This window comes from Perna viridis, chromosome 10, assembly GCF_037379345.1.
Source record: "Perna viridis isolate PV_CMFRI_1.1 ecotype Kerala chromosome 10, ASM3737934v1, whole genome shotgun sequence".
NCBI lineage: Eukaryota > Metazoa > Mollusca > Bivalvia > Mytilida > Mytilidae > Perna > Perna viridis.
In genome coordinates, this window is record NC_142454.1 from 30,545,200 (window position 1) to 30,615,332 (window position 70,133).

At 32.7% G+C, this 70,133-nt stretch overlaps 2 protein-coding genes and 1 pseudogene across 4 annotated transcripts; 2 read left to right on the forward strand and 1 right to left on the reverse strand.

Moving 5' to 3' along the window:
- Window positions 1–429: 429 nt before the first annotated feature.
- Window positions 430–3,969, forward strand: LOC148605338 (uncharacterized; annotated as a pseudogene). The gene is made up of 3 exons (XR_015916200.1): window positions 430–934; window positions 1,505–1,787; window positions 2,356–3,969. The product of XR_015916200.1 is annotated as an uncharacterized LOC148605338 (transcript).
- Window positions 3,970–7,764: 3,795 nt separating this feature from the next.
- LOC148605339 (heat shock 70 kDa protein 12A-like) lies at window positions 7,765–17,248 on the reverse strand. Of its 2 annotated transcripts, XR_015916199.1 has the most exons (7): window positions 17,117–17,248; window positions 16,740–16,781; window positions 15,036–15,344; window positions 12,549–12,791; window positions 11,791–11,950; window positions 9,667–11,248; window positions 7,765–8,481 (listed from the first exon to the last, which is right to left on the reverse strand). XR_015916199.1 is itself a non-coding variant. In XM_088550843.1 (6 exons), exons 2-6 carry the CDS (start codon window positions 16,761–16,763, stop codon window positions 10,185–10,187), a joined length of 1,800 nt encoding a protein of 599 aa, XP_088406969.1. In that variant the 5' UTR covers window positions 16,764–16,781; window positions 17,117–17,248; the 3' UTR covers window positions 7,765–10,184. The 2 variants fall into 2 exon arrangements, 1 of the variants encoding a protein (XP_088406969.1); XM_088550843.1 differs by having other exon boundaries at window positions 7,765–11,248.
- An 18,312-nt stretch (window positions 17,249–35,560) lies between these two features.
- LOC148605340 (uncharacterized) lies at window positions 35,561–47,229 on the forward strand. The gene is made up of 8 exons (XM_088550157.1): window positions 35,561–35,852; window positions 36,383–36,490; window positions 38,307–38,417; window positions 38,904–39,008; window positions 40,723–40,830; window positions 42,106–42,240; window positions 43,453–43,557; window positions 45,894–47,229. Exons 1-8 carry the CDS (start codon window positions 35,729–35,731, stop codon window positions 46,205–46,207), a joined length of 1,110 nt encoding a protein of 369 aa, XP_088406283.1. The 5' UTR covers window positions 35,561–35,728; the 3' UTR covers window positions 46,208–47,229.
- The last annotated feature ends 22,904 nt before the right edge of the window (window positions 47,230–70,133 follow it).

A 70,133-nucleotide genomic window follows, 5' to 3' on the forward strand; every position in this document is an offset into this window, starting at 1 on the left:
ATTTTTCCTCAGAAGATGCAATACAGAATTCAAAAAAAAGTTTGTATTTTTGTTTTTGAAGGTATCTTAAACAAAATGACTATTTGAATTTTTGATTGTTAAAAAAACATTTACATCATTACTAAAAAGAGAACATAAGGGTTGAACAGGCAAAAGTTTGGCCAGGTGAGCGATTCAGGTTCCTGGGAGCCTGTTGTTTTTCTTGCTACTTCAATCCTAACTTTTTTCTTTAAAAATGTGTTCCTAGCCCCGCCCCCATTAAATACAAATACTTTATTGGCACAAACTCACAAGGGAAATATGGTTATGACCCAGTTACAACATATACATGTATGAAATATTAACAACATTAATAACATTTTTTTTTACAAATGGACATGAAAAAACATGTTTAATCAAATATAAATTGACATTTTTCTTAAGGATTGATTTCAGGTATTCTGACTCATGAAACAATTTTTGAATATGGGGTTGAAAGGTGTCATTTTGATTCTGGTCAAATACGTACCTTAAGGGATAAACAATTGTAATTGCTCAGTCGTCTATAGCTGCTAGATGTTGCGAAGGGCTACCAAACTTTTATGAATGGTATTAAGCCTCAATATATAGAATTCATACTTGACTTAATTATTCAATGTTTGAACTTTGTGGTTGTGTCAAGCTGTGCCCTGCAAAGCATTTAAATCCCCAAAAAAATAAAGTAAATGTGCATGTATTTATATTTTTTTTTATCTAGGAAGAATTTTTTTTTGAAGTGCAATACTTTACTCAGGTATTTTATGGAGCAAATCGTTATTATTTAAACTAATATAAATTCTTTTTTTCAGGTTTTGGACCTTGTGAAAAATATGTTGAAATTTTTTTAAAATAGAAGAAAGATTAAAAAGAGCATGGTGTCTTAAAAGGCTTGTTAGTCGTTTTGCTAGAGCAACAGGTAATAATGACACATTTCAATTTCAAATTTAGAAAGTGTATGTGATATATAGTACAATATTGCCTCGATCTAGCAAGGAATATTTAAGTTTTTATACCCCCTCCAAATATGGTTATAGGGTATAAAAGAATCACCCTGTCTGTCAATATTTTATGTAACCGCAAGACTCCAAAACTACTCAATGTATTTTGAAAGTTTTTTTTTAGAAAGGTTGGGTATCTTTTGTAGATGTGCATGAAAGAATATAATTACTGCCTCAGGACTGCAACGAGAGATAATTAAAGGTATGGGTTTTACTTACAAGGATTCTTGTAAGCACAGTTAACTTGTCTATGAATGACAACATTGAGCATCACATCAAAGAAGAAAGCAGTCACTTGAATTGATCAAGGAATTCAGCAAAAATGTGAACAATTACAGAAACAGTTAAAATTGGTTGAACAATTATCTTCGGGAGTCCAACCCTGGAAGTGGCTACTTTTTTTCCTGGAAACATTTTCGTAGCTAGGTATACATTAACATATTCATAGTATTTACCAGTCAGGGAGGAAACATATTCTTCTTTTTCAGCAATTAATAAAAATACCATTATTGGATGGCTTAAGAAGAATGATGAGAGGAGCGACCCTGTGCAAGACGTGGTGAAGTCTATTCATCTGACCACTGCCCAAAAACCTGTTCCTAGCAGGCAGAAGTTGGATGATTTTGACAAAGATTTGGTGAGGAGAATAGCTTGCCAGATGCACCATAAGTCACAGGCTGTGACCATGCCCGCACTACAGCAAGCCTTGAAGGAGAAAGATGTTGTTTCAGTATCTACTGTGGCAAGAACAGTGAAACAACTGTGGTTCCGGTAATTTTATACATTACTTATTTTTACAATAAGACAGTAACATTTTGAAACATGTATTAGCAGTAAAAAAAGTACATGTAGTGCGTCTATAAATACAAACCAGATTTTTGATTTTAATTCTTGATAGGTTTATAAAAATCATATAACCAAGTTTGTCATATAGTTGATTATAATGCATGATCCTGAGATAAAATCTGTATATGAAATAGTACTTTGTAAGATTTGTAGTTCTTGATCTTTTTAAAAATAAAAAAGGGGTGGGGGTTCAAGGCTTTTATTTTCTCATTCATTTTGGGCAAGGTTTTGCACATATGTACAAAATTTTTCAACAGATAGTTCACATAGCCTTGACTCTACTATTTGCCAGTGTACTTGACATGAAATTGCTATATTGATAAAACTTAAGTCTAGAGGGAAATTACTCTTTAGCTATTCTTATAATTTTCATCGGTACAATCTCATTCCACACAAGTTAGAGCACATGTGCGCTACATGAAAAAGTGATAAGGGTATGTTTAATCATGGCAAGTTATACATGTACTTATCAAACTTTTATTTTCTTTTTCAGGTTCTACAAGAAGGCATCAGAACGGAGATTTATTACAGAGCATTGTGCAGTGGCGTCATACATACCTTCGCAATATCGTATACTTGGAGGAGTCTTCGCTGAATACAAATCATGTGATCAAGGTAGATTGGCTAGATGTTCCCAGTACATGTCAGTTTTTGAGCCACGTTGCAAAGGCAGTTCTCGTAAAATACCTACGGGGGGAGGTACCAGATTGATAATCTTTGATGCTGGTTACAAAGGTCAAGGCCTCATCACTGGTTGTGGTCTGAACTTTAAATCTAAAACCAATAGTCAGGATTATCATGACGAGATGAATAAGGAGCACTTTGCAGAGTGGTTCAAAGACACCCTCCTCCCAAGATTTCCTCCTTGTCTGTGGTCGTAATGGACAATGCTCCGTATCACAGCCACTTGGATCCTGAATCTAGGGGGCCAACAAAAAGTGCCAAAAAGTCATCTCGACATGGCCTGAAAAGAACAATGTCCGTTACGATGCGAAAATGAACAAGGCTGAGTTAAGTGATCTTGTAAGTCAAAACAAGCCTCGTCCAAAGTGTGTGATTGACGGCATTGCATCAGCTCATGGCCATGTGGTTTTACGATTACCTCCTTATCATAGTGAGCTCAATCCAATCGAAATGGTTTGGTCTAACTTGAAAGGCTTTGTAGCTAGTAGAAATACTACCTGCAAAAATCAGATTGTATAAAGCTTTTCAAGGAGGCCAAGTCCCATTTTGATGGTCAGACCTGGGACAGATATGAGACTCACGTGATAAGGGAGTATGAGGAAAAGCTCTGGCAGATGGATGGACTCAGAGATAAGGACGTGCCACGTGTGTCTTTTACTGTGACAGACGATTCTGACACTGATGACAGCCAGAGGACCATTCCTTACTGTGTTTCGGATGGGGGGGGAGGGCAATACCTGAGAAAGTGACAATGACCTAGACGATATCTCTGATTTCATTGATCCAACTGGTGAGGTTTTGTGCAACACCTGTGGCAACGCCGAGCTACCTAAGTTCATTCTGAAGGACAAACATATTGACTGGTTTCATTGTGATATGTGTGATTGGTGGGTGCATAACAGGTGCAACACAAAACCTGCCCTTGCAAGGAACGTATGTCTTCGGTGCTTTTCCATTATTTACCACCGGGACCTCAGTCAACCACTGATTTTGCCACCAGAAGATATAGAACAATAACATCTTTTATAAATTCAAAAACCATGTTTTAGTACATGTACAAGATTATTTAGATTTAATGTATCAATTGATTAAAATAGTTATTTTCATATCTGAAGCAACATAAAAATAAAATGTTTTTATTCTATTTATTGCTTGAAAATAACAGTAATAATTTGACACTAAGGTAATCATGAAATAATACTTTTTGTACATGTACATGTATGTATGACATGTGTTATTAACCTTCAAAGGCTCTTGTAGAGTGGACATGCTTGCAACTTTTGATTTGTGTACAACTGAACATGATTGTCCTCAGCACACATTTGTCTAGTCTAATCTTCGGCTACTGCTTGAAAAGGGATGATTTTTGGACAGTTGGTTTGATAAATACATTAGCCCATCTTGCACATACGATTGATTTGTGATACAATTTCAACATCTGTGATAACTTGTTCTGTTAATAATTGAAATCTTGTTATTTGTTATTTGTTATAACTTAAACTTATTATATCTACAATCATGTTTCATTGATTATATTGATAACCTGAACGTTTACTATGTTGTTTGATTCTTTGATAGTTTAATTTAAGCCAATACAGTTAATATAGATTTTACATTACATTAATATACATTTGAATGATAGCATTGAATTTGATTTGTTTAAAATGCACAATTACTTGATATTGTTATTGGAATGAACTTATACATGTACCTTATCATGATGATATTGGAATTGTTAAATTGTATTATATTTGTTAAATGTTGGGAAACTTATAATATATATATTTTTTTCTCTTCATGTCTCAACTCTTTGATTGAAAATTTGCAAGGTGTCCGCAAATAGATTAATGAAAAACATGTGTACAACACTCAGGTGAATTTTAGTAAGTCTCATACTAAAATTGCGTGTTAACCCTTTTTCTCAACCTACTTGTTTGTACCAAAAAATAATTGTCTCTCGCCTCGTCTCCAAAAAAAAAATCTGATCTTTCTGCTATTGTTTTTGTCTGTTGAACACCTGTATATTTCTAATTGTGAAATGTGTAATACATATTTCCTATCTACATAACTACACCAAAATGAGTCATGGATAGTCACAATGACACTAAAAGAACAAGTATTACTTTGTCAAAGACAAGTATAATTGAATTAAACATTTACAAATGTTAATTTGTGGACTAAGGCTGACAGTGTGGTCATATTTTACTATCATATGAACTTGTAGAAAATGTGGAGTCAAATATTTGTCAATATTGGGTTTAATGGAGTTGCACAATTATACATGTATGGGTTAACAATATACCATTTAATATACATCAATTCTCTACAACGCAGAGTAGTAAATTTAGAATTCATACTGACAGAAGTAATCAAATACAAGTACAAGATCTGGTTTCTTACAACACAACAAGTCATATTTACCGAATTACGACTGTACTTAAAAGCATCTGATTTATCACAATATAGTTATAAACTTGGTTAAAAAATACACCAGTGAAAAGAAAATATGGACAAGACGGTTGCGCTGAGTTTTGGTATGTCTCGACAGTTCTACATTGAATCAAACACATATTAACTAACTTGAAGAGAGTTGCTGTCGGGAACACACCTGTGCACTGAGTTGGTGTATATTTTGTACTTCTATATAGTTCAATCCAAGGAAGATTACTGAGAAATATCCTTTGGCTGTTGACATTCATTTCATGGTAAAAAAAATGTGACTACAACTCAAACAGCAATGTCTTCAGTAATAAACCTGTGTATATGTACGTTCGATCACATACGGCACATACCAATACCTTTTATTTACAATTTTCAAAATATGTACAGAAACACCGCTTGGTTACTTGGAATGTTCATCATTTGAAAGTTTCAATGCAAAACTATTATAAATTTAAAATTTTTGTGGGGTTGAAAAAAACTAGTGGTTTGTGTAGGTCAGCGGACTATTTTGTAGTAGCTTCAAATTTTATAGACCTGTAATAAATCTGCATTTTCTAATGCCATGTGACTTTCTAGCTGATTTGATCAGAAAGAAAGAATATCGTTTGGCTAGATCCTTCAATCTCAGTTTCCGCTATATAGATCACGTATTATCTTTAAACAATCCTAATTTCGGGGATTTGATACATCGCATCTACCCAAAAGAACTTGAGATAAAGGATACTACAGACACTGTGAAGTCAGCCTCATATCTTGACATACACTTAGAAATCGTTGGTAAAGGAAAACTATAGACCAAACTTTACGACATACGTGATGACTTTTCATTCAGAATTTACAACTTTCCTTTCATCTGTGGCAACATCCCTTCGGCTCCTGCGTATGGAGTTTTCATATCACAACTCATACCTTATGCCAGAGCTTGCCGAAACTACGCAGACTTTTTGTATCGCGCTAGAAGTCTAACAAATACGCTTCTGGAACAGGGTTATGTTGCTACAAGATTGAAGTCATCACTACAGAAGTTTTATGGTCGTCATCATGAACTCGTGGATCGTTATGATGTATCCATCAGCACCATGAAAACTGATTTATTCAACGGGTCATAGTTTGCCTTCCTCATTTGTCTACCGCGGACTTGACTTGTTATGAGCAACTCGGCGGGTGTTTCTAGAAAAGCAGAGGACGCTTACCCTAACGGTGCACCTGGTCCATGCTCCCAGTTTTTAGTGGAGTCCGAGTTGCTCATTTACTTTTGTTACTTTGTATATATGATTTCAGTTACTTAATGTTCTTTGTTGTGTATGTCTGTTCCCATGTCTGGTCTTTGTCCCTGGATTACAATCTTTTGATTACCGCTATAACCTTGGTTCCCTTGATTACTCTTTTACATAGAAATCGAATTGTAACCTTGACCTAGTTAAGATAAGATAGTCGTTGTTTGTCTGGTCATGTGGTACATGGAACTAATTAATTATGTTGATAGCGGTCAGTTGTTTAACATGTTTAATGATCTGTATCAGACAGACACTGAGATAGTAAAAGTTCAAATTGGTAATTTTGGGAGTTTTCAGTTACATTCCGGTTATTTGGGTTCATTGGTTCAGATTCGGCTTATAATTATGGACAGTTAGTTCGATCGGTAAACATTGTATTCAAATATGTGAATGTATATGTTGTGTAAATAAACGAAGTATTAGAAAGTTCGTTTTTAATCGAAACCATGGTCGTAGAAGATGGTTATAGTGCTCGTCGTCTAGCTTCCCAATTATATAAATGACTAAACTACCGTAAAATCGCTTCCACTGCGCAACCACTCTGCTACAACCATCTTTTTTAAATCCGACTTCATTTGACTTTTTTCATGTTTACAGTTATATTTCTCTTATCATAATATACTTCAAAACACTTTAAAGGTCCATGTAGATGAACTGGCGTATCAGCCACATTTATACGGACAGGATCGTTGTGAAAGTCCTTGTACATAAAACAACATTAAATTTTTACAACAAAGTTCCATTTCAACATTTGTCTAACCAAAGAGTTACAAATAAAAGCGTCTGTTAATCCAGCATTTGTTTTAACTTTTGTCATATTTATTTTTGTAATGCATTAATCGATCGTCCTTGTAATATTTCACATTACAAAATATTAAAAATATTAACGAGTTATGCCATGAAATGTTTTGTCATATTTATTTTTGTAATGCATTAATCGATCTTCCTTGTAATATTTCACATTACAAAATATTAAAAATATTAACGAGTTATGCCATGAAATGTTTGGGTAAAGTCAGTAAGTGCACGTAACAGAATACCCCTTCTATACTACATAATAACAAAGAATAAAAATATTGTCCATTGTGGAATAAACACTTCGAAAACCAGTGTGTAATTCTATTATATTGTCACTCGGATCCAGGAATTGAGTTAAGTGGGGGCGTTAATTGAATTAAATGCAATGAAAAGCAAGGCAAAAAATATTATGTGGTAAAACTTGTGATGATTTTTTTTCTTACCGATTTAGGGGGGGGGGGGTACGCCGGGCACGCCAATCCTTGGATCCGCGCCTAATAAATTAATAAATTTGAAATGTTAAACCTCAAATTCTGCATTCTGAGGGTATTTTAAACAGTTTTCAACAATTTTAAAAAATTGAAATTTTCTAAGGGGGCCGCGCCTCCTCACCGACCTCCCCCCGGATCCGCCATTGTTTTTTTTATCAATAAAGTAATTATTACTGTGGCTTTGCATTCTAGAAAATCACCAGAATAAAATTTAAAAAAAAATCAAACAATTTTAATTACAATGTAAAAACTCTGAAAATTAGCATAGTTTCTGTTTCTAAGTTTCCTTATTTCACTTATAAGTTTCTGCACTTGTAATATCACTGTTTAAACAAGATAAATTGTTTGCAGTACGCGATTAACAGTCATTATAATGTCATTGTATTTTTTTCTACAAGATCTGAACAATTTGTTACACATGCAAATGACCTGGACTCTTATAGAGTAATTTAAGGAATCATGATTCGAAAGGAAATAAAAAGAATATATTCAAATGATAAATATATTAGACACACAATAAATAACAAAAGACAACTGAAATATCATGTACAAACAGACAAAAGTAAATGATCAACCCGGACTCCACTAAAATCTGGGAGCATGAACCATGTGCATCGGTAAAGTAAACGTCCTTTGCTTTACTAGGAACACCCAGCGATTTGCTCATAACATTTTGCGTCCATGCTTGAAGAAAGAGAAAAAGAAAACTGCTACAACGGGAACACATCGGTTCTTATTACTTAAGCTGTAGATGGATACACCATAACGAGATCATGATGACAAAACAATACTTTTAGATATGTAGCGATGGCATTAATCTTGTAGCAACATTACTTTGTTCTAGAAGCCTTATTGTAAGTAGTCTAGCACCGTACAAAAAGGTCCGTCTTGTTTAACGCATGAGTTTTGTTAGCATAGCGGTGGTTACTACAAATAGAAAGAGTAATCAAGGGAACCAAGATTCTAGCGAAAATAAAACGAAATGTAATCAAGTGACAAAGACCAGACATTGAAAACAGACAAACACAACAAATAATATAAGGTAACTAAAGTAATACATACAAAACAACAAAAGTAAATAAGCAACTCGGACTCTACTAAAACATGGACCAGGTGCACCGCGGTAGGGTAAGCATCCTCTGCTTTTCTAGAAACAGCTGCCGAGTTGCTCATAAAAAGTCAAGCCCAGGGTAGACGAAAGAGGAAAGGAAAACTATGACACGTTGAACAAATTAGATCTCATGGTGCAGATGGCTACAGATGGATAGAACATCGGGCTCAAAATGTTTTGTTTTGCTATTTCCATAGAATAATGAAGATGAAAGATACTAATATCATACGATAAGCATGATATTCTGAGTTGACTCAGTATTGATTTTTTTTTATTTAAGCGGCCATTTTCAATATGGATGCCAATTTGCGACCATTTCGACAGTTGCTCGGATTCCAATGACGTTTTTTTTCTTTAGGAAACATTGGTGATGGTGGTGACGAAAGTTTGTGCGGGGCGCGGCCATTTTCAAGCTAATTTTTATACTTTCTTTGACTTCAACGATATTTAGTTTTAGCAGTATACGTGGTCTCTGTTAGGACCTTAAATTGATTGCTGTATATATATGGTTGTAAATAGTTTTGTTTTTCTGAGGAATTGTAAATTGTAATTGATTAAAGAGCGTATTTTCAACAATTCCACCGATAAGCCAACATCACACTGATACATACATATAAACCATTTTGTGTTAAGTTGATGAGCATGCCAAATATACACTTCCGCGAGGTAGGGCTTTGGTAGAACAAAAGAATTATTCTCGCAGAAGTGTATACTGAGCAAGCTCCACGCATGCTCATCGAGTTTCACAGTTAGCACAAAAGGGTATATCGTCATCAACCTACTGGTAAAATATTTAACATCTAAAAAACCTATATTTTGTACTAAGTTCTTTATAACATACATGTTCACACATCAATTTACCACTTACATGTAAATTCAAAGCATTACATGTACATGTAGGTAGTTGTGTTTATATTAGAGAACAATAATCAATAAATAAGTAAATAATAAATAAAAAATGTTCATTTAAACTATTAAGTTACTGTTATTGCAATAATTACCAAGTAATTGTTCTTATGGAACGTTTTAAGTACCATTCTGTGTAAGAATCAGGCACACCGTTTTGCCCAGTATGGTCATTTTTGCCTAAAATATATTCAGTACATCTAGAAAACAGCCTAAAAGCTATTTAAGTTTATCCTGAAGCATTGGTGATGTAGATATGTTTTGATTCCTTATACAAGAAAAAAGAGCGGGAAAATTTTCCCGCCATTTTTCCATAGCGCATTTCAACAAAGTTTGATCTATCAATATCTTAAAAAGGCAAATTTTACAAACACGTTGATGGTTATTTCTGGTGGTTATCATGTATAAAATCTCTACTTTTTTTCCTTCATGTGCCACACCTTAATATACACAGTTTTCCTAATTCTTAGTCGTAGAAGTACTTAATTTCGTATAATTTGATTACAAGACTTCATAGGACAACTTCTAACTTCTATACAGAAAGTTAATTTCCAATTTGTGGCTTTTCCAACTCTAGAAAGCTACGGAAATTTATAACAAGCAATCGATACTTTCAAAGTAGTTGAAAGTAACCATTTCGTTCTATTCCTGACGATTTTTCTGTGATAACAGCGACTATTTCTGTCCCACTAACATTTATTTTTAGAGTCATGTCCCGTCTATTGGAAACATCTGTCAACTCAAAATAAATAACTCCTATACAACTGCATCCTTCATCTGTGACATACTTAGGATTCTTTTCTTTTGTAGCATAGAACTGGAAATGAGCTCCCTTGTATTCCCTCCTTGCAGGGACGTAGTCATGCTCAGGAAGAAATTCGCCGATTTTTACAACCTGTCCGATTTCAACGTGTTTATCGAACACGTTGTCAACAAGTCCATTCACTAAGCATTCCCTTTTAGATTCCGAGTCAACGCCTGGTTTAAAATCTCTCTGTATAGCTATTCCATAGGTATAGCCTAAAACTCGACTTGTTATCATTTCAGGGTTAAAACCGAACAGAACAGCACCTCTTAAAACGGCTATTTCGGGGTCCTTCGGTACTACGACATCATATTTATTACCGAATCTCTCATTAACTGCATTTGTCAGAATATCTGATTTCGAATGCCCGCCTACTACAAGAATTGTAGCGACATCTGCAAGTTCTTTAAATCGAAGAATCGATTCAAGCTCTTCAAGAACGTGTTCGATTGAAAAATCATAAAACGACCTGAATAGCTCATTTTGAATTCGCATTTTATCGTTTTTTAACTTGACTTTGCCTTTAAAGTTACTCTGTTTAAGCGTTTTTTCTAGGCTGCATTCTGTTATTTCGGTAAATGCATGTAACCAGGTCACTGGTAAACGAAGAGTTTGAAATTCTGATCCTTCCTGAGAATGGTTGTGTGTAAAGCTAATCTTACAATGCTCAAAATTGAACAGAAGTTCATAGTAATCACCAGGTGCTGTGCTTTTCACATGGTTTATGACGTCACCACCTACAAGCCTCTTTAGGAAACTGAAAAACTCCCCATTGACCGTGATTCCACCCCAGTGACCTCCGCATGCTTGGTGAATTTCCTTTAGAGTGTTCTTTCCGGTCACCTCATGAACTGCAATATCAGTTGTTCCACCTGTGACGAAAAATGTTAGTCAATGTCATTATAAGCTACATGTATACCAGAGGAAAATTAAAACTAGATACATGTATCAAATTCGCACAATTTTATCGCGTGAAAAATGTTAAGTACTGCAACAATGTACATGAACGTACATACGTAAATCTGTACGCAAAGCCTTCCCAACATAATGTAATAGTACTCAAGTAAAAACCTGAAATTATTTTCATTGGATATACTGATGAGGACTGTAAGCAATTGTGTTACTTGCAGACGACTTCATGTGGAAATTCCAAATTCGCTAACCCACTAATTGAACTGAACTTCCTGAACTTGAAATTCATCGGTACCAGTGCTTCCAGATTTGGCAAAAAAGGGATTCGAAAAAAGACTGGCATACACTATATATAATAATTTCCACTGGATTTTATCATAAGCAACCGGGACCTGCATTACAAAAGCATAAAAATAGTTAACTTCATACAAATATGTGGCGATACGACTCTATCATAAAATTTCTCTTTCTTGTACGTCAAGAAAACATACAATGTACTTACCTCCTTGGTCTAGTACGACGTATTTCGTCCCTATTTCCATGGATGATATTTTTCTTGCACCATCTTCATCAGATGTGACACTTACTGGTATTTTTCTACAGTACAGCGATGCAGCTTCTGGTTCCAGAGCAAGAGTCAACTGGTTATGTTTTATACCTGCCTAAAATGAATAAAAGAAAGTATATATTACAACAGTTTGGTGTGGTTATGCTTTAAAGAAACTACGACATGTTTGCAATTAAATGATGATTTTTATTTATGTAACAGTGCCATGCCATTATATCTTCGTCGCTCCCACTGTCTAATATAAAACCCGTATCGGTCATTTGTTCAACCTAAAAGTACTACAATACACAACAATGGTAGAAACCTCAATGCTTAAATAGACCTCTGACACTACAGAAAATTAAGTGTCAAGTACTGTCATAGTCATAATTATGCTGTCACCTTCTTTTGTAAATAACTTATGTTTTGTTTTGTTTCGTTTCGTTTTGTTTTATTTTTTGATTATTTATTTATAACCTTGATCTGCGATAATTGACCATTTTTATTTTAAAATGTTTTATTTACACGTAGGAAATAATTTACTTGTATGTTTATTTGACATCATAATTCGTATGTTGTGCACGTATAATGTAAATGTGTCATGATATATAGTAATCACGGTATACTAAAACACGCCGTATACTTGAGTTTTTATTCGGTCAGTATCTTCGTTATTCGCTCATTCCCATATGGGAATAACGTCATGCATGTACCTGATTGGCTGCATCACGCATGAATTGTTTAGCCTTTAAGTCCCAAATGGCAGGAACAGTAATCACCCATTGGATGTCGTCTGCCACAAAACTCGTACCCTGGAGACTTTTCTTCTCTAAGAGGTCGTCCTTGAAATACTTAATAACTGCTGCAAAAACATCAACTGCTTTCATTTTCTTCCTCAATTTCTCGTCTTCTATATCAATCGTTTCTACAAGCCATGTTTCTTTTGACAATTGCTCCTAGAATTAAAAAGTATTTAAATCAAATCCAAAATAAGTACGATATCAAACATTAACAACAAGTCAGTGGAATATTTCCATATGTAAGTGAAGGTCGAAAAAAAAATGCAGAAAAAATGTGTTGTGTACAGATATTAACTCGAAAACTGTGAGCAATGATTAACTTGATTATCCCGCGCCTTCCCCAGTTGACAACATGCATCTACATGTATTGATCTCTAAATTGATTTGAATCGAAATCCAAAATAAGACGTGCACAATGGGAATATATAGTAAAGATAGTGTGAAAGTTTATTTAAATTCTATTCAGCGATGTAGGAGGAGTAAGGAATAAGAGAAGGATACCCTCATATTCGGTTATATTCATAAATGACATGCTTAATTTTCTATGTGAAACCTGTGTGAATATTCTATAATTCCTTAAATGTCAGTCCCTGTAAGATTCAGGCAGTGAGTGAAACATGGTATAAAAAACCCCATCATTTCGATAGTGTAATTTGACTATTTGTACCATCAGAATCAAGGAAAACAGACAAGGTTTTCCATATCATGCTGGACCATTGAGTTACAATTTCATTGAAATGCACTGAAAATGAACATTTAAAGGGCGGATACATGTAACTCTGTCGAAAATCACTTGTTCTTATGTTTTTCTATGACACTATGTAGATTAGTAAATTTGCATGTCGAACAGATATGGAAAATGCCAAACTTGTATTTCCATAACTTTGCAATTATATTTTAAGCAAAGTCTGTATTGTGCCACGGGAGCACCATCGATGAGATCATTTTTCATTTTTATGAGCATTTGTATTCACTAAAATCGTTTTCCGTATTTTATAACTTAAGGTGCAACTTCAATGTAAATGCAAATAGAGTTATCCATCTTTGCATCGTATTCATAATATCTATTTTATATGGCGGGTTTTGTTGTTACGGACACCAGTCCTGATTCCCATGCAAATAAATCCATGAACTTGAGATGAGTCTTAATTGTTTTTCTCTACCGGCCTTGATAAAAACTGCCCGGCTGTATATAACTCTGTCAAAAACTTCATTTTTCTTAGATTCTCTTGAAAAAATTATGCGCATAGCCAGAGATGCAGTATCCTTGAGTAATATTACATTGTCAGATCGGTGGGGTTATGAAAATGGCATGCTTATTTCTGATTTTTCACACTTAGCCTGAATCTTACAAATACTTACACTTAAGTCTTACCGCAAATATAATTCCTTTTTTTCCAATTTCATGAATCCGTGTCATTATTACGAAATTTTGAAACATCTACTGTGAAAGTACTTTTGTTCGTGAACTACTTATTTTCGTGGTTTTCGTGGGTAGGCCACACCACGAAATTTGGTTCCGAACGAAAAGGGGATTTCTATTGATGTGTATAGTAAACACCTCTAAACCACGAATTCAAGAATTCACGAACATGTGTTTCTTCCCTAATCCACGAACACTGGTATCCACGAATTAAAATACAGTAATATTTAGGAATTGATTTAACTTGAATCGCTATCGCTTTGTGCTAGTGTGTGTAGTATAGATACTAATACATTAGTAATATACACGCGTAAACTGCAACCGCAGTACGATTAATTAAGAATTGACAATCCGAAATTAGCGCCAGAAAATGCCATTCACACGTATCATGCGTACATTCAGTTTTTGGAAATTTTTAAGCACAAGCAATAATGTTCCAAAATATATTTAGTATATATAAGCCATTACTTTTCAACATTTGACATTTTGACTCAATTATATGCACATTTATGTGCAATTTTAAGTGTAAAGTTTTATAAGAATGAACAAATGGGAAAAATCAGAAACATACCGGTTAAAAACCCACAGATCTGACAATATATATGTACTCATGTAGAATAAAAGAAAAAGACAAAGAATTGAAATGATACATGTAAACATTGAAATGAAGTATACTGCGACAGTTGAACAAGTACTATCTGTGAAAAATAGCCCACTCAGTAAAATGTGTTCTTTTTACTTATAATATTCTACATTTTATTCTAGAAATACAATGTACAACATGGCACGCAATGACAATTTTCGATACAGTATTTTTTTTTTTCGAACGTCACTAAGTTATCAATATTTGGCCAATCAGGAAACAGAATCGTGATCAGGTGACTTGCGTTTCCATGGAAGAGCGTCTTTAAGGTCAAAAGGTAAAAAGCGAAACTATATCGACTACGTCGGAAAAAAAACAAATGATAATAATTTACCTTTTCTTTATAAAGCATCATTTTGAAATGCTCGAAGTAGTACCACTTTGACAAGTCTAGTTTGCCGGGATTCTTACGATATTTGTTCGTTGCTTCATATCCGAAACAGTCAAATTTCTTGTCCGGGTCAAACAAGACACATGTTGGGGCTTTTAACGTGATATGATTCCCGTCATCGTTCCATTCTTTGGGTCTGATATTTGGTAGTTTTGATTTATCTTCATATTCGTTTCTTGTACAATGTGCATATCCGGAATATGTTGTTCCAAAATCTATAGCCACAACGATTAATTTGTCGTGTTTTATTTCCTGCAAATAACAAAACAAACCTATTACATTGTATACATGTACATGTACACCTACATATACATTATACATTCAATTCTGCTGTAAGTGCATCCCTTCAAGAGCACCAGCTACCTCTCAGGTTTTTGTTTTGTTTTGTTTTTTTTTTGGTAAGAATTTATATTGTTAGCGCTATATAATGCTTTAGGTTTCTGTGTGCCATCTTGTTTCCAATAGGTAACCTAAGTACTAAACGGTTGGGTCAATTCTGAAAATTTGGTCTCCTTTTGTTGAAATAAAGCTGTTTTGATGCAGTCCACACAGAAATTTCAAGTGTTTTTTTTTTCATAAAAACAGTACATCATGTATTGTTCTAAATTAAATCCCTGATGTGTGTTTTTTTAAGAAATTTATAAGTAAATTAGTGATTATTGTCATACAAAACCTGTAGCCATAGTAACATACTGTTGCGGTTAAAACAAAATTGGTCATAATTTTTTAGTATAAGAAAGATAACTCTAAATCTTTAAGCCGGAAAGGTCATAGCTTTTCTTTTCACACTGCTTTTTTTTACCGACCTCTGAGCCGGATTTTTTTTGTGATAGCGCACAGCAGCAGCAGCAGCTGCTGTCGTACCTCGGCCTGTCACCAAGCTCAAACACATTTCTCTTACCGTGCCAACAAGTCGTCACCATCTTCAAAATACTGCGCCCATGACAGAGAAGCAATGAGTCCTCGATATATGTACATAAGTACCGCGACACCACGACCTTCATTATACGAGTCAATCCAGCACTTTGAATTTGGGCTGGGGTTTTGTGAAATGGGATCACGGTCTATGAACGGTCTTTTGATCCAAAATGCACGCCCTTTAACGAAACTCTCAACAAAAGTTTGGTCTCAACTACCACGAACCGCTTCCTTGAAATTAATTTTCTTTCATTTACATTTCACTTATTTCGCGTGTATATATGTTGTTGTTTTTTTTTATAAAAAAAAAAAAAAAAAAAGATAAGAAAATATAACATAAATTATTACCTAATTATAAGGTTTTATCTTGTTTATTAAATATACACATATTTTTCTCTATTTTCAGAATTCATTCAGGACAGGGCGATCTATTGCACTGTCGATGTACTATTGCACGGTGCAATAGTCTCCTTGAGGAGACCATAATGATCTTTGTCTAAGCCTTTTGATTGGTTGAACTTTTTATAAGCGCTTCATTGAATTGGAATTTACACCAAAAAAACTCGTTTGTAAAAACATTGATGTGACTCTCGTCTGCCAATTCGAAAACATGGAGCGGTTTGCCAGTGTCGGGGACGAAGATTATTATATCTCATAGACAAATTGGGTAATAAAACAGTTATTAAATGGGTTGGATGCAATAGACCAGAACATTTGCAATGTACATACCACGTCTCTCTCTTCCTCAGCCATTCGTTTTTAATTGTATATCTGTGTAAAAAAAATACATGTAAGAACTGCAAATGCAAATTGCAAATAGCTGCAATGGAAAAAACAAAAATTCATAAAATACACAGATCTGCATGTGTGATGATTGTTGACAATCTGCAATGTATGGAAGGATAAAGGGTGGAGCTTCTAAACAGAAAAGGGCCAAAAAGGGAATCCCTTTCTGTTATATATATAAACCTTACGATTCACAATGATCTCTTTTTCTCTCTACCTTTCATCTTTCTCTGCTTTGAAATATCCTTTGGAATTTATGTTTTTGTTTGAAGAAAAGGGAAGGGGGGCATTAAAAAAAATAAACGACGAAGTGAACTTACCAATTAGTAACTATATATTCGCTCATATTAAAAATACTGGTTTCGTTTTCACACAATTTTTGAGAAATCTATCCGATACGCTGTAGTTCATTAATAAAGCTTCCGGGTTGGTTGTCAGGTCGATTGTGATCTTTAAACGACTCAGAGTAGTTAACTTTATTTACGTCATACAATATTTAAATGGTGAAAATATATATCGTTATTAACGGATGACTTAAAATACAATGTAAATTGCCCCTTTAATACAACAGGAGGTTTTAGCAACCATAATTTATACAGGGCAATTGCCCTGTATTAATTTAATACAGGGCACATGCCCTGTATTAATTCTGTATTTAAAGGTTTGTACAGATAACTCCTGTTATTTTAAGTCATCAGTTAATAAAGGGATCATAAAATCGCCTCGGGCCAATACAAGTGATCTCAACCCAATACGACTGTACTTGGACATAATACAGGATTAATATGAAAATAACCATTTAATAACCCTATAGTATAGAACAGGTATTTGTACATTTAATTTTATATTCATTGTATATGTATCATATACACGTGATTTTTTTTTTTAATAAATCTGAACACAGACACTTGGGGCACGGTTGATTTCGACCCTCTACCACACTCTATTTTCTCTAGGACTAATATCTCCGTCCGATTTGTTAATTTGATTAAAATTCTTATTTTTGTCACTTTCTGGGGCCATTCATTGTAAAATATAACAAAGACAACACCATCATCTGATAAAACAAGAAGGTCTCAAGAGCTTAATCGCTTTCCTGTTTAATATAAAAGTTGATTACATGTATTCGTACATGCAAAAACTAAAAGGGATCAAATACCTTTAACCAGATTTGCACAGATTATATATGTAGTGATACTGAACATTATTGCTAAAAAATTAATCATGATTGTACTTAGTACAATAGGTTTACCTATTAACAGGCTAAAAGTGGAAAAGATCATTAAAAATGCAATCAAAAGGATTTTTTTCATTTGCATCAATCGTAGATTTTTACAAACTTGATAATTTTTTTTTTACAATTTTAAATTACATTAATCATCAATCTGCAATGGTTTTATTACGACAAACAGACAAAAAACTGGGAAAATGGTCAAAATGACACTTTCTGGTACCGTAACTCAGATTTTTTAAACGTTGCACAAATAATAGGTATAGAAAATTAAACCCTGATTATTTTATCAAATTACTTTGATTAATCTATTTTCGTTCTCTTAATAATTATAGGTAAAAACTGATAAAAAAACGTCAAAAATTATTCTGTCAAGAGCAATACTCCAAGAAGTACCAACAGATTTTATTAAATTAACACCAAAAATAGATATTAAAATACTGAACATTTTATCAATTTACATCAATCATCTATCTTCTTTCCTTTTCTAAATGATAAGCCAAAACTGCCAAAAAGGTAAAATTAGCAAAAAAGGGCAGTCGGTAAATCCATCATCTTGAAATTTTCAGGGAAGATAGATCTCTTCAAGCCAAAAAGCCGAAATTGTCTCAGATTTCTTCTATCTGTTATAGTTTTTGGGATGGTGATACACATAAGTTCCATTTTAAAAAACAGCGGCCATGTATTAGTCATGTCAGCATTATGTACAGTGTAGCTAATATTTTGAAGTAAATACCACTAGGAATAAAACATATAAGAATAAGTACAAAATGGAGACGTTCATTCATTTACTGTATAAAAAAATATTTTATGGAAGAAGGAAATTTAAAAGTTTCATAACAAATGTTATAATCCGTCGTTCACAGCTCAGAATCAAATATAAATGGTGTATTTCACTTTTTGCTCTAACAAAATATAAATTTCGAAAGGTCATTCTTTAGTAGTTTATTATTTGTAATAACGTTGGTATTACAACCCCTGAATAAATTTCAGTTTAAGGAGATACATCTAGGGTAAGGGACACAACTCTTATAAATCATTGGAAAGTTTGTATGAATTCATCATTTGACATCAATCTCATATAAGCATCAAAGTAGCGCGGACTGATTTCATTCTGTTTCAAATGAAAGCTTGAAAGGCTTTCAAATTGGTGAAATTGAATATGATACAAACATATCACTGATTTCAAGAGTTATTAACTTATGTCCCTTACCCTAGTTCTACATCCTTAAATGTAGTTATCTACAAGAACTGACGCATGACTGTACGAAATGTACTTCATATTGTTTACAAACTAAATTTTAGTCTAAAAGTAGTCTTTAAAAAATATCTACAACTGACACTGTACGAAATGTACATTTTGTGAGTAAAATAGTTAATAAACATCATTAAAGGTGTGCAAATCCATACGTACACTCAGTCTGTCACACACACACACACACACACACACACAGTGCATTTATACTGTGACGAATTAACTTAGTACCTACGATTAATACATACGTACGAATACTATGTATATACACTTGTGTACGAAATAAAATTTATAGTGTTACAGGGGAGACAATCCTGATGTATTTCATCACAAATTGAATGCACTTAATCTTACGGTCTCAGTATTGTATTTATTTTCTCATAGACTTCTATAGTGAAGTGCATACTTTTAGGATTTAAAAAAAAAATATGTAAATTTATTCAATAAAACTATTTTGATATCACGTATTATCACCAAGAAAGTTTGTAAGAAAATTACAACCCCACAAAAGTCACAAGGCCCAGTTTTGTAAACGACACTGAAGTTACATGTAGCAGCTTCATAATACATGTATGAGGTAAGGTAAGGATTCTTCAGGTGAACTAATTTTACTCGTACAGCTTTGTGATTAAGTAATTCGCTACAAGTTTTTTATTATTATGACCATTATCTTCAAACTTTTTTATTACTGAGAACCGCTTCATTGAGATGTTTGAGCTGATCAAACCCACCAGCATCTCATGAATATCTAAAGAGGAAAAGGCACAGCCCATTTTCTTCTGGAGGGGCTGGCATTTGTTCTTTATTTGAGTTCGAATTTTTTTTCACGCAAGCAGTTATATGCTGTTAGTCGAGGAAAAAAAGGCATCCAAAAGAAAAGTACAAAGATAAAAAAAAATAATATGTTGAAAAGTTTATTACCGACACATACGCAGTATTTAGTACATCATCAGTATATTTAATATATTTTTAGCAGCAGCAGCTGCAGTTAAATTTTGTATTTGAAAATCTACATTTTCAAGTGATGGAAGGAGTATTGAATGTTAATATTTTTTTTAATGATATTAAAATTGTTTTGCTCAAATTTGGAAAAAAACTTTATTATTTTTTTGAAATAGTCCAAGCCCCTCCTATTTTAGTATAAGTATGGTCAATGCCCAACTTTCATACAGTTAAGGAATGAATGCGTCAGGTTTCATGTTAAAAGCGTTGATCGTAGCACGTGTTCAATGAAGTGCCCTAGCACTTCATGCTCAAGACGTGCGATCGACCGGTCAACACTTTTACAGGCAAATGAAACAACAAATATGACACATTCATTTTGAATAATTACATTTCATATATTTCTCTTATTTTATCTTTACATTGTGTAATATTTTAGACATACATGAAATAGGCAATACACAGTGATCAATAAGAGGTAGTCCACTTAGTTGTGAGTATGGCCAATGTGGTTAAATCGATTCATGAAACATCACGTGTAAAGCTTAAGCCGATTATCCAAACTGAATGAGATTAGCGTATTTTAATGATATACGCGCAGTACATGCAATTATTGCAAGATAATACATGTATTGAGGGATATACATATATATGAGTGCTAAGAATTTTTGCCGGAACGGCTAGTATTTGTTTTACATTTGTTGGGACATTGGTCCCGTATACCCAAATGTATGATGTATATATACCTGATGATCTTAAATAATGACAGAGCTAATGTTTGTATACTGTTTGTGAACTTTTCTTTTTTAAAAAAAAGATGGTACTAATTTTAAAATGCACCAAAACACATAGTTAATTCAATTGTCGTTGGAATTTATCAGGTCTTAGTTAAAAGGCATCATCATGCAAGCGAAAATGGTCAAAGGGACAAATTAAAAAGACTTCTACTTGCACTCAAAATATCCTGTTCACTTCTTGCACATGAATATAAAGAGACGGCTTTCTTCTAATTAGTTTGCTGCCGGTTTACCTTTGTACCGTTACAGACGTTCATTAAGAGAAGTTGCAGACTATAAAATTATGTTAAAGCCTCTGTAATTTGTATCATTTTCCGTACGGAATGACACACGGATGACCATTTAGTTTATCGATCACCGGAGAGAAAAGGGTCCTGGGAAAAACAAATTGCTTTCATTTAAAATTTTGTATAAAAAACAGTAGGATGCGTATTTAGGCTATTTGAAAAAATAATGGACCATTAATTAGCTCTATATATTAATATAATGCGTCTTATTGATGATTATAAGAATGTACATGTAAATTTGGATGCAACAATCCGATTTGTTGGAGAAAGGTGTACTAGAAACTCATATTTTAAGTACTCCTCCGTCTAAGAATCAGGCAAAATATGTACAAGGTGTGGCACATGAAGAAAAAATACACAGAGATTTTATTGCATCAACCAAGTATTTATACCTAATAACCTTCAGAAATAACAATCAAAGTGTTTGTAAAATTTGCCTTTTTAAGATATTGATAGGTCAAATTTAGTTGCAATGCACTATGAAAAAATGGCAGAACATTGTCCATGCGTTTTTTCTTATATAAGCAGTCAAAAGTATCTACGTCACCAATGCTTCAGGAGAGAGTTAAATAGCTTAATAGTTGTTTTCTAGATGTATATGGATGTGTTTGAGACAAAAAAAGACCAAATTGAGAATTTTGATGTGCCACCCCATTACGATTACTTCGAGCAACGCAAGACGGTTCAGGCCGTTTTAAGTGAAATTTCAAAAATCTTTTGAGTTGTATTCTACAGTAAAACTGTTTTGAAATGACTAAAATTGCAACTATACGTTTTCTATGAGATTTGTTTGATAGAACAGGTTTTAAAATGTTTAAAATACGCGATTTTTCTACTTTCGATTTATTGGGATTTCCCCTGGTGATTCACGTGATCATTTCCTGACGTCTTTCAACTCAACTATAAAATGCTTTCGGCCGACCAGTTAATCGCAACTAAATTTGTAACAATTTGACGATATAACTTGTATTAATGTATTTGCCCCAAATTTTGTTGGAAAAAGAAATGAAACGTTAGATTAGCCAAGAAAATCATTTTAGAAATATGTTGTGCGGTGAAATCTGTTAATCTGTCAAAGTCGGCGAAAGATTTTTTTGTTCCACTATCTCTCAAGATTTTTTGCCATATACAGATAGATTTCTTATTTCATTCCAATTCTACAGATGTATGACAAAATATCCGGTTGAGTGGAACAGGTCGGGCGGGATGAAAAACCGACGTAGTACGTATCTAACTTTCGTTTTCCTTTTGTTTATAAACGCTCAAATAATCTATCTTTAGATTCAAGATTAAGTGACACAGTGGGTTTTACGATTACGATATCCGATATTTCTTTCTTTTATGTGCTTTATTATAACCGTGCACATTCGTACCTTATCCACTGTATTGTAATGAATGCTTTAAGTTTGTAAAACACGTGTACATGATACTGCACATTTTGAATTCATTTGCATATCAAGAGGATTCTGTAAACTAATTTGCATACAACATTGACTTTTGTGACACAAAATTGATTTTGATTACAAAAAGATCAAGTCCCAGAGGTGGATACATATTAACAAGAACGCATAATCCATAATACACAGACGCATAGCAATGATCAATCGTTAACCTTTGACGCATAAACCACCGTTATTAAAACCGCTGACGCATAAATCGCATATATCAAATCACTAGCGCATATATCAAACCATTGACGCATAAATCAAACCATTGACGTGAAAACTACAAAAAAAAAAAAACATAAAACATGTCAGTCACAATATTCAACCTCAAATAAACCTAAAAACAACATTTCGTAATGAAAGTATGTTAACACTTATCAATCAAAAAACACACGGAAGCCTCTTGTTTATTTGTGTTCTAAAAATAAAATTTTACTGTCCAATGTAAAAATGCATATAAAAACATTAAAAACGCAATAATTAAACGTTTGAAAATCGATTTAAACAGTGTTTTCGCTGAAAGTAATGAAAATGGTGTATTGAGAGACAATCGTGTAGAAAATACACAAAATTACACAAACTACACATCGGTCTCTGATCGGCACTATCAATCAAATAAATTCACAAAATACCTTTACAATAATGATTGAAGTTTCACCAGAAATGAAAGTTATCACGAATAAAATGTATCCTAGGCCATTGTTAAAGAAGAACAAAGACAAATCTGTATTTGCCGTGCGGAACGACTAGCCTGCATTTAATATTAAAATACATATAAACTAACATATTCATGTAATTGCATCAACCATACAAGCAAAGTCATAATACCACTATATGTTACTTTATAAAATATACACTTTCACTTTCAGTTTCACTTCTTTCTAAATAAAATCAAATCTGCTGAAACATTATAAATGTCGAATATGAATAAAATTCATGAATGAAAATAAATTCTTTCATTGGCGATGAATGCCACCCAGGAAAAAAACAACGCTAAAAAACAATTTGATTTTAAAAAAGCGATGGCATCCTGTGACTTGAGGTAATGCCGACACCGCTTCCAGAGTTGGCGTTCAAGTCCTACGCCTTGAAAAAAAAATAGCAGAAATATTTGCATGACATTAATGAATGTGTAAACTAAAAAGTAATCCAAAAATCTCATCTAAAAATTACGTAACACTAATATCGGTGTTAACTGTTATACGTCCGCGGCTAGAATGAAACATTAAAACTAGCCAAGCCAACTTTGGCGCCAATTTAATCGAACACCCATTTAAACACATGACCAGGATCTCAATTAAAAAAGGAAACGAAAATACAATATTTTTCTTCCATACTTCGACAGGAGAAAAATATACGTATTTCCTATTCTAGGCCATTGTTAAACAAAAACAAAGACAAATCTGTATTTGACTAGAAAAATCACAAAGAAAGGGCGCTGAAAAGTCTGAATAATGTCAAATATCATAAATTAAAATTTAAAAATACTGATACCCGATATGAAACAATTATAAAATGCTTGAAAAACACAAAAAAGCAAATATCAAAAAACTTATTTACAAGCCTAAGTGTTTTGTAACTTTTAACCTATGTTCTAAGGAGTCTGCGACATACCCGTCTTTTGCTGTTTCACTCCTCCAACGACCATTATGTTTCCAACAGCGTTCATTAATATCGGAATTTGCAGCTTTTGTGGCCCCACTAGCCCTTAGTGAATTAACACGAATATTTAAATCCTCACATACCTCTCTCAAACGTGCCACAATGCATTCTATAGTTCTAATATAACTGAGAGGCTTATTCTTATATATCAAAGCATTTTTATTGCCAGATCTAAACATTGGTCTGAATATATAAACTGAATCTGTGGAATAATGAATACCAGCCAAACTGAAATATTTTTTTCAGCAAAAGAAAGAGAAAAACTGCACACTGTCGTTTAGCAATAAATACAGAATCACCTAATCTATATTGATCAGTTTTCCTTTTCTCTGAGTGAATTTCTATGTGCGAGTTTTCGATAATTTTACATGATCACTCTTAATACCACTAACTTCACTGTATCTCAAAAAAACCAGTGTGACATAAGACAATCATGGCCAAATCTCTGATTACACCTAAATCAATGCAATCCTTATATTTCTCAGACAAATCAATAATAATATTTTTGAGGAATAGTATCTTTTTTTAATTTTAGGTTTATGGATTTGTCCCTTAGAAGATTCTAAAAGATTTTTTCACGAAACTATTGTTAGTTGGGTCGTCAAAATTGTTTAATTCATGAGCCCACTTGATTACATAAAATGCTGTTTGTACAACATTGTGCAACGAACGGTTGTCTTAAAAGTTTTGTAAAATATAAGGCAACATGTATTGGCTCTGTTGGCATGGCTATCCAACCACAAGCAACAGCAAATTGTTCGAATCTTCTAAACGCTCCAAAATAATTGTTAACGGTATCGTCACTTCTCGATTGTAGTAGATAACGTACCATATGATCGCCAAGGGTAGAATACCTCAACCTCATCACTTATCCTCTGTTTTAATTGTAGCCCTGTTAAAATAATACTACTTTATTAAAATCTTATCTCCAAAGCAATCATCTCAAAATTTGATTTGTATAGACCGAATATTCCGTTTCTTCCTCTACCTCTTAAAATATGTTCTGATCCAAATAAAAATGAATCAACAGTAATGTTTTTCAAATTATTTGCTATCTGAACTGATCAGTGGCCAGTAAGCAGCCGAAGGCCATTTAGGGAAAATGAGCATGCAATTTATCTTTTCATGCTATATTTTCTGAATACATCGTGATATCAAACTTGCAGCAGGAACTATCCAATTGTTTTGCGACCAATCATAATTTCATAATTAAATGCGTCAATACCTTATGTTCCAGGACACCAGTATTTAGAATTAAACTTGTAACATTTTCTATTGTAATCACATAAAAATCTATCAATAGAATGCACTCCCCACATGTTATCAAGTTTGCCAAAAATATCGAGATCTACTTCCTAGTCATCGCAATCGGATATTTTACTAATAATATCAGCTTCAACATTCTGGGAATCCACTGTGGATCAATTTTTATTTCAAATTTGTTACATACATCAGCAATTTTTATTGCTGTTTTCTGCAAAACATTTTTTCTACTACCTTTGTTCAAAATGTGTACAACATTCTGATTGTCCGTGCGCCAGTGCACTTTTTCTCCCTTCAGCTGAGATAACTTTGACATATTAAGTATTCTATATACTGCTTCTAGTTATCTCCAAGTAGAACTGATTTCCTGTTCACTGGGTTCCCAAGACCCCATTACCTCACCTTTCTCATTTAAAAGATAACCACCGTATCCTGTGCCTGCTGCGTCAGAATAAACCACTGAGTTATGGACATTATCCTCTGACAGATTCTTACCATTGAGAAACTCATAGTTTTCACTCCAGAATACTATCTCATCAAATGCCCCCTCTTTCATGCAAACAGGTGCGTCCTAAGAAACTTTTTGAATTAAACATTCATATAAACTTCTTGTTCTCAGTCTTACAACAGTGCCCATAGCGGCTTGCATAGAAATGATTTGGCCTATCAATGAAGCCAGTGTCCTGGCTTTAAACAAAAGTCTCCCATTACTGATCTGTTTTAAAAAAAATATTGAATAGTGTTTCCTAATTTTGCTAATCTATCATTAGAAATATAAAATAATACCAAACTGCATATCCCATAATAAATCTAACCATTTAACTTCTTGACATGGTTCCAAAATACATTTATTCTCTGCTATCAAAAACCCCAAAAAATTGCAATTCCTCACGTACCTTTTTACTCATGGTCAGTGTGCTTTCATAATTTTCAGCACCACCTATTCCATCATACTGAACAAACCTCTAGTAACTTTTGTGGAAATGTACCCAGCAGTTGAAATGCAAAACGGTTAAACACTGAAAACTTACTAAGATACTTTACCGTTATGTTCCCAACCAAATCCTAAGCAAGTTCTATGACTTTCAAATATAGATATGTGATGGTGCGCTGATTTTAAATCATATTAAGTAAATAGACAGTACCCCTTTTAGAACATACCTGCTGCATCACTAGCATCTTCATACTTAAATTTATGCAAATGTGGATTGACGTGTCTGCAGTCTAAAACAAGTCTCAGTTTGTTTTTATTTTGTGCCATTGGCAATCGCTGATTTATTGTTTTTTTCAATACACAAGATTGTAACGCTGTGTCAAAAGGTATTTTATAACCGTACTTAATTACGTTCAATACTTGTTCATTAGCACCTGATTTCATCCAGTGATTTAAAGCATCATGTAACATGCCTACAGGCGATTTATCGTCTTTCTGTGTATTGTTTACATTTTTAATGTTGTCATATTTTGACCCAACGTGTTCATTATGTGTGTCGTTAACACAATTCTCGTTAAAAAATCTCAATTCATAGGTTCAAATATATCTGAATCAAATTCGTCGTCAACATACTTAACATCGTTAAAATTTATTCTTACCTTTTCATTGTTTCTACTTCAGCGTGATCTTTACGCCAATGCCCTGGTTTCCCGCATTCATAGCACTTTCCTGGTCTACTAAATTGTGTCATGGACGAAACTTGTACTGGAATGGGTGCGTTCGATCTATTTGCAACTGTTGGGGCCTGATACGGGTGAAAACGGCCCTTCTTGTTCTTCTTGTCTGCCTTGATCTTTTGTGCAGCTCTCATATCTGCGCTTCGAATCCTTTTTTCGTCACCGGAGTCCTCCGCCAATTCATTTGTCTCGTATTCTGCTGCAGTTTTCTATTCTTTTTCAGACGAATCCGACGTCTTTACCAGTTTTTGTCTGAGTCAAAATGTCGATACCTTCTCCTATACTGTTCCGGGGCGTCCTTTATGAATGACTGTGCCTCCTTCATCTTCTTCATCACTTTGGGGTTAACTTTATACTGTTATTTGTTTCCTTTGCGCTTGAATTCGTAGCTATCCGTCGTTAATTCTTAAATTTTAGCTAACTGGCTGTCGGACAGTTGTCTTTGAGATTGCCTCATAGAATTTTCGAATCGACCGAAACGATTGGTAACTAAATTGTCCATTTTAGAAAGCATATCATTTTGTGAAACTCAAACAGCGTTTTGCACTTCACTAGCAATCAGTTGTAATGCCGGCTTTTCCATAGTTAACGTGTTTAACGTCCGCGGCTAGAATGAAACAAAAAAACTATAGCCAAGCCAACTTAGGCGTAAATTCAATCGCACACACCCATTGGCCCATCTAAACACATGACCATACTCTCAATAAAAAAATGAAACGAAAATACATTATTTTTCTTCTATATTTCGAAACGCAGAAAAATATACAAATGACATACCTCTTTGGGCTCACTAACGGCGCATAAACATAATTTCCTAGCGCATACATTCGCGCCAGCAGTCAAGCTTTAAGGTAATACCAAATTAAGTGCCACATTCCGGTCAAGTTCCGAAAAATCCTAAATATTAAAATGTCTACATTTACAATTACAACCCAAAAAAGTCGCAACGCCCAGTTTTGTAAACTTCACTGAAGTTACATGTAGCAGCTTCATAATACATGTATGAGGTTAGGTAAGGATTCTTCAGGTGAACTAATTGCACTCGTACAGCTTTTTGATTGGGTATTTTTTTTATTATGACCATTTTCTTCAATGTAACAAAAACTCTAACCGGTCAACACAGATTTATTACTAAGAACAGCTTCATTGAGATGTTTGGGCTGATAGAACGCACCAGCGTCTCATGAATATCTAATGAGGTTAAGGCACATGCTATTTTCTTCTCGAGGGGGCTGGCAGTTTTTTCTTTATTTGAGTTCGAATTTTTTTTCACGCAAGCAGTTACAACGTATATGCTGTTAGTCGAGGAATAAAGGCATAAAAAGAAAAGAAGCACAAAGACAAAAACAATAATATATGAGTTGAAAAGTTCATTTCTGACACATGCGCAGTATTGAGTACATCATCAGTATATTAAATACATTATAGCAGCAGCAGCTGGAGTTAAATTTTCTGTTTGAAAATCTACATTTTTAAGTAATTGAAGGAATATTGAATGTTAATATTTTTAAAATAATAACAAAATTGTTTTGCTCAAATTTGGAATTATGACTTTATTATTATTTTTTTAATAATCCAAGCCCCCCATTTTAGTATGAATATGTTCAATGTTCAACTTTTATACAGTTAAGGTGGCATGTTTCATGTTAAAAGCGGTGATCGTAGCACATGTTCAATGAAATGCGCTAGCGCTTCATGCTCGAGGCGTGCGATTGACCGGTCAACACTTTTACAGGCAAATGAAACATCAAATTTGAAACATTCATTTTTAATAATTACATTTCATATATTTCTCTTATCTCTACATTGTATAATATTTTAGACATACATGAAATAGGCAATTCACAATTCTATGATCAATAAAAGTAATCCCATTAGTTGTGGGTATGGCCAATATCCACGAAGATGTGGTTTAATCGATTCTTGAAACATCACGTGTAAAGCTTAAGCCGATTATCCAATGAGATTAGCGTATTTTAATGATATATGCACAGTATATGCAATTATTGCAAGATAATACATGTATTGAGGGATATACACGTTTATGAGTGCTAAGGAGTTTTTGCCAGAAAGGCTAGTATTTGTTTTACATCTGTTGGGACATTGGTCCCGTATATCCAAATGTATGATGTATGAACCTGGTGATCTTAAATAATGACAGAGCTAATGTCTGTATACTGTTGGTGAACTTTTCGTTCTGATAAAGACGGTACTAATTTTAAAATGCACCAAAACACATAGTAAATTTAATTATCGTTGGAATTCATCAGGTCTTAGTTAAAAGGCGTCATCATGCAAGCGAAAAATGGTCAAAGGGACAAATGACAAAGCACTAAACTTACACTTATCAAGAGACGGCTTTCTTCTAATTAGTTAGCTGCCCGTTTACCTTTGTACCGTTACAGACGTTCATTAACAGAAGTTGCAGACTATAAAATTATGTTAAAGCCTCTGTAATTTGTATCATTTTCCGTACGGAATGACACGCGGATGACCATTTATTTTATCGATCACCGGAGAGAATAGCGTCCTGGGAAAAACGAATTTGCTTTTATGTAAAATTTTGTATAAAAAACAGTAGAATGCGTATTTTGGCTATTTGAAAAAAAAAACTTGGACCATTAATTAGTTCTATATATTAGTATAATGCGTCTTATTGATGAGTATAAGGATGTGCATTTACATTTGGATGCAACAATCCGATTTGTTGGATAAAGGTGTACTAGAAACTCATATTTTAAGTACTCCTCCGTCTAAGAATCAGGCAAAATGTGTATATGGTGTGGCACATGAAGAAAAAATACACAGATATTTTATTGCATTATCCAAGTATTTTTACCTCATAACCCCAAGAAAATTCTGTCAAAGTGTTTGTAAAGTTTGCGTTTTCAAGATATTAATAGATCAAAATTAGTTGCAATGCATTATGAAAAAATGGCTGGAAAATTTTCTATACGTATTTCCTTTTATAAGCAGTCAAAAAATATCTACGTCACCAATGCTACAGGAGAAATTTGAATAGCTTAATAGTTGTTTTCTAGATGTATATGGATGTGTTTGAGGCAAAAAAGACCAAATAGAGAATTTTGATATGCCACCCCTGATGATTGATTCTTACACAAAATGGTACTTAAGTCCTCTGCCTTGTCTGGTTTAAACTTTTGACCGACCAAGTTACACTTCCTGGACATTTAAGCTACCACAAATTATGGTCATGCCTTTTAATTTAAACACAACCATAAATATCAGATGGCATTCATTTATATTTTTACATTTAATATTATATACTAACAGTGACGAGGGTGTCCAATTCAAACATCAGGCAGGGATTGGCACATGGCAAATTATTTTCTTCCATTTCATATTACAAATGCTTTCTTCTTGGTTTTGTATTAACTGCATTTACATGTATCAAGGAGAAATTAATTACATAGAAAACATTGAAATTCATTGTTTTGTATGAACACAATTTCAAATTGGTTACTCTGTTAGAGAACTTTAGAATAACTTCTTTGCAATCCATTGTCGGTTAAAAAAAGTTTTTGATAGTTCCACTTTTCCCTTTACCTTTATATTGCCATTCGTTAGACGGGACTTCCTTTTGACTTCTGCCTAGAGTTTATCAGTTTGGTAATTTTGTTTTTACCCGTCATACATACATATGTACCTTTTGTATATATTGATATAAAATTCGTCAGTCTTTAAAACTAGATTTTTTTTAGAAAAAAAAAACATATGAGATGCGACAAAGACCATCATGTATAGACAATATAGAAAACAGCTCAACGTGCTGCTATGACTCAAATTCGGTTAAGTTACAATTCTTTAATGATAGAAAAGGGACGGCATAGAAATTTCCCTGTTTCAGAACGTTTATGTACAGTTTTTAACTCTAAGCAAATTGAAAACAAAGAACACTTCTTGCTTCATAGTACTCACAATGAACAAGACAAACAAAATGAATACAATATATAAAGTAATCCCTGGTTTTATGAAACTTCGCTCTTTTTCTAAAATGATATTGTTTTATACAGCAAATCAACAACTACATGTATTCCGAAAATGTCCTCCACATTTGTATTGAATTGTTTTAAAACTACATTGTAGAGATATACATGTACATGTAAAGATGAGATCAGTTCTAACCTCTCATAAAACTGTCCTAGAACTGTCAGAAGAACAGTTCTATGACAGATGTAGAACAGTTCTAGAGCCAGCTGTTCTGACAGTTCTAGTAGTAGACCCGGCTCTACTAGTAGAACTCCTCTCGTAGAGACAGCACTACCAGGTCTGTCAGAACAGCTAGCTCTAGAACGTTCTAAGAACTTTTTAGGACTGTCATAGAGCCAACTCTTCAGACGGTTCCCCTAAGAGGTTAGAACTGATCTTACATGTATCTGTTAGTCATTAATAGCGAAGTCATTTAAATTAACACAAATACACTGTTTTAAATATTACAGTTACCTCTCATATGTTTATTGTAATATTTTTATCGGCTGCAATAGGCCATAATCATATACATTGTATGAGTTAGTGCGAATAGAAGTATTGTGCATGTTATGCATTGTAGTGTATAAACATTATATTGGAACCAAAATGTCAGTAGAAAAGTATAAAATAATGTAAACTTAACACATTGACATAAAAAAAACCTTTTTGTTACAAAATTTAACATTGCAACATAAAAATGATCTTCTCAAATGGTAGGTTTGATGTGCATAAAACGGAAGTGAAACTAGAGGAAATGGCTATTTATTTATGTATTTATTTATATATAGATCTTCCCGATCTTCGTGGACCCCATTTTTTCGAAGAAAATTAAGTTTGTACATGTGTGCGTGTGTATAACCCTAGAACTGCCACACGGTTAAAAGTTTTATTGAATCGTTGGTTTTATATTTTTTTAATGCTAAAGATATGCACTTCGCTTTATAGAAGTGATTAGTCTGTGCGAAAATCAATACAAGACAGAGACAAGTATAACCCATCACATTGCGGTACATCATGACGTGATTTTGCACGTTTTAGGATCATTTAATTTACAATTTAATTGCATGACCCGGAAATGCATGTACTTAGCTCAGTAGGCAATCAGTACGAAGAAGTCAGAAAAGGTATAATTTTATTCTCATCAACCATAATTACATATGAAATGCATGGTACCGAGAATTCAAGTTGCATGAACATGCAACCATAAACATAATACAAGTTAAGAATAAACTTTGAATAATCAGTCAATCGTCTCTTAGCATGAATTCGGATGTTAGTAAACGATTCAATTTGAAAGGAGAATTGAAAATCTCAAATAACATGAACTTTAGAACCAATATAATGGTTGGCGATGCATGCTTTTAAAAGTAGGCCAGTGCAATCGTTTAGTTTACAAATATTTTGCCCTTTTCTTTCAGGCAACAACCATGTTAAATTCTTTATGTAATTTATCAATGGGTATGTAGCCTCATGCTGTGATTGTCAGGTTTAGTGACACACATTTTTTGGCTTCGGGAAATTATAAAATTAAAAAAACGTTTCATACATTCAGTATAGCACACGTAACAATAGGCTCCCAGGAGCCCGAATCGTCCACCTGGTTAAAATTTTGCCTTTCAAGGGCAATAACTCTAACAAAGAGTGGTCTGACAAATCGAATGTTGACTCAAAAGACCTTAATAAGACTTATCAAAAGTTCTTTTTATCTATTATATTTTCAAGATATTGACTGAAAACTGCCAAACACATAATTTTTCACCTTTCAAAGGCAATAACTCTAACACGGAGTCATCTGACAACTTTGATCTCGGCACACTCCTGTAGGCCTTATCATAAGGATCATGTCAGCAATTGAAAGTTTCTTTGTATCTACATGTATCATAGTTTACAATATATTGGCTGAAAACTGTAAATTAAAAAAACCGCCATTTTTCACCTTCCAATGGCAATAATCCTACAAGGAGTCATCCGAAAACAGTAGGCCTTATAATACGGATCATTTTGGCATTTGAAAGAATTTGGCTAAAACTAACGGTTTTAGAGATATATGGGAAAAACTTCTGTCTGACCCCTATATTATTTTTTAGCACCCTAAGGAGCATTCATACCAGGTTTGGTTCTGATTGGTCTAGTAATTTCAGAGGAGAACATTTTTGAAAGAAATAACATTTAAAATAGGGAGAACGTCAAAAAAGGCAATAACGCCAACAAAGCTTCAGATCTTAAATTAAAATTAGTCCAGAGATAGATCTCATCACGCTGAACACTTAATTAAAATCAAATGGGTTTGTAGATATGTGCGAAAAACTTCTGTCTGACCCCTATGTTCTATTTTTAGCAACAGCGGCCATGTTTTTTCAACGGATCAAAAATCCCCGTATCAGAGTTATGCAGAATACCCTAAGGAACATTCATACCAAGTTTGGTTCTGATTGGTACTGTAGTTTCGAACAGTTTTGACGACGACGGATGGCAAGTGATGGCAATAGCTCACAAAGCCTAAGGCCGGTAGCGTCAATAAAACGTATTACCCACATTTTTGGGCGTAGTATTTAGACTTATGTGATTTATTCCAAATGAATAAATACATATAACTATTACGTACAAACATTTTTAAATAAAGTTTAAATATACACATGTAACTGTATAAAGATAACAATAACATATACATGACTATTGTTAGATACTCTGAGATACTTTTTGTAAGTACATGTATAAACTGGTATAAAGCTGGCATGTCAGAAAACTGCTAGTCATTTGTTTGTACATTTGCGTTACTTAAAACAAGTTTTTGTTTTATATCTGCTTTAACAAAATACTCTGACCTTTTGGAACTGATGTTAGTTGTATTTAATTGTGTACTAGTTTCTCCACAGTGGCCAGATTTAAAAAGAGGTAGGGTTGACTGTGATCATGACAAAGAAATCTAATTCTGTCTCATTTTTTTTTGCGCCGATCACAAGTCAGGAATTTTTCGCCACTCTACATGTATGTCTTGTTTCGTCCTCACATTCAGTTTAATTTTATGATGCTCAGATTACAAGGGCAACTAATTCGCTGAATCTGTGTAAAATGTTTTGCATGGTGCCAGCTGTCAAGTGGTATGAGAGTTACAACTTTCCTCGTCGTATATTCACCATATCCATTCTCATTATATGAGTATGAAAATGAGATGCATTACATATACATGTACAATGTAGACTTATATATTGACTAAGTTGTAATGACGTTCATCGTGTAATTCAGTCTTAGTTACGACAGTGTACTGTATTTTGCAACAGATTTTAATCTTGCAAAAAAAAAAAATATTTGGTCGTTGCTTTAGTTTCGGGTGCCAAATTGTAGGATGCTATCAAATTTCGTAATCAGTTGTCAAAATACTTATTCTCATTGTGGGTCCAGGAATAGAAAGTATAATATTTGTGCTCAGCTTTTATCATATTTCAACGTTTATAGATAAAATGTGATTTATGTTGTCACCTTTTATTCAAAAATTTCTAAGTGTTTTTGAATAGCGAACATTGTCCGCTTAACATTGAACGTTTGACGAAAATATTTAAATGCCCTATTGACACTTCAGACCTATGGTAAATTATTCGTGACAATAATGGCCTTTATATTTTGGAAGCGTCCAAATAGGGAATACATGTTTCAAAAAAAAGTTAAAGTAATGAAGTGGCTCAGTTAAGCGTAAGTATAAGTTAGTAACTCGTGCGCACAAATTAGAAGCTCGTTCGCACAAATTAGTTACTCATGCGCACGAGTAGCAAATTATGTTTTTTTTAATTTATTCCATGGCAGTTCGGGGCATCCGTAGAAGAAACCTTAGTGATAAAAACAAATATTTTAATCATAATGTCTTATATTTTCAAATTCGATTCTGACCCACCCCTTTTAGAATAAAATAATTGCACCTATACTTTGCGGAGGAAAGAAAAAACTGCTGCGACAATTCACACTTTAACGATCATTTGAGTTATAATTTAGTGATTAAAAGAATCTTTAAACCAACACTACAAAGTGTACAATTACTATTGTGCCAAAATAACCTGAATATAAAACCATCTTATTAAAATAAATTTGAACAAAATTAAATGTTAAATAAATCACCTAAAATGTAAAAAAAAGTATATGAAGAAGTTATTAAACAGATTTGAATAAGCGTGTTAAAGCATGCAAGTGTCATATACAATGACCTAAATTTAAGAAGTTCCTATTCATTATGGACCGACAAGAAACTAACACCCCAGATCAAATTTTTCATTTGAAATAATTGTTCGAAGTCATAAAGCAAGACTATTACACTTGTTGCCTGGTAGCTTTGCGGTTACTAGTCACTGTTTTTGTGGCTTCCAACGAAATCGGTACCCCAGTGATTTTAGGGCCGTTATGGAATTTAAGATTCTGAAGCTCGTTCTATTTGTAGCCATAGTGCAAACTGTGTGCTTCTCTGTTTCTGAGGGCTTTAAAGGAAAGAATGTAGGAAGAAGACAAATGTACAACGCTTGGCCAGGTACAGTGCAACAGTTAGGCAGCAACCATTTGATTTTTTGGGAAAAATAATTTACTCTTGTCTTCTAAAGGCTTTAACCATATACATAATTATATTTGGGGACAATTGTTTTCGACTTTTCGCAAAAAAAATGGCTATGATCACGAATGGCGAAAAACGAAAAACAGTTTGTTTCGGAAACAAAATCTATAACCCTCCAGAAAAATTATGAATGGTTCCTGCCTTGCAAAAAGAAAAGGAAAGAAACTTATCTGGTAGGATCACTTTACTTAAATTCTACTTCTTTAAAAAAAAACACCTTATATTGATTTATATTTAAGTACACTGAGCACCATGCGACGGCGGGAGTTGTTTTCAACTTGTGTTAACATGTACAAAATTTACACGTATTCTCGAAAGCATTTTGATTGCATATCATCTTTACTACATGTAATAAAAGGTTAAGGTCATGTTCCCATCGCTTTGACAAACCGCAACCCTTGGGTAGCGAAGAATATAAGAAACCAACTATATTTTCATTTGTTCATTAGAATGCAGTATTAATGAGTTTGTATGTAATGATTACATCACATGTGGAACATACTGCAATGGAGTACAGGAATGCCCTTCAGGCGAGGACGAAAAAGACTATGCATGCGGTGAGTACATGTATCGATTCCAAAAGTGGATGTTCATGGATCATTTCGGTATATCCGTCTGCACCATGAGAACCGATTTGTCCAACGTGGCATAGTTTTTCATTTTCTCTTTTGACTACCCCGGACTTGACTTTTTATTAGCAACTCGGCGGGTGTTTCTAGAGAAACTAGAATATCAGAGGACACTTACTCTACCGGTGCACCTGGTTCATGTTTCTAATTTTTAGTGGAATCCGAGTTGCACATGTGCTTTTTTACTTTGCACGTATTATTTTGGTTGTTTTATGTTCTTTGATGTCTGCGTCTGTTGTCCATGTCTGGTCTTTGTCCCTGGATAACATTCTTTTGATCTCCGCCAGAACCTTGATTCCCTATATTACATGTACTCCTTCATGTTGAGAGAGTGACCAGCAGGTAACAGGGATAGAAACAGTAAACAGATGTTTGATAAACTGAATCATAATCACAAAGTTGTTTTCATAGTCCTTCCACTCAAGAAAAGCAAGTTTTAAACTTTAAATTTAACATTAAACTCCAAGAACACCAGATTTTTGATAGACCAATTAAATAAAAATAAACTGGCACATGACTGTTTCTTTTGTCATCCATATAAAAACTGAGAGTATAAAAATAAATAATAGATGGCCATGTAAACCGAACGAACAATGCCTGCATGAGAAATTAAGTAAAAATCGTGTTAGTACTCTCAATTTGTTATCAAAAGAAATAAAATGCTAGTTTAAAAGCGTAATGCGTGTGATATGAAGTAAATGAACGAGGGAACTTTCCATCCAATCTCATCTACCATTTCCTAATATCCTGCTCCTGTAGGTTTCATATCATACAATGTATTAATGCTTAAATACATTTTTGTATCCATAGAATGGTTCATCCGTCAGTAAACGTTATGATCCAGTTCCTTCATTAACGCCTATTTTAACTGATTTAACATTTGGGTTGATTTATTATTAAAATTAAATACTGATGTACAGTGACATCTGTACATGTATAAACCGAATCCTGAAAAAAATACGAAAACCTGTCTAAACCAGACACTTTTTGAAGTTCCTTCATATCAGTTTGAATGTATTGTGAACTTGAAAAAAATGAGGTTTCACCGTATATCATTATAATTGCATGTACTCAGGTGTATTTATGATTTACCTGAAAGATGAAGTTACATGTACATGTGTATGCTAAATTAAACATCGAATTTTACCCAAAACAAGGATTCATTTTGCAACACGTATACAGTTATTTCCGAATAGGTCCTAAGGGTACAAAACATAGTGACATTTTTTAAATATATTTAAGGAATATTTAAAAAAAATAACCTAAACAAATGTTTCGCCTTGCTCCGCTCGGCGAAATTTTAACTGTGCGCCCCACCTAATCTAAAATCCTGGATCCGCCCCTGTATAGTGCTACAGCAGAAACAATGTAAGGAAATACAAGTTTAAGCTTAAAGTGATTTTTCGAAGAATTTGACAACTGAACATTGATACAGAAAATTTCGTATTTGGAGAAGTATTTTCAACCTTCTTTGAAAGGTCTTGTATGTTATTCGTGAATTCGAAAATCCTTAATTTATCTGTAATTTAAAGAAGCGTACTAACTGGTTTCCTAAAAAAAAATGAGGTACACTGAACATGTAAATGCATGGCGAATGCAAAATAGGCCTTTACAATGAGTTTTACTACTGTTAAGAGATATGTTAAGTTAAAGAATATTAATAAATATATAATTGTTGACTAACATGTATATTAAACAGAAAACTTGAATCAGTTACTTCAATCAACATGACTTTTGTTTGTAGCCTGTCCCGGTGGTATGAACACATATCAATGCATGGATGGTTCAAGTTCATGTGCTTTCTATTGCAATGGTATAACAGAATGTTCAAGTGGTGAAGATGAGGAATGGTGCGGTAAGTATTCCACGATTTTATTTCAAAATATACTGCATGCATTATATATATTTAGATCATAAGTGTTCACACGAGTTTTTAATGTTTTTTTAACTATTTTTTTTTAAAGATTTCAATATTTGTTGGACCATACCCGTACGGTCCTAATAATAGTATGGTCTTGAGCAAAATAATTAAACGATACACACTTTTAACTTACCCCTTACTATTATGAGGGAGAGAGAGTTCTGCTCTGTTTTTAAGCCGCTCAGTCAGTGTAATTTAATGCATTTGCATATGTGATAACAATAAGGTGCACCATGTCAATACACTTTCAGTCAATCGGTCACGCATCCATTCGTTCGATCAATCAGTAAATCGAAATTTCCACCAACAATGATCAACAATTTATCAGCAAATCAATCGACAAAACTGCTCAACCAAATAAACACTCATCGAATGGTAAAAAGAATATTTTAAAGAAATCTTTTGTGTTTTCCATATCAGGATGCCCAAGCAACCAAACGTATTGTTATGATGACGGTACGACCTGTGTTAAACACTGTAATGGTGTAAGGGATTGTCCTAACGGGGAAGACGAAGAATACTGTCGTAAGTTGGTGACATAGGTCTTAAGGTAGTAGACCTGGGGTACAGTAATCCCCCAAAATTTTCCCATAATTCAATTTTCTTGAAATTTGTACAGAATATAATTACACTAACTGTAGTTCATCTTCTGACAAACGTTAATTTAAAAAAAAACAATCACCGTGCAGGTTTGAACAATAAGGAATAAAATTTAAAATTTATTTTAGAAATCTGAATCCTTGGCCAAATCGAACAATATCTCACTGGTATTTTAGGGTCATTTTTACAAAATATTTGAATGAACAGTTGACTATTAAGTCAAATTCGCTTATAAAAAAAAATAATATGTAAGATTTTACATGAAAGTTTCTTCAATTTTTTTGTAGAAGAGTGTGCCATTGGTCTACTATCCTAAATGATTTCAAAATGAACACAAATCACAAATCTCTGGTACATATACATGTGTATAGATATAGTTAACGTGTAAATTCAACAGTTAAAATGTACTATTGGTATAAATGTACAAAGTTAGTTTACGTAAATACTACCTGTACACTTCTACCCTATTACTACCCTTTGTATTACATGTACCAAATGAATAATATTTAAAAAGTGTGACAAATACATGTAAATGTACATGTAAGAGCCCTCAACCTATGTCAACCCTCGGACAATAGATCACACTAGTATCGATATAGCAAGTGCTACAAATAAATAATATGAAGCAGGTGTAACAGGAAGAAGTTGATAAATAGATATACCACTTCTCGCTAATATTTTTTAGACCGCGGTATAGTACATGTACTTAGTGTTCGTATTTCGGACTTTCTGCTAGGGAGAACTACTTTTTTGCATGTCAGAAACGAAAAATAGGATCTGAAGATAAATAAATATTGAAACCATATAATAAACACTTTTTAGTTAAGAAGATACGGAAATACCGAACCTTCCAATCGGAACCCCAGCCTTTCATGTTACACAAACAAAATAATAATAATTAATAAATAAATAAATAAATTCGGAGGCACTAGGTGGAAGAACCTGTCCGGAATTTGACCGATCCTATTCTAAAATTATGATTAAATATGTTGAATTTTGTAAACATTACTTTTTTCTTAGCTCCTCGCTCCGGGCCAAAATCCATGGAAGTTTTATTGTTCTTTATTTTAAGTAAGATCCAACTTAATTTTTTATCGCCACCTTGTGTATAAAACTACTTTTAATTGATTCGCGTATGACTACAATTCCGACATAGTTATAAGCACTAAAAAGCCTAATACATGTTTTGATACATGTGACAGGCTTTCAGTGCTTAAAGCTATATGACTTTATTTCGCATATTTAAATACCGTCCTTATATATTGATCAAAGTTAAGTCTTGACAAATAAATTCTTGTTAAGTTTTTATAGACCTGATTTCGCTAAGGTTTTATGACGTAAGAATATTAGGATTTACAAAAAATGTATTTATTACTACACCCACTATTTTATTCAGTAAAAATATACTAAGTGCACTCTAATTTCATCGCTGTCATTTCTCAGTTAGACCTGTTTAAAATAAAAATGTTTTTTTTTTCCATAGACACAACATAGAACGAAAATAGTAAACAAAATCCTTACCTGCATGTACCAGTTAACCCTATTTTTCAAAGGTGCTATGGAAAACACACATATATATTACATTTTTCCCTATTAGTAAATGTTCACGAAATGAAATTTAATATTTTCAAACTTTCAGCTTGTACAGACCCCACAAAGGATCACTGCTACATATCTGATTCTAACTGTGTTACATACTGCAATGGGATATCTGAATGTATGGATGGAGAGGACGAGTGGTATTGTGGTACGAATTACACGTATATAAAAGAGCACTCATATACAATGTTTCACCTTGTCAATCTGAAGCTAAATTAATGTTGAAACCCCGTTCCCTTTCCGATTTAGACATGGTTCAGTAGTACACATTGTAATACATGTTACAGTCTTGTTACAACCCTAAAACATTAAGGTCAGAAGTAATAAACAATATAGGGGAGTAAACCCACATTACACGAATTTTCTTGACGTAGACAATACAATTCATTGAGACTTCCGAGTGTACTTTCGGAAAGTAAGACTCATTTTAATAACTGACATTGTCTGTATTTGTAAAATCATTTAGTACGGTACGTGTACATATACAATATACATCAGGGGCGGATCCAGGATTTGAGTTTGGGGGGACGTTAATTGAATTAAATGCCATGCAAAGCAAGGCAAAAAATATTATGGGGTGAAACTTGTGGTAAAAATTTTCATTCTGACCGATTTGAGGGGGAGGGGGGTACGCCCGACACATCCAGTCTTTGGATCCGCGCCTGTACATGTAGCAAGAACAAAAAACCATGTACAGTACGTGTACAAGTACAAGTAAAATATAGCAAGTTTCAAATACCATGTACAGTAGATGTATATGTAAAAGAGAGCAAGTTACAAAGACCATTTTGTAAGTTACGAAAATTATGAATTTTGCATTAAACTGTTATTAATTGCTGTTTTTTTTTTTGTTTTTTTTTGTTTTTGTTTTTGTTTTTGTTTTTGTTTTTTTTTTTGGGGGGGGGGCGCAATCTAAGCCACATGCACATGTGCTTTTATAGCTACAGCTCTTGAATGGTATCAACTTCCCACTTACACCACGTACCACCCCACCACCACCCCCATTCCCCATTCCCCGTAAAAAGTCCCCATCCCCTATAGAATCCCCATAGCTTATTTCTTATCATATATTTGAATTATTAACTTCAATTTATTATGTTCAAATTCTCCAACATTTAATCTGTTACATGTATCTTTAAATAAATTTGATACAGTGAGACCTGTCTAAACCAATTGAGACAGGTGTTCGGTTTACCCAGGTTCAAAATAAGAACTTTAAAAAGTGTCTAGTTAAGACAGGTTTTCAGATTATTCAGAGTTCGGTGTAGACAGGTTTCACTGTACATTTTTCAAATCAATAAATACGTTAAAAAATAATTTCCCCTTGAAGTTCATCCTATGCAAAGTTCCAATCATCCCATACACACCACCCCCATATAGTTTTCCCCATACAAGTACTGTATCTTTTTTCTCTTTTTTGTAGATAATAGTGGAATGGGAAGTGGTTCTGGTTCGGACAATGGATGGCATGACGGATTCGGATCGGGCAGTGGATGGAATGATGGATACGGATCGGGAAGTGGGATGGGGTCTGGACAAAATCTTTCTCCTTTTTGTGGTGAGCTACATGACTTTTATTTATGTACATGTACACATACACGTATTGGTATCAACTGTATAGTTTTTTTTGTTCAATGTGTGCTTAAGTAGATAAAATCACAAACTTAAAACGTTCGTATGATCACCAAAAACCAAAGTCTTAAAATAAAGGAAATTATTTATATCGTCTTTTTTATGTAATACGTATACAAAATGTTTATTTTTATAGTGCAACGTGATTTAACATTCTATATAGCTACGAATTAAATTACAGTCAGCCAGCCTTCAAAGGCTTATGATGCACTTTCTTATTGTTAACAATGTTGATTAAGAGCATAATTGAATTATCTTAAGTAGCATTTTTTTTCTATCTTTCAAATTGAAGTATAAAAAGGCAATATTGTCTACAGTTTGTATGGTGCAATGTTTTGGTTCTAGTGTTCCAAAAGTAGTCAATAAATTTTGATACAAATTTGACGTCGATCCATACCAAAAAATTAAGTTTATCGATGTCAGATAAATAAGACATGTCACAGTTATTTGCGAAGTATTGATTGATTAAAGTTTAACGTCTTATGATAGAAACGACGTACATGAATTTGATGCATTTCAGGACGATCATTCGAATAATCTCCGCTTTAGGCCACTTTGCTACGCTTAGTCGGTTTATATATGTAAGCTCACGTGAAGCTAAATATTCAGTCCTTTGATAGTTACTTGTATTCATGTTACCAAACTCATATTTATTCAGACCTCGTATCAACTAGTCACCTACCTCCAATATACAGTCTGATTTACAAAAAGCAGTGACTACCAAATTGAATTTTGAATTCTTTGGTACATGTATGACTCCGCTGGGGATCAAACCCACGACCTCCCGCACTCGAGGCAGACACGCTAGCAACGGACTACATGTGTAATGCATAATCACTGTTTCCTCACACCATTACACACTCAATTCAACCTGATCGGGCGTGACCGTACACGGGTTCCTTGTTGTTTTTTGGCATTCCATTGAGTTAGGTACAGCTCAATCTCACCCGAAAAATTTAGGTTACAAAATGTATTAGTATTCAAAACCGTGATTTATAATTCCATTGTTGGATCTAATACATGTAAAATTGTTTAGCAGAACCGGGATCTGGTTAAAACTAATTTACATGTACTGTAAAATCAGCTTTCCACGTGAAACATGACACCCTTATTTATGTTCTTGAGGTTTGCCTTTAAGGTGCCGATGAAGTCAAATGTATCAATGGAATGTGTATTGACATAATGAATATATGCAGCAAAATGGATAGTTGTTCTACTATGGAGGATGACCAGCTCTGTCAAGGTAAATTAAATACAATATGGCCGAATTAAGCATTGAGTGTCAAGATACTCTACGTAATCGCTTACGAAACCAGTCCTTTGTAAATCGTAACGATCTTTCAATTAAGTGGTCATTTAGTGAAAAAAAATGTGCAACAGAATACACATCACACTCAGTTTCGTCTTGTATCGAATATCTTTCATTTCTCATGCACTCTGTCGAATCATAAAGTGTCCTTGCAATCTTATCTGATGGTACATTAACTGTTGAAATCACAATTCTAGTCAAAGCCATGTGTCGAAGTACGGAAGCCCATAATTGTCTATTGATTTATTGATTTTTTGATATGTCTAAACATACAATGTATTAATGTTTAACTTGTTGTGTTTTTAACCCATTTCAATCGCGCACAAGCGTTCGGAAATTGACGAGAATGACCGATACAGACCGAGGAAACATGAACAAATGGACATTCATTTTGTTACGCACGTAAGGCACGCCGTTTTATACTTATTCAAATTTGTATACATTTTCTATTTTTTATGAAATATCTTATAAAATGTATAAAATATCTCAGTTATTCTATAAGATACATGTATCTGACAAATTTCAGATCATAATAAGATATCTAATAAAGTTTATTAAAAGATATCTTATATGGTGTATAAGATATCTTATAAAGTTTATGAGATATCCAATAAACTATTAAAGACATCTTATATATTATATCAGATATCTTATTAAAAACATTATGTAAGATATCTTATATCTGTAATTAGTTATCTCATAACCTTTATAAGAAATCAAAAGATATCTTCTAAACTGAATAAGTTATCTAGGTATTTATTTTTATTCTGATTGGTGGATATCTTCTATTTATTATAGGATATCTTGTATTTTTATCAGATGTCTCATTAACTTTATAGATATCTTATACCCAATAGAAGATATCTACTAAACTATATAATACATCTACGTATTTATTTTTGTTCTGATATCTAGACGTCTCATAATAATTTTGAAGATATCCATTTGTTTCATATACGATATCTTATATTTTTATCGGGTATTTCATAAACTTTCAGAGATATCAAGATTTCTACGTATTTATATTTATTCCGATTTGTAAATATCTTAAATATAATTTTGTAGATGTCTTCTATTTCTTATATGATATCTAATAAAATTTACAGTGTATTAGATGTCTCATAAATTATCTTTTATCCATATTTGAGATCATATCTTATAAATTTTATTATATAAATTATATAAGATTCTAATATTTTTTTATGATATCTTATATACTTAATGAGATACATTGTATCTTACAAAATTTTGTTTATACGATTTCTTTGAAAAAGATACCTACTAAACTATACAAGATATCTACAAATTGGAATGAATGTAAGTACGGCGCATCCTACGCACGGCCATATATGGGTATGACTGTGTGTGCATGTAACCATGCAAACATTATGAGAGGAATCCAAATACTGATGCGATATGGGTCATTTTATAATTCATACATGTACACTCTTTCAATTAATTTAAAGCTGCATTAGCCGTCAAATTTGTTCAGCTTTGATTCTACTGATTTTGCTGATAAAAAGAAATAAGTTTGTATTGATGCAATTGAAGCAATAAATATCGATAATACCTACAAAATATTGTGAAAACAACGTTTTTTAATCAAAGAAGGTCGATACTCAATTCTAATTATTTTTAGCCATTACTCCCGAATGTTGTAACCTGGGTTAAAAATTCTTTTTCCTTGGTAAAAAAAAATAACAATAACGGATACACAGATAAGCACATGTCTTGTTTATTTTTCATTTCATCTATTTCTTGATTAGTTTTCAAACAAATAATGAGTTACTGAACGTATTTGTGCCACATTATATCACAATACGTAAATTTCAAAAGGATCATTGCATCATTTTCGAACTTTTTCCTATTACGGCTTGAGTCCAACGGTCTTCCCTACCGTTGAATAACCACTTTCACTATCAGATCTGTTATTAAAGAAGCGACCCTTATAGCACATGCGCGGATTAAGCTCACCAGAAGTCACATGCATACGAATTTATCTGGTCGATTTTTTGTCTTGCAAGACAATAAATATATAGACACCTATTTCATGTATTTAACACATTTTATTTGTGGATTTCGAATGAAATTATACAGGAAAAGTACAATTTAGTAGAAATAATTCAAAGTTAAGGCATATTTCAACAGGAACGAAAATTTACGAAAATGACAGCTAATGCAGACATATTTAAAGTTAAGGTAGTCAAAATGATAATGTGTAAAATGTACATGTAGGTACAAAATTTATGTATGTTTTACATTACTTTAAGATTACGGACATATTTATGGGTACTACAAGAGGAAGGTAAACGCTAGGGGATTAAGCAAACGCGTACCTAACGCAGAGTTGAAAAAGAAGGCTTACGAACAAGCAAAAAACCGCTTCCTTGCAAAGAAACGCGCGCACCAAAGAAGGCGTGGTTTCCAAACTCGACAAAAACATCCAGAAAATATGTTTGGAGAGAAAAGGATAACTGGATATCAAAAATCGATTGATCACCAAAGGAAATCATACAAGGAAAACGATGCTTTGCGACGTCTCCTCCAGGCACTTAGCCATGGAAACAAATCAAACAGGAAGTGATGTTTTTTCCCATGTACATGTACACCCCGGACAACAAATTGGAACGTAAAATGACTCGAGATATAAATGATGGCACTGTTTTCTTTCTTTTTTGCATGTTATATAATTATGTTGAATGTACATGTCTACCGTATTACATTTTCTATCTTTTTTTTCATTTTGGTCTTCTGAAATATGTTTCTAACTGAAATAACTTCACGTTTTTCAACGATTTGTGCACATAATAATAATAATGGTGTGTGAAGTGTGTAATTTATGTACATATGTTTTCTTTTTCTGTAATTCATTTTACTTCTTTAAGTGTCTGTCCTTGTAAGAATCAGGCAGTAGATGAAACATGGTATGAAAAAAAAACATTATTTTGATAGTGTAACTTGACTATTTGCACCATCAGAATCAAGGAAAACAGACAAGATTTTCCATATCATGCTGGACCATTGAGTTACATTTTCATTGAAATGAACTTAAAATTAACATTTCAAGGGCAGATAACTCTGTGAAAAAAACCTCATTTTTCTAAGATTCAATTGAAAATTTTCCACGAAAACCAGTGATGCAAAGATCAAATAATGGTCTTTTCAAATAGAGAAAGTGTCCATGAGTGATATTACATTGTCAGATCTGTGGGATTTTGACATGCATGTTTCTGATTTTTCCTATTTTGCCTGATTCTTACAAATACTTACACTTACGTTTCCATTTGGAATATGGAAATCGTTTTCTACTAGAAATACACACAGTTAGTTCAAATAATATGACGGTTCTGAGGCATTTTTTTAACCTGACGTTTTTATGGCCAACTAAGCAAAGAAACTAAAAATTAGCATCCGAAGACGGCATAATTATTTGGACTACCCCCTGAACAGCTGTAAGTATCATGGAATTTCGTCTTTTTCTCTATGTCTTGTATTTCTGTTTTTTTGTTGTTGATGTACATGAATATGAATTACATGCTGTATGTTCGTTTCACATATTTTAAGTTATATTTCTTGCTGCTTGACATAATAGAATAACGTATTGTTGATGTTTTTTTTACTGTTGTACTTGAAAAATGAACAATAAGCATTCATCCTAGCAATGGAGAAATACAGATTCTCCTTCAGTAGTAAGTAATAAGAGGTTCGAATTATTACTAATCTCCGGATGATAAAATTAAAATTTTTAACATGCAAGCTTTAGCGAGCATGAGCATGATAAACTCTGAATTTTAGAATAGAAAATGGACGAGAATAGGCTGAAAGAGAATTGTTTTTTTCTCATGAAATTTGTAAAAAACGCGAAAATGTAAAAGGCGGGAAAATAATCACCATTCGGTGATAAAAAAGTCACGTGTATTTTCAATCACCGCCTTAGAATGGAAGAAAAAGGTATTGAAATTTGTCTAAATTGAGAATTTTATACAAATGGGCAGGACTATTAATGTTTCTTTTTTTCAGTGCATTGAAAAAATTATCTCAGTCTAAAGTAAAATGACTCCTGATTTGAATTTAGATGGCAAAAATTATCGCCTTGATGTTGCAACATTGGCATAATATCAAGGACCATTTTATAAGCGAGAGGGACTCGGCTATTTTTTACCCAAACAAAAAAAAAAAAACAAAACAAAACAAAAAACCCAAGTATTGGAGAAAAGAATTTCTTCCTCATCCATTAAAAGTAAATGAATTATTCAAAATATTGATTTCGGTTGCTGAAACATAATTAAACTTTTGTGTTTGCAAGAAAACAAATTCTTGTCAGACGTCAAATCTAGGGCCCCCCCTCATGAAAAAAAGATCAGTGCCTAAAACCTTTAAATTTCAATATAGTACCGAAAGAAAAAAATGTGCACATGTAAAGATATTAAACTAATACTTTTAATATTTTGTGCTCATAAAAATGTATTTTTAGCACTAAAGCTTGTCATTCACATCACATAACCCTGTGAACTCACGAAATGATCCCTTATTCCGATTCAAAAGCCGAAGAAATGGATGCGTATACTGGTCAAATACGAGGCTTGCGTGACTATTATTACATCATCATGTAATAAGTTTGGTAAAAACAAAGCACAAATAAAATGCTGATACCTATTCATCATATTAATTAATGTACCAGAGGTACAATGTAGCAATGTACATGTATATGTAAATACAATATAAAAATAGGAGATGTTGTTACATGTATGATAGCCAATGAAATAGTCATCCACCAAATGCCAATCAACAAACCATTCAAACAATTGAACTTCTACAGGTCACCGCACAGTCTTCAATAATGGGCAAAACCCATATCATAAATCAAGCTGTAAAATGCTCCATAATAAATAAAGTGAAACTATTCATAAAGGACGAAAATCGATTCTTATCTACAGAAAAAAAAACGTAAAAGGAATACAAATGAACATAAAAAAAACAACGACAACTACTAGACTACGGGTTCTTGGCTTGGGACAGTCACAAACACTATATGGCGGGGTTAAGCAAGTCCATCTTTGGTTAAGAATGCATCTAAAAGTAGTAATTCCTGACCCAGAAAGAAATGAGGACGAGACTTACAAGCGATATAGAGATGTTAATATGGTAGCCGATTTTAAAACTATCCAAAGTCACTAGTAAGAATTTTCTACAATTGTACTTTAAATATGCAATATACACATTTACATATGCGACATATCTTCCTATTGGAAAATAAATCCTCCCAAGTCAGTTTAGTTTGTTTTTTTTAAATCCATCTTCGCTCCCTCGAACTTGACTAAGGAGGATGGGATAAGTACAGTTGGTTCGCATTTTGAGGATGATTTAAAGTTCGCCTAGTATGAAAAATTGAACAGCACTCTTAGCAGGTTTATTTGATGTTTCTTAACATCGCCTCCGAAGTTAAATTAATGAAAAAAAAATGCAAAACAATTCTTCATAATCCATAATCGATTCCCTGACATATTAAGAAACTCAAATAAGTCTTTTTTCTGATCATATCACAATTGAGTTTCGTACGTTGAAATATAAGGTTTAAGCTTAAAACCGGTATTGTCATCTTTGGTTTATTTGAGATGGAAAATGAGATTAATTTTTATCAGGGTGACTTTGAAGATTTCCATTAAGCTTTTAAAGTTGTTGAGAAAATGTCTTACATGTACTGTATCAGGGAATACACATTTCGAAAGTATTTTTGATATATCTGTATTATTGAATATAGATGACATTACCCATTTGATTGAGAAAAAAAGCACTGAAGCATAGATCTACCTAGATTTAACATTTTATGTACTAGACAAAATAAATAATAATTGTCCTAAAACATTCGGTGTCGCTCAACATTTATGCCTTATTAGATGTACATAAAAATACGTCTACCAATGCGTTAATCAAAACACCACGAGTACCCCGATTAAATGAAGCACATGTATTTATTCAAGCAAAACAACACGTGTACGTCATTAAAAAGAGGAAACAATCACCGACCAATGTATTTCCGGGTTATACTCGAACCTCGAAAACTCGAACACTTATGCCTGGTCCGTTCGTCTTTGACTTAACGAGGTTTGACTGTATATTTTATAGTTACTGAAATGATTTACAATCTTTTATAAGCATCGTCTGCATAGCTCTAAGAGAAAGTAAGCCTTACTTATTACAGACGATTGTATCAATGCCACTTAACTCATGTCTTTGAAAGTTATCCTTAATATCAGTACAAGCCCAACTTCCAGAATCCACGCAGATATAATGTAATACAAATGAATACAGATTAAGTACATGCACTTCGGTAATATAACATATACATTAAGTTCAGATGGAATTATATTTCAAAACTATCAAGAATATTTTGATTGAAAATATGAATTTTCCTTTTTTATATGCATAAAATTTACACATGATTATTTTTTTTTCTGATAGATTTGAACGTGAGACAACAAGAAGGAAGCTTTATCTTATCGGCATAATCAGCTATAGCATTTAAAAATTGTAAGCTACATTACATAATATACATGAAGAAAAGACTTGCATTCATGAAATCATATGTAAACAATTGTACAATGTAGCATAGTAACTGCATAGAGATAAAAATGTTGGTTCCATGTTGATTATGCCGGAACTGTTACATTATGTAAACCCAAGCTCAAATAACAAATTTCTGTTAGTGATATTACAGATAGAAGTTCGTTCGTTTTGCCATTCTTACAGTCAGAAACAAAATCTTTATTCAACATAAATTATTCATACATCGTTGTATTTGAGCGGAATAGACATTCATTTGGTATGATGACCCAGATGACTCGATGAACAAGAAGTTGGTAAAGATCTAGGCCGGGACCTTTAAAACAAAGTTAATCTTTGAAGTTCAAAATGTATCCCCATGAATTTGACGCATAACACAATACAGAGAAGATCAAACCGTCAAATTCATAACATTGTCGTTGAGGAGATAAATCCATATATGTAAAAGGGCACAAAAAAAAAAAATAAAAAAAAATGCAGATACACCCAAAAAAAGGCTACATATTTTTATTTTTGTAATTAAGTTGTTTTATGGGTCTATACTATGAAATGTGCAATTATTCATTCAAATCTACTTGCTCTTAGGAGATAATCAACATTGAAAATCCAATAGATTCTATTGTATTTGATTGTCATTTACAGAGTAATCTCCCTTGATTTTAAAATAGACAGTGCATTCTATGTAAATTTTGTCTCCTAAGAACACGGTTTATATGAAAAAATGAATTTCAATTTCTGTTTACTATAGCAATTCAAATATAATATCAAAAATACAAATATGTAGGTTGTTGACCCATTGATAACATTTTGCATGATTCTTAGCTGGAATGCTATTTAAAAACTGAGGCAAAAAATGAAACCTCAGATATCTCAGAAAAAAAGTGAATGTATTTTTTGGGCTAAAAACTGCTAGTTATCAATAATTTACATCATTTGAAAGGCATTCAGCACAAAATGACCAAAAATTGTCCAATTTCATGTACCACCAGATTAGTTTAATCTGTCTGATTCTTACATGGAATGGTACTTAATAACGAAGAATGACTCAAGGTTTCGGAACACGCTTTTAAATAAATTGAAATTTGTTATTTCAATTAGTTTAAGCATATATAATCAAATATATAAGCACAAGAAAATACCAAAAAAAAAACCCCAAAACATCAAGACAAGACAAAACAAAAAAAAAACAAAAAAAAAACAAAAAAAAAAAAAAAACAACGACAACAACAACAACAAAACGCATACAATTCACATACAAAACTAATAACTAATACATGTAATAGAATTCGTAAAGAAGATAAACAGTGACATTATACAGAAAGAATCTAAATTATTGTGAAATAATACCAAGTTCCGTGTCCTTGAGAGTTAACTTGCAAGAAAAGCTTATAAAGCAAATGATTTGTGGAATGCGTTGTTAAGTAATTAGCGAAATTCAAAAGTACACATACTGTAGAGACGAACGAATTAACAATTTTCAGCTCTCCATTATCATAATACATGTACATGCACCATATGTGCAGAAATTGCTTCGCGCCATTGCTAAATACATCTATTTTATTAATTTTATTTTTGTTGACTATTATATTCCGCTAACTTCAGTGCGAATAATCAGTTCAAAGTGAGTTGAGGAGATTCCGGAGTTTTCCCAAATAGCACAGTGTCATCCGCAAATAAAGTCAAATTTTATATCAATGTTTCATTCAATGAAAACAAAACTGGTTTTCTCCAACCTTGTCGGAGCGAATGCTATCATAAATGTCATTAGTAAAAAATAAAATAATAAAGGTTGGAAAATATCGCCCTGTATCACTCCATTCTACCTAACAAGCGCTCATTCAAAATTGTATGCAATATATTTTTATTACATCCCACAAACGATTTACTAAGTTTAAACGATAAAATATATAAATTGTTTGTATTGTAGATACCATTTTACCGCTAACACCATTGCTTATCAGGTTATACCACAATAATTCAAACGACAGTAACAACAATACACAGGCAAAAAAGCTTTTCAAAAGTCAACGAACGCTGTTTATAGTTTTTCTCCCCTTCTCAATGCAACTACGCAATTATTCCGTGTAAAACGAAGACAAAATCTACTCCTACAACGTAGAGAATTCTGTTACCCCATATACCAACTTCTAACTTCCGAGCGCCATATTGCATACCACTCGTTCCGACGTTCTTTAAAATCGGCAGAAGTATAGTAAAATATTTACCATTAAAAACATTTTATATAATTTCTTTACCATAACAGGGGAGAAGGTGAATAAACTGAAGAAAAGCAAACGACCTACCTGATTAGAAAATCCAGCAATCCTGGAAATCCTTTGTAAAAGCAGTTTAAATGAACTTCTCTTTGCAAACAAAGGGAAGTAACTCCCCAACCCGACAGACAGTTCTACTGTCTGATTGAAGCAATGGACAGTAGTAGACTTCAAATTCAAATATTTGATTTATTGAAGCTGCGGTTTTTAAATAATTCATTTCAAAACCATTAAGCCACTTCCGGAAGTGAAAATAATTTGAGTATCAAAGAAAAATGTTTAATATTCTTCCTTTCCCATTAAGACCACCAACCAGGTGGTCGTGTGTTAGTTGAAAAACTTGCTAAAATAGCTTGCAATATGAATAGAAAAATTGGTGGGAAAAAAAAAAGGATCCCCTTAAGAACATTTCACCAATTAGATCGTCACTTCCTTGGCTTCCATTACATAATTTCCGACTCGGTAAATTCACAAACTAAGTCTATATTTATTTGATATACGTTATATCGATATTGTCAACCATATTTTTTACCTTCAGCCAGTATATATATATATATATATATATATATATATATATATATATATATATATATATATATATATATATATATATAAATAAATATATATATATATATATATATATATATATATATATATATATATATATATATATATATATATATATATATATATATAAATAAAAATATATATATATATATATATATATATATATATATATATATATATATATCCAATGCGTCGCATCTCAGAACATTTTTAGTGGTTATGCATATCGACTTCGCATTATTCCGTTTATTGGCACGCACTTTTTTTTTTCAAAACTCACATGGATTGGTTTTCGGCATCCTATTAAAGCGTTTACTCTTATATTTTGCATATATAATATACTTCTGGTACAGGCTTCGTTATTATTTTAATTATGAATTAGTCAAGTGTAATTGCACATCCTCTCATCTAGAGGGAGGGAAAATGGACTCAAAATCTTGACGTAAGTATGATAGTACTTGCATAATTTCAGAAATTTCTGTTTCCTTAATAACAAAAAAGAAAAAGAAAATAAAAAATAACATGCAAATATGCGAAAACACACAAATTCACTAGTCCGTTACTTACAATAATAATGCAATCGTGATTTTAATCTATCATAACTTCAGAACATGATAATACAAATGTTTCAAATGTACGGAAGCGCATTAGGAAAACTCTCGCTTTTGTTCATGTCCACATTTGGACTAATTTTCGGGTTTACGAAAGTCAAATTTCAAGTTTTAAATTGGTTTCATTAGAATTCCCAAGTTTGAGTTTTTTTTATTGTCGACATTTAAAATGTATCACGACACTCCTGTAGGGCATAGCGGGTCGTTTTGTCTTTCAAACGTTTGATTATTTTGTTTTTAAAAAGTCTGTAGTTAAAGACTTAATATGGTGAATCTTGAACATTAATGAAAATTGTATAAAAGTGTTTATTTTATAGACAAATGTAACAATGATAGGCTAATGAAATCTTGATCAGCCCATTTTGATCAAATTCACCTAGTTTTGAGTGACAGGTGTTTATTACGAAATGTTATAGTATTTATTATTTGACAGACCAATGGTGGACCCAGGCCCTGCGCAATCTCCTGCACTGATGGTATATTCGAAGCCTTACACCTCTGCCCCTCTCACTGCTAAATCCCATCGGTCATGCAAATTAGTACAGTACACTAGTGACAACTTCGCGGATTTGGAATGACTATTGTGCTCATACCCTGTGAATTTGTTCACATCTTGTAAAGCAGAGCCTGTAAACTACATATAGCAGACTGGTGGGTAGTAAATCAGGAAGCGATTATGGGTTCAGTGCTCCAGGTGCGCCTCTTTATTTTTTTCTGAAAAAAATTGTTAAAATGAAAGAAAATCACTGAAGCGTGTAGCTAATCGCCCCCTCTTTTGTCAGTCACACCCCCTTACGGGTCTTCAACTCTTTTATCCGTCCCTGGAGACAATTTCATGTTACAGTATATAATGACAGTTTATTGAAGTACCAATTCTCTTCGTTGCAGAAATTTCATATTTTGAAGTAACTGCCAAATGGCAAACACCTAAAATTAAGAAAGTAGACACATTTCAATAGCTGATGGACTAAAAATAGAATTCAACATTGAAAGCCTAATGCAAGTGTTTTGAGTAGCTTAATTAATGAAGAATAGATAATCTGAGCATTTAACAACAGTTTACTGACGAATTTTGTTCTACTTTTTTCTGTAATCTAGTTTATAAACACCTTTACGTTTGAACAACATAATTTGGTCAAACTGTTAATGAATGCAAAATGCCGCAGCTGTCTTAATTTGTTGAGCAGGGTAAGTTACTATGTAACACTTATTGTATCATAAAAAAAAACAAGGTAGTTAACAATTGTCAGTAGTTTTATTAAGAAAAGGTGTAAATCAATAGACAAGCTACATTATACATTACCTGTATACCATGTTACAATATTTTTCACAGCTCTTCTTTCCTATCTTCGCTTTATTGGCATATTTGGCATTTTAATTGGGATATAAATTTTGTTTAATAAAGCCTTATTATTTATTTCTTACATGTGCAATAACACATTTCATGTTTTAGCGGATGTTGACGAGAGAAAATATTCTACTATATATTCTTCAAGATCCAACCTTTTTTGTCGTAAATCTCGAAATCACGTGTTTACGGTAAGTTCGTTTTAAACTATAATTAATATTTTTAAACTACAGTGTTGCGTAATAGTGAATCTGGGTGTTTTAAATAATATTTTTATTTATTTTTTTTTCTCCTCTTTCAAATTTTTATGCCTTATATATTTGTAATTAACACATTTAACATGCCTAATGAGATAAATCTAAGGTTGTTTGAATTTACAGGATAAAAATAATACAGAAGCAAGACATGCAAACCGCTTTTTCGATAATCGGATTTTAATTCAAATTCTCAACAATTCATTTTGAAAATGCTACCTTGATTAAAATCGTTTACAATTCATTTTTATGGCAATAAAGTACAATAATTAAAATACGTATTGGGTTATTAAAAATACATCTTAAATAGGACAATTATGGTTATGACATAAGTATCAACAAGCGTGAATTTGTATCACACGATATCACAGTAGATTTTATACATGTAGATTATCTATTTTTTTTCGTTTTTTAATATCAAATCAACTCTGTCGAATAGTGTGATGCATGTTTTTTCCGCAAAAATTATCCACGTACTATCTGTGTATCTCCTAAGTTTCTGCTCATTTGATAATTATTGTATAATAGTACATTTTATTTTGTTTTGTCATATTTCTCTGTACCTATGTTAAGGTTAATGAGAATAAATATATATATATATATACTACTAAAACACATTTAAATAATTTCCCATAAACCGTAACGATTCTCAACTCTAGAAATACCTTCGCGATTTTGACCTTGTTTTGAAGTAATGGTAGTACCACCATTTATTAAAAATAAATTAAAATAGAGATTCCAGCACAGGAATTCATTATGCGATGGCTTTGCATACATTGACTTTTATTGTTTTTTTTTTTGACTGACACAATTTCTTCTATTCTTTTGATTTACTGGTGCACAAACAGAATACGACATTAATATATTAACTCATTCTTGCATCTTTAAGTTAGTTAAGTATGTCAAGAATATCAAACCAATTCAGAGAGACATGATTGAAGACTATTTTGACCATATTATTTAGCAGAATTTAGCAAAGGTTTTCAATAATATTGGTGCTTCTAAATTAAAATTTTGACGAACATAAAATGAGTGCAGATACAGTACAAGTATTTGCTCAACAAAATGGTGCACGCTGCGTCGTGCTGAGAATGATTCCATTTGACTGTTTCTGTCAAGTCACATGTAAGTCGTACGGAAAATAGAAAGAAGATAAACGAGGAACTGGGAAAGGGAGACTTGGTACATACAGCATACATGTATGTATACAAAGGCATCTTAGTATTTCCTCCGATACAGACTTGGAAATATGTTAATGTGATTACAATATTGTCCGCATTTATAAATACAACGATTACAGAACTGCCACTGATGAGCGATATATCATAAGAAAGTACAACATTTTAATTATAAAACAACAAACAAACAAACAAACAAACAAAAAAAAAAACAGTATTACAAGATATCATTTAATTCTAGACAAAATTCTTTCAGAAATTTCGAATTTCTGACCTGGTGTCAAAGAAGAAAAATGTATTTTGTATTGTATGGCAAGCTAACGTGGACGTAGTTTTATATCACAAATGATTTTCTAATATAAACAAATAAATTTCTAATATTAAAAAATAATTTTTGATATCAAAAATTTATTTCATAATATTAAAAATTGAATTATAAAAAATAAAAGAAGGATTTTTTTATTTTAGAATTGATTTTTTAAATATAAGAAAATGAATCAATTTCTAACATTAGGAAATTATTTTTTAGTACAAAAAACTCTATTATCGTTTTTGATATTTATTTTATATTAAAAATTTAACTCTTAATTTCAGAAAATCATTTTATAATATTAGAAATTAAATTTCTTCTATTAATTAACATTTTTAATATTATGAAATCATGTTTGAATATAAGAAAATGATTTTTTTAATTATAAAAAAATTATAATTTCATTATTAGTCTGACGCTTATAAACATTTTTACTATTAAAAAAAACGGATAATTTATAATATAAGAAATTGAATTTTTAATATAAAAAAATTGATTTTTTAATATTAGAAAAAGAATTTCTTATATTAAGAAATGGATTTTTAATACCAAAGAATCATTATCTAATATCAAAAATTCAACATAATTCTAATATTAGAAAATGATTTCTTAAAATAAGAAATCAATTTTCTGGTATTAAAAATTCAATATCTAATATTAAAAAATAAATTTTCTTATATTAAAATAAATATGGCTTTTTGTCCACTTTGGCTTGCTTTAGTATTGTTTACAAGTCATGTAAATGATTCATCTTACTCACCTCGATAGTAAAATATTGAAATTGTTCAACATAGCCTCGAATTTTTTAAAGAGTTCAATTCCCTACTTGCGGAGCTCGGGATGCAGCCAAATTTTATTCTGTTTTTTGCAGAGTTACCTCCCGTAAGAGCAGGTATAATTTCGAATTCTCGAATCGATGTTCGGATTCGGGTGCAGAAAAAAGAGGTAACTCGAATGAAAATGGAATCCCCAGCAGACAAACACAACGGTGTTTCTAAAATTTACAGGGTGTTCCATTTCGTTGGCAGGTTACATAAGGATGATTTTCATTTGTATCCCGGGTAAAGAAAATTTATGGTAGGGTCAGTAGAACGAGAAATTCTCTTTTGACTTTCGAGGTTTTCTAAAGTATCGTCGATATCGGATGGAAAACCTTATGTGTTCCGAATAGACACCTGCTCCAAAGGGAGATAAATGTTGACAAAATGTTTATCCGCAAGTCGGGAATAGATAAGAGAATCAAATTCTCTTGAATCTACAATATTTAAGATTTCAGTACGACTGAGCTGACTCAAGATGAAAAGTATGCTGAAAATAAAGTAAATTGAATGATGACGGGCATATTCACATTTCCGGGCATGCTAACATGTTCACTCAGCTTTATCGGTTAAGCTTCAAGATTAAAATTCATTGCATTAATGCTCTAACTTCTGGAAATCTACACCGGAAGTTAAACAAATATTCAGGAAAAAAATTACAAACCTTAACTATAGTGAATCCATTAAATCTCTCTAAAAATGCCTTTGATTTTTAATTATAAGAATGTTTCAACCTTTTAATTATAATGTTTCTTAATTTAATAAATTAATTGAAGTAAATAAATTGATAAAACATTGCAATACCTTACATGAGATTGGTTGAAGTAATTTTATTAAAAAAAACCTTGCAATACCTTGAAATAATGGGTCGTTTAAGAGTTTGACAGAACGTAACAACTGTTACATATATATGACGACCGGATTCGTGAGAACTCGTGTTTCGAATTACATTCACAGACTTACTATACTCAATGTACGACTTAAGAAGTAATTCTTGGAGTGGTAGCTTTGTACGCATTTTAACATGGGTACGGCATTTATCTCCGATTATTTAACACAGTGCGACAGCAAGGTGTTAAATGAGAATATAAATGATAAACAAATGTTAAAATGAGTACAAATCTGCCCTCGGAAGAAATTATAATATTTACTTTTCCATTATGACAAATACGGAAATTTTTGTGACAAAAATGTCCCTATGCGTAGCCAAAATAAGGCTGTTCCGTTTAACCTCCTCCGTATGGATGTTGGATTAAATTTGTATATTTATGTCATCGTATGTGTTAAATGTGTGTATTTATATAATAGATTTCAATTAGATAACCCCTCAGCCGTTAAATCATCGTGCAAACGTTTTTTATATGGGTGTTTTGTCTCGAAGCGACAGCGAATGAAATGATACAGTGCTTAGATGCTATAGGTGGGGTTGTACCGACATACTATACTGTTTGACGATATGAAGACGTCATATTATAATCTCTGATAACCAACTTAGTCCGATAGTAATTTTTGGTACCCATGTGTTTTGAAATCATCCGGAAATAATTAACCATCAAAGAAGTGAGAGGTTAATGCGTTATAAAAAACCTAGTTTGACCCACAATTTACATCGGAAATGTAAGATCTGAGTTAGGATCTTTGCGGTTGATTCCAACTTTCTTGTTTTTTTGCTTTGATATAGTCAGTTGTTACAATTTATGACATTTAATTCAACGTTTCAAGTAACAAGGAAGATGTAAATGTGATAAGAAAATCGTAATAAAAAAATACATGATCAATTCCGTTTTTTTGTATTACCATGAAGGAAACATAGCGCCATCTTTGCTGTGACATTGCCGAAAAACAGGATATCGCAATGATTATTCAAATAATGATAAAACGTGTCCAAAACATCGTAGTTTGCAATTTTAGGCCCATATACATAAACATATTGTAATCATACTGGTGACACTTTCAGTCTCTTCTTAAATTTACTTTATTTTGTTTCTTTTACAAATTTGATGAAAGCAACTCCGTCATATAATTTTTTAATCACTATTTCAACGCAATGCTATCCCTATCCATCGCAATAAAAAAAAAAAAAAAAAAAAACAGAACCAAAAACGAAAACAAAAAACAAAAACAACATGATTGCACTTAATCACATAACTTATTTTACTACATGTATTACACAAATTCTTGTATTTATGTTTTATGTTACATGACTTTTTGGAACTCATTAATTTAACTTTTACTTTTGGCAACTTACTGCAGGCATTCGAAAAATACATCATTGTGCTATAAATATTTTAACATTTTGTACTTATATGTGGAAGCAAGTGTCTTCATTCAGCAATCAGATATACAAGATTATACAAAATGTATACTTGAGAATTTTTTCCGGAGAGTAGGACGAATTATCAGGAAATATTACTTAACGGAATAACGGCGATTCCATTAAATCTCTTTGATTTTTTAATTAAAAGAAATGTTTTCTAATACCTTGATGAACATCTATAGCTTCCATATAGAGTATCCATTATGACAACCTTACAAACATGAACTTCATTTATTGAAAACATCGTAATTAGTGACAAGTCGGAATTGATGACCGTCTTTAGTTTACCGATTAGAAAGTCAGTTTTGCTAATGAAATTCATGACGTTATGAAATCAGCTGATCAAAATTGGAAATGACATAAAATAAGCACAACATTATCCGGTAACATTCAATTTTGGTCCGTAATCAGACCCTAAAAAGGTAGGAATTATTAACTTTGAAGAGTTATATAATTATTCTACAAATGTATATTATTTCAGACTTGTTACAGTGTAAATCAGTTTATTTTCAAAGTGTCATATATTTATTTTTTTCTCTTTGTGTGTTTGATTATTTTTTTCTATTCAAGGCTAATCCGACGATTTTTATATATGAAAATGGGCAATTCGTGTAATTGGTTTTTATTTTTGAAAAACAAGTTTTATTTTAGTCCTTAATACTAAACTTTTACAAAAAAAAAAAAAAAAAAAAAAAAAAAAAAAAAAAAATTGGTGAAAATATCATAATGACAGAAATTTTAATATTACCCCTCCCCCCAAGAATGTACATGACTGTGTAGTGGTATAAGTATAAACATGGAGTAGGTACAGTGCAAAACATTCTTAGTTTAGAAATATTCACTAATAAATATTTCAAAATTGATGTGAGCCTATGGTTGGATATTTATCCCGCCGTTAGGGGGGGGGGCTATATAATGTATATGTGAACATACGATTGAAACTGTTTATCCCGCTTGTTGCAGGAGGGTGATTTTAGTTAACAGTGAGAATTTTGCTCGGACTTCTTATAAGCCACTCGGTGGGTGTTTCTAGAAAAGCAGAGGACGTTTACCCTACCGGTGCACCTGGTCCATGTTCCCAGTTTTTAGTAGAGTCCGAGGTGCTAATTTACTTTTGTTACTTTGTATGTATTATTTTGGTTACTTCTTGTTCTTTGTTGTGTTTGTCTGTTTTTCATGTCTCTGAATTACATTCTTTTGATTCCCGCAAGAAACTTGGTTCCCTTGATTACTCTTCAAAGCTCTTTCAAGGACAGCAAGGGTGCGTGTAACGCAACAGCGCGGCAGGCGTGTGCTATAATAAAATGGCAAAGCATGGGTTAAGTTGGTAGACCTGGGGTACCCCAAAAATTTTTCCGTAATTCAATTTTCTTTAAATTTGTACATGATAATACAATAACTGTGTCGCATCATTTGTGAAATGTTTAAGAAAATTCACCGTGCAGATTTTGAGCAATGAAGACTAAAATATTGCTTTTGTAAATCTGAATCACTGACCAAACTGAACCATATCTGGTATTTTAGGGTCATTTTGACAATATATTTAAATAAATAACTGAATATTAAGTCAAATACACTTTAAAAGAATTAATATATCAGATTTAATATCGAATTTTATTCTTTCCGTTTTGTAGGAGAGATACTAGGCTTTTAATTTAACAAAATATCAAAAAGGGGGTAATTTTCAGCTATTGACTTATATAAAAACCTCTATTTTGCAAAAATTTCAAAACTCAATGTTCGTACAAAACTGATTTTACATAGACTATTCATGTGCGAATCAATAAACAAATTTTCAGAAAAGTTCACCGTGTAGTTTTTTTAATGTTTTAATGATAGTAGGGTAAGAGAGTAATCAAGGGAACCAAGGTTATAGCGGTAATCAAAAGAATGTAATCCAGGGACAAAGACCAGACATGGAAAACAGACATACACAACAAAGAACATAAAGTAACTAAAATCATACATACAAAGTAACAAAAGTAAATGAGCAACACGGACTCCACTAAAAACTGAGAGCATGGACCAGGTACACCGGTAGGGTAAGCGTCCTCTGCTTTTCTAGAAACACCCGCCGAGTTGCTCATAAAAAGTCAAGTACGGGGTAGACAAACGAGGAAAGGTAAGGCATTGAAATATTTTTTTGATAATTTGCTTATGTGTGCCTTTGATAAAGGTACAATTCCCCACAGCGTACGTGATTCAGCTTCTGAATTTGTTTTGACCTTAAACTTTGTGAGTTTTATGCTCATAAAGTTTTATAAGTTTTATGCTCATAAGGTATTATGAGTTTTATGCTGAAGAAGGATATCAGTTATCCAAATTATTCAATGTAAATTTTACCATCTTTTGGTGATGTTAAACATATTTAGACGTTTTTTAACGACCCATCATATAGATATGATTGGTCAGTTTGCACTACATGTACAAGATTGGTCAGTTTATACTACATGTCCATGATTGGTCAGTTTGTACCACATGTATATGATTGCACTGCATGAGTATGTAGTAGTATATATTTGGAATGTCTATTGTTTTTCCACAGTTACCAAACGAATGCTTAACTTTTTTCGATTAGTATTATGTTATTGCAGAAACTGGTCCGGAAATTTTTTAAAGCGGGTTCAGGTTATTATTGGCTCATTTTGCCCTTGATTTGCACAAAATCAGCACAATTTTACAACGCAAAGGATGGTTCCAACTCGCTGAACACCAATTACTTTGATTTGTTATCGGACTCACTATTTTGTTTGGTTTCCAGGGTTACCTTTGTTGAGATAGTGTATTACACATGTAAGCCCTTACTATTTGTTATGAGCCAATGGATGGTCAGTTGATTCCGCGTCTGGGCATCCATTTGTAAATACTAGTATAAAATATATTTTTCATTCTTTAGCAAACAATCGAAAATTAAAGAAGAATGAATGTTTACGCATTTAATTAGTAAATAAACAAAGTTTTAAATCACATTCTATGTAAAATGCAAGTATCAGCGACATCGTTTGTCGTTTGTTTAGTTCATTTTAACGCGTAGTTATAGTGCCAATCTTATCCTAGCACGCTAAACTTGCTTTACTTTATAGAGTATTTATGGCGGAACAATGCTTTATTTTAGTAAATGACACTATTTCACAGTGCTTTGTAATTAAGCCAGGATGAGCTCGCGTGGCTTTTGATTCGCGGTGCTTATCCAAACATCCGCTAATAGTCCTTACAAAGTTGTCGGAAATTGAACTAATTATTACCGTTAAAGTTGTCAGAAATGAAACACGACACGCGATTGTGATTACCACATTGCCCAGTAGGTGTAGGGTTCTACTGTTCCAGTTCCGTAATTTTTTGTCTGCGAGGCTTGAAACAATATCCTTTAGTGCTTCTTTATATTTTTCTTACCGACAACTTCTCTCTCTTGTTGGCTTTCTGCTTTAGATTAATTAAGATGTAAGGAAGTAAGAAAGACTGAACGATTTAAGTACCGTTCTGTGTTAGAATCAGGCAATGGGTAGCACATCATATTTCTCAATTTGGTCTTTTTTGCCTCAAATACATTCAATACATCTAGAAAACAACTTAACAGCTATTTGAATTTATCCTGAAACATCGGCGACGTAAATATTTTTTTACTGCTTATATATGGAAAAATTTGGGGAGAATTGTCCCGTCATTTTTCCATAGTGCATTTCAATTAAATCTGACATATCAATATCTTAAAAAAGCAAACTTTTCAGCCACTTTGACAGTAATTTCTTGAGGTTGTGAGGTATAAGCACTTGGATTATGCAATGAAATGTCTATGTATTTTCTCTTCATGTGCCAAACCTTATACACATTTTGCCTGATTCTTAGACGGAGAAGTACTTAAGTAACACTCATTTTGAAGTTAATCGTAACCATATGACAAGGTAGATTGGAATGAATAATAATTGTTATACATTTTATCATAAATTATACATTGTAAGATTACACTTTTTTTTATATAACTCAAACTCTATAATACTATGGTAATTTAAAAGAAAATATTCAGTATAATTTACATAGATACATAATATGCATATTAAGGAGTTGATGAGTGCACCTGTATTGGTAGGAATAAGGTTAAGCCTTATTCATGATAATTTTCTTATTTTATAATTTCGAACTACCCAGGAAACAAAGTCGTTATAATGAACATGAACTATTTAGAACAGAAGGAGATAAAACATTCATCAATGAGTCCATACAGTTTTTTCGAACGCCACTATGTTATCAGTATTTTGCCAATCGGGAAACAGAATTGCAATCAGGTGACCTGCGTGTCCATGGAAGAGCGTCTTTAACGTCAAAGGGTAAAAAGCGACTGCGTCGGAAACAATTACAAATTTGAGCAAAAGCAATATTTTAGTCTAAGATAATGTCCTTAAAAAGGAGTTGAGATCACAACCGTATTTAGTTTTCGATCACGCCCAAAAAAGCGCGTGGTTTGTGTTCAATCGTTTAAAAAACACGGACATCAATCGGCTTTATATAATACATAAAAATGTAGCTACTGTGTCACATACATGATAGAATGGAATTTCTGTAAATTATTTCTTATTCACCACTAAGAACGCGACATATACATTGTAGGAAATCTAGAAGAACTAGCTAAAAGTCGAATACTATGCCCGAGTAGGGTAAAACGCCTTCCTATAACATGTATATTTTTGTACTAATGTATATGCCGTTGATTCTGTGATCTAGCTAAATTTGACACACAAGGTGCTAGTAAAAAAGCAGGGTAAGTTCGATTGATTATGTACCAGCCCACATACAATTCAGACACTGGCAATGGTAAAGTGATTCATGGTGAAGAAAAACCCACCAGACAAACGATGCGTTTTAGTCAATATTTGCTATACTTTCATGTAAACAATTTTTTTTTCTGTATTCAGATCTGCACTTTTTGGAAAATCATACAATCATCTCCAACTAAAATCAACAAATGAAGCCAAATCAAGAATGATAACTCTTGCAAAGTGCAAATTTCATGTACAATCCATATAATTTTTATCTCAGAAGAGCAACTGCCTAATGAAAAACTAAGACTGGTTATGTGATCAATAACTGTTTCTGAACAAGAAATAAAACTGACTTTTGAAGGCTTTTGACATGCATGAATTACCTTCCGTCTGATTTTTAGAAAGAGAGATAAATGTTTTTGCCAAGAAATGCATAATAAGGACATATGACATTGACTTATTATCAGTTAATCAATTTAATCAATCAATCAACAAAAGCTACTCAAACTAATCAGTTTTAATTTCATACTTATGCAATCGAAAAGATATTAAGATAAACAACTCACAAACGAACTATTCATCACAACCATGTTAAAGTTCGTTAATCAGTTTTGATAAAACCCTTTTATTGTAATTCAATGCAAATACAAGCATTTTTTTCTCAAATAACAGATAAAAATCAAACCACACACCTTTTCAGCAAGTTCGCCCGTGCCTAGCAGGAACTTTAATCCGTCTTTGCCTCTGTCACCAGGAAGGCATGGATGGCTCGCGGGCTCACATATTTTCGAAAGCATATAAGTTTGTTTTCTTTGAGAAGCTACTAGATTTAGAAAATGTTGTTCAAAGATAGTTGAATTCATTTAATATGATTATAGGCTATGTCTGTGATGGACGGAGCTCATATTTTGTTTACGATGCCCCTCCATGTTGCTAAAAACATTTGCTTTCGGTAAGGAGAATGTCGGAGACTTTCTTCTGGGAAAGCTTGATACATTTCTACTCCCAAGTTACTATTGAATAAATGAATAAATATGAAACCGTATCCATCGACATATTAAAAGACGAAATAGTGCTTCTGCACCTGCGCAATCGTCTACTGTGTCGACAAATTTCGACTTCCGTCAGAATATTTTTAGCCGTTCGTAATATGAGAAAAATTAGAAAGAGGGTATAAAAAGAATATATTTTTGAAAGTTTAAATTGAAAATTTTTACCATCAAAATCAAGGAAAAAAGACAAGATTTTCCATATCACTTTGGTAAATTTAGTTATAATTTAATTGAAGTGCACTGAAAAATGAACATTTTAAGGGCAGATAACTCTGCCACAAACTTTATTTTTATAACATTCTGTTGAACCATTTCAGAGCAAATACAGTGATGCAGATCATCAAAGAATGGTCTTTTCAAATTGAGAAAGCATCATCTTACAAAAAACTTATATTTGATTGTAATGAATAATAATCTTCATATTGTTCACTTATTTGTCTATCTTATACATGCGGTTCCACTAATTGTCACATTAAGGAAGGATTGACGACTGATTGACTTAGAGTTAGAAGAATTTGCCCAAATGTGGAGGCATGCCTATAGCTACCTACGTATTGTTGATTCAGATTCTGTGATTTAACGGACAAGCAAAGCAGGTTCTGTTCGATTTTTCAAATGTTCTTGTCATGAAATGCATGATTTATCTGGCAGATGACGTTAAATAATAAAATTCAATCAATCAATCAATCAATCAAACTGTCATATTCCATCACTACATGTATAAGAATTCAATGACTGTATACAAAAACATAACTACATGTAACTTTAGTACGACAGACAATCCATGCTTAATCCTGCTCGATTGTTGAGACTCGTGACTCTAAAATCACAACACTCCGTTCATATAAATATCTAATATGCTAATTGCAACTGTTTTTACTACAGAGATACCAACTGAAAACAATTACATAATATCATTCTTAATAACACCCGTCAATGCCTGAATTAAATGTTGACATTCCATCTGACAAACATCAGCAAAATCTTCCCTGGAGTTTTGAAATCAACAAATATCAAGAATGCATTGAGTTTAACCGAATTGATTTTAAAGGTTGGTCTAATTATTGTATTTGAAGTTTGAAACTTGGTCGTTTCTAACTCAAGGCCGGTTATGGTACATGTACTTATGCAACATTATTAATGTGACTTGAAGGTAAAGTCGTTTGAATATAGTATAATTACATTGTACAACCGGAAGTCAACGAATACATTTCAAAAAGGAAGTTTTGTGAAATTTATTACATGCTCAACTGCTGGATGAATCTGTTGTCGTTTTGGTCAATATCATATTCATAATTTTGAATGTCTCACAGATTTGCATACATGTACCACTGGTAAAGATGATACCTAGACACCGACCATTTTTATACCGAAACAGGGGAAAAGGGAAGGGCTGGGATTTGATGTTGACATTTTTTTATTTGGAGGGGGGTCAAGCATAGCATATTTATTTGTATTTCTCAGCAACAACCACAGTTATAACAAAATAAAAAAAAAATGAATAAATAAATAAATAAACAAAAACAAATAGATTTTCATCTTATTAATAAATTCGACCTTTTTACAATTTAATGCTTCCATATTAGTGAAATATCTTTTCAATAAAGCAATATATTAAGCATATTTAAATTTTTCGTTTTTTTTTCATTTACAATCTTTTAAACGTAACAGAAGTACAAACTACTCGTGAGTCCGCCCTTTAACAAACGGGTTTCTTTCATAGTCATCTAAGATAGCAGATTCGAGCTTCCGTCTTCCAAGTTCTTACATTCATTGTACTTGTAGATGTATTTAAAAGAGTTTCCAAGTGGTCATTGTAGTCAAATAATTATAGATTTTGTCCAAATCCCTCGTATTGAACTGGTACTAATTGATGCGAAGAGTGAAGTCAGCGGCCTAACCGGTCAATATAATCATTTAAAGCATCAGAAAATCACAGGTGATGGTACTAAAATAGTTGTAAAATTCTCCGTAATTCTACTTGCAGTTGTTTACAACTAATTCATCCATTTATTTTTGTTCGCGTAAAATAGAATTTTTCATACTAGCATACCGATCAGTGTGACCACATAATTATACGTGAATGAACCACTGAAAAGGTCTCAGTATCGTATTCATTTTGCTATATACTTCTAAAGTGAAGTGCATATTTTTAGGATTTAAAAAAATATGATAATTGATTCAATAAAACTTTTACTTATTTAGCATTTCTAAGGACATGTGAAAAAATAATTTCTGGCAAAATAAGTAGGATGAGTCCAAAAAGATCGGACAGAAAAGTAGTCTTGAACAATAAATAGCCATTTTCTCAACTTTCCCTCCGTTTTGCACTCATCAAACCAACAGTTTAAGCGAAACATTTTTATGTTATTATTTTAGATGTTCTTTTAAAAAATTAATCATCTTATAGTGTGATGTTTGCTCTATTTTATAGGTCATAGTTCATATCACCCAATAGTTTGTAGAGAGGCAAAAAGAAAATACATTATATTTTTATAGCCTCCATTGTTTTGACATATACCCGCTCAGGGTTATTCAGTGCGGTACTGGTACCTTAAATAATGTCTAAAGTGTTATCATTTACTTTGATCTGCAATTGGTTGGTTCGGTATTTTATACAATGTAAGTGTACTAAACAACCGCAAACCTGGTTATTTCGAAGAACCTGTTAAAAAAATAAAACATTCCTTAAGAATTCTTTTTAAAAAGTCAAGCCTGGGTTTTTATCTCGTTAGAATGTGTCTATACATCAATTTATTAATTTGCAACTCAAGACAGGAAATGGAATGTGAACTGTAAACGGCAAAAAGAGCATTAGGTAGAGCAGAATCGGGTAGTTACGCAGAAAGACCTCATCAATTATTTTATACATTTACACGTACATTTGTATGTAGTGTACATGAATGTTTTAACCAACATATAGCACAAAATTATGGTTCAAAATTGATTTCTTTGGGGCTCATTATGCATCGCTTACATACATGTATAGTAGACTATGTATATTTAGCTTATCTCTACTACTAATACTGTTTAAAATGTCAAAAAAAGCGTTTTTTTTTTTTTACCTTTTTTTAAGATTTTAAAACAAAATTGAAATTTTGAGAACCTGTACAAAAAAGTCATAATAAGCAGCTACACTGTATGATTTTCAACGAAGTAATAACATCAATTGAGACTAATAAGCCCATTTTCGACTTACTTCCGGTTCTTTGATCTACGTCCTCAAGATGACAAACACTCACCGGTTATTCATGCTGTTAATCTAATTAAATGCAAGTTTCATACAAGGAAATATGTGTGAAGAAGAAAAAAATATGAAAGAGATTGAACATACAAATGTATTTACGTCGGAAAGACCGCAACCGACATCATGTTGAATTTATCGAGTAGAAAGCGATTTTCTGGTTAATACCATTAGCAGTTTCGTATTCACTGTGGCGGATCCGAAAAAGGGGTTTCATAGTTTAAGACCGCCTGTCAATTTCGTGCAAAATTTGGATGAAAATAAGGAAATGTGCGGCCGTATCTCATTCTTTGTGGAACCCATCTGTAATTGCTCCCTCCTTTTCAAAATCTCAACGTGTCTGACTATCGGTATCAATACTGTACGGGAGTAACAAGTTTATGATAATTAATGTTTACAAGAAGACTGAACCAATTTTCTTTACTGACATTTTCATTTTAAATAGGACTAATGATTATATGCGTTAAAATTAGAGAGATATATACACATTTGTACATTTAAAAAACTAAACTACTGATTCGTGATATTTCCGTGGTTTCTGATATACATGTATGATTGTCAAGTTTAAGATCAATCGTTCAGCGAGGATTCATTGTCCTAGCTTAGCACTAAGTATGATTTTTTGTTATTTTCTACATTTAATTTGCATAATTTGGACGCTTTTCCAACATTTCTTCATTCAATTTGTTTACATCATGAAACTTTGCTAAATTTAAATATGGTCCAGGTGTAAAGCGGACATTGAATTGCTTAATGGTTATTGCATTGTAGGACTTTTTGTGAATCCACATGCATAGAGGGTGTCGGGAGCTACATTATTTTACATGAAGCTAGAATTTTAGCGGATTTCAATCGGAACTACTCGTCCATTTCCGCTAAATGTACAGTAACACTTGGTCTAAATAATAATCTCGGATGCAGAAAGGAGAATATCTTTTTGAAAAAAATGCCGGAAGTGTAGTTATACGCAAATGAATGTAATATTATTCACCAGATAGCGCTAAAAATTAGTAAGATGTCGCTAGAAATAAAGAAAATAACTCGCTTAAGAAATTTTGACCGAAGCGAGGAGCTACATGTAAGGAAAAAGTAATGGTAAAAAATTCAACCAGTTTAACTATGATTTAAGAATTGGATCGGATAAATACTGCACAGATTCTTCCGCCTATAATGCTTCGTGGTTTTTCTTTTTTGTAACTAGAAACTTTTAAGGCTGA

Bases quoted from the DNA above. Each gene is read 5' to 3' on its own strand.
- LOC148605339 (XM_088550843.1), bottom strand. From the start codon at position 16,763: ATGGCTGAGGAAGAGAGAGACGTG. The intron at 11,951-12,548 runs GTACATGCATGA...TATTCATTTTAG, and splicing joins TGCGTGATGCAGCCAATCAG to GCAGGTATAAAACATAACCA. The intron at 11,249-11,790 runs GTAAGTACATTG...TTTTCGTCACAG, and splicing joins CGTCGTACTAGACCAAGGAG to GTGGAACAACTGATATTGCA.
- LOC148605340 (XM_088550157.1), top strand. From the start codon at position 35,729: ATGGAATTTAAGATTCTGAAGCTCGTTCTATTTGTAGCCATAGTGCAA. The intron at 35,853-36,382 runs GTACAGTGCAAC...TTTGTTCATTAG, and splicing joins AATGTACAACGCTTGGCCAG to AATGCAGTATTAATGAGTTT. The intron at 38,418-38,903 runs GTAAGTATTCCA...TTTCCATATCAG, and splicing joins TGAAGATGAGGAATGGTGCG to GATGCCCAAGCAACCAAACG.